This window comes from Oratosquilla oratoria, chromosome 20 (assembly GCF_046742065.1).
Source record: "Oratosquilla oratoria isolate Oo_2021 chromosome 20, ASM4674206v1, whole genome shotgun sequence".
Taxonomy (NCBI): Eukaryota; Metazoa; Arthropoda; class Malacostraca; order Stomatopoda; family Squillidae; genus Oratosquilla; species Oratosquilla oratoria.
Genome location: NC_134796.1, coordinates 15,074,522 through 15,146,610, shown reverse-complemented (window position 1 = coordinate 15,146,610; position 72,089 = coordinate 15,074,522). Strand labels below are relative to the sequence as shown.

General features: G+C 39.7%; 1 protein-coding gene across 1 annotated transcript; it reads left to right on the top strand.

Annotated features, from left to right (window-relative positions):
- The first annotated feature begins 18,019 nt into the window (after window positions 1-18,019).
- On the top strand, window positions 18,020-59,068 carry mEFTu1 (mitochondrial translation elongation factor Tu 1). The gene is made up of 9 exons (XM_076203665.1): window positions 18,020-18,086; window positions 27,674-27,877; window positions 30,369-30,535; window positions 31,747-31,887; window positions 39,936-40,080; window positions 50,493-50,606; window positions 53,915-54,120; window positions 56,177-56,373; window positions 58,403-59,068. Exons 1-9 carry the CDS (start codon window positions 18,047-18,049, stop codon window positions 58,593-58,595), a joined length of 1,407 nt encoding a protein of 468 aa, XP_076059780.1. The 5' UTR covers window positions 18,020-18,046; the 3' UTR covers window positions 58,596-59,068.
- Window positions 59,069-72,089: the final 13,021 nt, after the last annotated feature.

Genomic DNA, 72,089 nt, shown 5'->3' with positions numbered 1-72,089 from the left:
ATACTTTTATGTCCTTGCCTTTGAGCCGAGCGCACGATGTTATTGAGGTTTTTGAATAACTTTCAGATGATTATGTGATACCACAGGAATTTCTCGCTTATTTTGAAACTACTTACAACAGAATTGAGTAAGGAACGCGGAATAACAGACGAAGAGCTACACCTGCGTTTCGGATCTATTTCTGGAACGTCTATAGCCGCGTTGGAAATTCTTATCACGTTTCATAATGTGCTTAATAAATCAGTAAGTAACGCCCACCCCAAAATCAGGATCAGGAGATTAATTGATGCATTCAAAGATGAAGAACGCCTAACAACTGTTAAAAGAATTAATTTTGAGCGAGGTTCACTTTCCGATAAGAAAAAGTACAAAGATGGGAATGTCAGAATAAAGAATATAGTCCTAAACTACAGTACTTATGGTGATAAAATGAGGTATTTACGTTCCATTGCTTATAACATGCATATCTTTTAATGAACAAGTCCTGTTCTAATGTTTATGATATTTTCAAATGTATATTGCTTGAAATCTTAAACAGTGCTCTTTATGGTACATTCTTTAAATGCTTATTTTGTAATAATATGGTGTAGTTTTGTTCTGTTTTTCCCATATTTGATATTGTTTTTTAAATTAAATATGCAAATGGATAGCAATATTCTCGATGGCAATATTCCTAGATGGGCAATTTTTCCAATGGCAATGATCCCAGTGGCAACAGTCCCGATGGCAATATTCCTAGCGCCGGAGAACCAGCAGTCACCCAGGTTGCAGGTAGCTCCCTTTTTTCCACGTCGCTGAAGGATCCAAAGGAACAGCAAGGCTGTTACAGTTTGGCACCAGCGCCGTCGCAGGAGTTGCCAGGGTGATGTTGCTGTACAACAGCGAATATTTAGTCTACGGAACTCTAACTCCTATTTTCACTCGAAGTTTACTCCTGAGGCCTTTCCCAAACGTGTTCGGGATAAATTTGATAATTTTTTTTATCTTCTGCCGTTTCAGAACCATTTAAAGGATTTAATAGCGGTAGAGTACAACGGATAGCTGTTTTGCGTACTATTGGTGGGTGTGAGAGCTAGAGAGCATGAACGACTGAATATTGGAAGAGAGTGACCTGCATCATCATGATTTGCGCCGGATTTAAAAAAAAAAACTGAAATCTTAGTTGCAGATCAGTACTCGTTGAATACCGTGAAGGCCGTGAGATGTAAGCTAGATGACATCGACGGAGATGTGAAATCAGTGGTTAGCAGGAAGGATGATAGTAGGTGTTCTGACTCTGTCCGCACAACGGAATTCGTCGAGAAGCTGAAAAAAAAAAAAAAATGCGGCAAGATCCAGGCAAGGCACTGCAGACCTTGGTAAGAGAGATGGGCGTCGGAATGGCGACTATGAAGAAATTGCTGAATGAGGATCTCCGCTACTCCTCATACAGGAGGCGCAAGGGACAACTACTCCGCCAAGGCCCAAGAGAACCGTCTTATGAAAACCAAGAAACTCCTCAACAAGGTCAAACATCCAGTCGAGCCAGAGATGCTCTGGTTCTTCTCAGACGAGAAGAACTACTGCCAGGACCAGTTGCAAAACGTGCAGAACAACAGGTGGATATCCTACAGTCCGCACGAAGTCCCGCGATTCACGAAGACCAAGGTCCCTCAAACTGTGATAGTCTTTGGTTGTTTCCAGCGAAGACCACGTCATGCCGCCCCACATCCTTGAAGAGAGACTCAGACTCACTTCAGATGGCTATATTGAGTTGCTGTCCACTGTTGTCAAGCACTGGGTGAAGAGGGTGGCTGCGGAGAGACCATACGTGTGGCAGCAGAGGTGGCTGTCTGAGAACTAATACGACTTCATCAGTCCCAACATCTGGCCCCCCAACTCGCTTGATTGCAACCCCATGGACTATTATGTATGGGGCGCAGTTGAAAAAGACACCAATCTTACTGCCTGCAACACCAAGGACGAGCTGATTACCAGGATCATATTAGTGTTCAGGTATCTCTCGAAGAACACCGTGAAGGCCGCGTACTGCAGGTTTAGGTCCGGCCTGAAGGCCGTGGTGGAGGTTCAGGGCGGTTTCTTTAAGTGAGCTGTATTTAGCAAAAGATCCTCTAAGAACTGCACTTTGAATTTTGAGAATACATCAACTTTTGGCCAAGATGTGACGTTTTTCTTTCCTTTCCGAAAAAGTGTCAAATTTATCCCAAACACCCTGTATATGGGTGCGACCGCAAGGCGCCGGACTATGTGATAGGTAGTAATTGGTTATATAGTATCGTTAGTAGGGATACCCCTGACCTGGCCTACGGCAGGAAGAGTAATATGCATGTATTCATTTATTTGTTTATTAATTTTTGTGTACGTATTCATTCATTCATTTATGTATAGATCTATCTATTTATTCTATTTACTTATTTATTTGCATATCTATATATTTATCTATTAGTTGATTTTTTACAAAATTCTCTCTATAATTTGAACATCTAGTATTTGGAAGGAAAAAAATTGAAACCCAAATACTTAAGATTTCCTTATTCTAGATATTTCCAACAAAAAGAAGTCTGCATTTCTACACTTCTTCCTGAATAGAGGAGGAAAATAAAAGGAAGAAGAGGAAAAAGAGAGAAAAGGTGAAAAGGAATGTCAGAGATGGGAAAAAAGAAGAGAGGAGAAGACAGGAGACAAAGCTGGGAAGTCAAAAATGAGAGAAAAAGAGAAGAGAAGAGGGGAGAAGACGACTGAGAAGTCTGTTGACAACCTCCCATCTTGAAGGCGGAAGAAACGGCGAGAGAAATATGCCTCGTGAAGGATTGAAGACCTAAGGGAGGTCGGAGGTATCTAGTATTTTGTCAGCAATAACCAGCGCTTCTATCCCCAGAAACGAGGGATCATAGAGGTGGTAAACGAGAGATTTAAGAAAATGTAACAGAAATGAGGGAGAGTACAAGTCAAAAGTGACCCGCGTTCTTCTATAAGTAGACACTAGTCTTAAGTCATAAGAAAATTTTATGCAACTCTGGTCTGTAGGGGTATAGCTAAGCAGTCAACATTTCATATGAGGTGAAGATGAGAGGATATGGAGGCCGAAAGAGATTAAGGAATAAACAGATATATGAATGCAATAGATGAATAAATATATAGATAAACAAATAAACCAATCAACCAATGAATATGTAAATGAATGAATAAGAATAAACAAATAAAACGAAAGAAAGAAATAAGCAAAGTGGAGCAGGTCGTTAGGACGGCAACGAAAAGGGAGGAAGGGAAGGAGAGAAAAGGGGAGAAGAGAAGGAGAGGGGAGAGAAGGAAAATAGTGAGGTTCATATATTTGATTGAGAGGAATTTAGGAGAGAGGAAAGGCATAAAGAAATAGAATGAGGAGGAATTGATGAGGAGGAGGAGTAGGAGACCTAGAGAGAGAGGTGAAGAAGGAGGAGGAAATCTAGAAGATATGATATAACTAGTTGGAAAAGGATAAAAAAAACACGAAATGAAATGAAAAAAACAATGAGCTCGAAAAGAGAATAATTGATATAAAAGAAAGTAAAAAAAATAATAGAATAATGACATAAGAGAAGAAAACATAGTAAATGTAGAAAGATAAAAGAGAGGAAATAGGACCAAGTCAGTAATGTTGTGTGTTATTTACAAGACAAAATAAAGGCGGGAACTCTATGGTTGGATCTGGTGACTTGAAGAAATGTATGTAATCATGCCAAATACCCATACGGTAATTTTTTGTTGAGTCTGGGGTCACAGCTTCGGTCAGTATATGAAGGAGATGCTCTCTTCCAATGACGGAAAAAAAATTCTCAGTTCCAGCTGCTCTGTATATGTATCTAACAATTAAACCAAATAAAAAAGGCATTGAAACCCGTTGATAATGAAAAATTAAACTTTTTGCCTCAGTCATATGTGAATTTTTAAAACCCCTGTCACCACAAACACATACAAGGAAAATGTCAAGGAACTTACTTTGATTGCTGTGCAACAAGACACCGTGTATTTGAAGCCATAGTGAGTCTCAAAACGTAGAAGAGCGCTTCAAATAGTATTCTGGAGAAAGAGATTCCGTTCTCATCTCAGGAGGTGGGGCGCGTCGGCCGTAGTCCCCTCCCCACTACCCGAGCCCCGAGGAGATGACGGAGTTCACAGGACAGTTGACAGAAGCCTGCAAGGAGCAAGAAGCTTAGAATAAGCTACTGGAAACGCCGAAGAAGGATGTGGAGGAGGTATGGAGGAGACAGGTGGGGCTTGTAGGAGGCAGGTGGACATTGCGAGAGGCAGGTGGACTTTGTGGGAGACAAGTGGACTTTGTGGGAAATGGGTGGACTTCGTGAGAGGCAGGTGAACTTTGTGGAAAATAGGCAGACTTTGTGGGAGATAGGTGGACTATGTGGGAAACAGGTGGAATTTGTGGGAGGCAGGCGGACTTTGTGGGAGATAGGTGGACTTCGTGGGAGATAGGTGGACTTTGTGGAAAGTAGGCAGACTTTGTGAGAGGCAAGTGGACTTTGTGGGAGGCAGGTGGATTTGTGGGAGGTAGATGGACTTTGTGGGAGACAGAGATGAACATGGGAGTTGAGAAGCGAAATGAAAAATGCCTCTAAACTTTATACTGAAGGAATCATAATACTCATCGAAGTTTGCAATGATGTTGTACTGAACTTTCCTTATAGATTATATCATGAATGAGAAAACAGAACCTATCTGCGTGGTCCTAATCCTTTCTCTCCTCTTTCTGTAATCAGAAGCACCCTACCCAAAGACCCATTTCTTCTTGTGACCTCTTTCCCTTCAAGAATCTCTTGTTTGGGCGCTTCCGTGACCCAAACACTGTTCACATATATTTGAGTCATGATATTTGATCCCTCCTTTTTTTTTTTTGTGCTGGTGATGTCCAGGACAACAAACATATCTCTTCTTATTGTTCTAGATAAGTAGAGGTAAGATAAGAAGCTAAGCAATCTGATCTTATGTCTATCCATCTATATACCAAGGGTTTTTTTTTTCCTTCATAAGGAAGGTAGCCAAGTCAAAGTCATGCACCCACTTCCACCCAATCCATTCCAAGCAACCAACTTTGTTTCCCTCTTATCTTAGCTCCTTATGGATGAAAAGTCATTCTTGTCTCCTCCCCACTGCCGAATCAGAAGCAATGCAGCAAGACAGAACATCCACTGCAGGGACTTTTCACTTACAAGACGACCCCTATCCCCTCCCTGTCCCCTCATGTGGAAAATGAAGACGGGGAGAAATCCCTTCGGGTTGCATCAAAGTATCATCCATACACAGCCATTCATCAGTCACCCCTATCTCCTGCCTTCTCCCTTCTTTGCTCAACAGACATTCCCCTCTTGCTCAAAGCCACATTCACCCCATCCATCCACCTCAACCACGGTCATTCCCTGAAGTTCACTCATCTACCTCTGCTTTCCACACCACCTATACTAATTCTACTTCATTCATTCATACATTCTGGTTGTAATTAACTAGATATTTTATCGACAGCTTTCGCCTTTTCAAAATTATAACTATCTATCCCTAATAACTTTTAATTTATACATTTATGTACTTATTAGTACTAGATATTGTATCGACAACTTTCGCCTTTTCAAAATTATAACTATCTATCCCTAATAACTTTTAATTTATGCATTTATGTACTTATTTGTTCATTTGTTATATGTTTATTTAGGCATTTATTTATTCATCTATGTATCCACCTATCCATCCATTTCCTTATTTGTCTATTTACTTATTATCTATCTTTTCACTTATTGAACTGATTACGCGTTTATTCACTCTTATTTATTTATCTAGCTATATCTTTATTGACTTTTTCTTTCGGTAACAAGTGAGACATATCATTGATTGATTTATTATACGGTAATTTTATGCAACAATTATCAGAAAGAAAAAGTCAACTTCATCTTCAATTATCCCAATAATTTGTTCAGTAAAGTTGTCAATGTACATCACAGATCAAAGAGTAATACAACTCCTGGAGTTTACAAGTTACTTTGTTCAGATTGTAATGATGTATATTGCGGACAAACGGGTAAAGACCTCACCACTAGGATCAAAGAGCACAAGAACTCAGTCAAATATGGACAGGAAAACTCCGCCGTATTTCAGCATGTCGCCAATAAAAACCATGGAATAAATTGGGACGACGCTGAAATAATTTAAAAATCTAAATGCAGTTTTAGAAGAAAAATAATCGAATCCCCTTTCATAAATAATTTTCCTAATTATAATATTTCCAAATGCCAATGGCCACCAGATTGTATAACTTCCTTGGCTGTAAATAGACTATCCTCTACATCAACAGTGGACAAAACCCACCAATGTCCACATAGCGCCGGACACGTGACCTGAGTCCCCGTCCCTACCTATTCACCTTACTACTTTTGTATGTATATACATGCTTTTGTCCACTCAGTAATCACATCTGCTGAAGAGGATCACAGAGAGTGATCGAAATATGCGGATCTTTTTACTTTTGCCTATCCTTCTCCGAAAGTGGGTCATTAGTATAATTTTACCAAAGTGCTACGACATTACTTTGTTGATATATATATATATATATATGTGTGTGTGTGTGTGTGTGTGTGTGTGTGTGTGTGTGTGTGTGTGTGTGTGTGTGTGTGTGTGTGTGTGTGTGTGTGTGTGTGTGTGTGTGTGTGTGTGCGTGCGTGCGTGCGTGTGTGTGTGTGTGTGTGTGTGTGTGTGTGTGTGTGTGTGTGTGTGTGTGTGTGTGTGTGTGTGTGTGTGTGTGTGTGTGTGTGTGTGTGTGTGTGTGTGTGTGTGTGTACATATATATGAATAGATGACGGAATACAGTCCAACGAGATTGGAGGCCTGGAAAGTAATTGTTCAGCGACGCCAGTGAAGAATATCTTGAAGTTCAAATGAACAGATTAAGTGGGTGTCTGACGGAAGCTCAGAGAGAGAGAGAGAGAGAGAGAGAGAGAGAGAGAGAGAGAGAGAGAGAGAGAGAGAGAGAGAGAGAGAGAGAGAGAGAGAGAGAGAGAGAGAGAGAGAGAGAGAGAGAGAGAGAGAGAGAGAGAGAGAGAGAGAGAGAGAGAGAGAGAGAGAGAGAGAGAGAGAGACACGTACAAGCCGAAATTCCGATGACGGCGAATGACGAAGAATCCGGGAATGCAAATATTTTATAAAGACGGATCCGGTGAACCATTCGTCTCGTTGCCTCCAGGATGGAGTTTCCTGCGAATAAAAAAGTATAAAATCAATTAAGCAGAATGGGAATTTGATCCGGAATCAAAATGGTTGGGAAATGCCCGTTGTTGTTGTTCATGTTGCTCTTGTTCTTGTTCTTGTTCTTGTTCTTGTTCTTGTTCTTGTTCTGGATCTGGATCTGGTTCTGGTTCTGGTTCTTGTTCTTGTTCTTGTTCTTGTTCTTGTTCTTGTTCTTGTTCTTGTTCTTGTTCTTATTCTTGTTCTTGTTTTTTCTTGTTCTTGTTCTTGTTCTTGTTCTTGTTCTTGTTCTTGTTCTTGTTCTTCCTGTTGTTGGTGGAGGTTGTGGTGGTGATAGTGACGTTGTTGTTGTAGTTGTAGTTTTTGTTGGTGGTGATGTTATTGTTGTTGCTCTTGTTACTATTGTTGTTGTTGTTGGTGGTGGTGATGTTGATAGTAGTGTTGTATTTGTAGTTGCTGCTGTTGGTGTTGGTATTTGTAGTAATGGTGATAGTGGTGTTATCCTCTTCTTATTGTTACTACTGCTGTTGTTGGTAGTGGCTGTGTTAGTGGTGGCGGTGTTACTGCTGTTGTTAATGATAACGAGAGCTTCCAACCCATATATGTTGTTGTCATACATGCGTGTTGTCAGTGTTGTATTGCCTAGATGCGTATACAAAGCAGTCCCCAAAATTCGACAGCATGACCTTCCCTGCGGACTTCTGCAGCTTAGCCTTCGGGGGGGGGGGGGGGTTCCACTCCTCTTTGGTCTCTGGATCATACAGACAGATCCATCTTTCGTCCATAGTTACCAGACGACCAAAGAAATCCTCTTCATCCTGCTCCTAAAGAGTCGACATCTACCTCGACAGGTCACGCCGTGTTTGCCTTTGGAGAGGAGTCAGTAAGCGCAGAACCCAGCGTGCTGACACCTTAGACATGTGCAGTTCGTCGTGAATAATTTTCCACACACTGTCGTAACTAAGACCAGTCTCATGCATGATCACGTGGATGCTTACTCGTCGGTCTTTCAGGATAAGATCCTACACTTTCTTCACTGTGGCCGCACTGTCCGTGAGTGATGGTCGTCCAGTTCTTGGCTCGTCTGTGAGGGATATGTGGCCAGTTTGGAAATTCCTTTTCCATCTCACAACGGTGTCATATGACGGGCAATAATCACCGTAGACAACCTTCATTTCATCATGGATTTGCCGGGCACTGTAACCCTTCAAATGCAGGAACTTAATCACACTGCGAGCCTCAATATTCTCCATCTTGCAGATTAGTGACATCTAGCGCCACCTGTAAAAAAAAAATAATAAACAAATTTAAATGAACATTTTTGCACCATCACGCACATGAGAAACAGTGATTACACTAACAAAATTTCATCGACATAGCTGAATAACATCCGGGTGATAATTAAAACTTTACGATACCCTCCCCCTCCCCGTATTGTGCAACTTTATCTGTATTAGTTTGTCCTAAATAGTGTGGTGTTTGAAGAAGTCTGCAACGTATTAGATCATAGTTTACCGGTGCTTTTACTTGAAGATAATCTCACATGTTGAAATGTATTCTTTTTTTCTATAGATTCTTTTCCAATTTATCTATTGCCTATGTTCTGCAAGAATGACACAAAAATAAATGAACAATTAAACAAAAATATTACATAGATTACATACACTGATTTCTGATTGGTTTATCTCAGTTAGAAATTCATTCTCATTTTCATTCATATCTGAATTTACTAGGTTTCCACAATCGCGAACAAGATTTAAATTCCCTCAGTTTTACGCGAAGAGATATTTCATTTTACATCGAACCTTACTCAGTTTGAATATTCAGATTTACTACGTTGTCCTTCACGTATAGGATTTAATTCTTTCTTTGATTATATTCGAAGAAGGTATTTGATTTTACGCTAAATTATACGCACTTGTAATGTTTAAATTGCTTACATTGTTACTTATTTGCGCATTTTTGCGTTAAATTTACACAAATAAAATTTAATCTTTATTTTTACTCTAGTCATATATTGTACAGTACGCCTGCATCCCTCCCCCGAAATAAAGTTATCATGAAACATTATTAGAATGTTAGTTATAAAGAAGGAATATATGAAACGCACAATATAATATAATACAAAATAACTTTCTTCCTATACAGAAATATCGAAAATCATATAACTAATTTACAGGGAGATTCCTAGTATAAAAAAAATGTATTTTAAATCACACACCCAATATAGTTTTTGGCTCGTTACCAATGGCTACTACTCACAGACATTGCAAAAATGTAATTTGAGATTTACACAGGCTTGCTAAGTTGCAGCTGTGTCGACCAATCACGTTTCGTGTTGACATTAATTGATCAACAGTTTTTCAAGTTCATATTGCTTGTTGCAGATACGCTCCAACAAAGAGGGAAAAATGTAAAATTCTGAAGATTTCAAACATTTGTTATCATTATTGTATATCACCGATAAAAGGTTAATGTTTAAAAAAGATAGCAAAAGTTAGTTGTTCCTCTATTTTCTCAAAGTTGGTGAATCCGCTAACGAAAATATTTGCTTTGATAATCATTAGCGACCAACCTTCCAAATATTCTATATGCGAATACGGCAACAACCTATTTATACCATGTTTTGGTAACCCTGTATATATGTGCATTAAACTGTTTCTGGCAACCCTCCGAGTCTTGAACAATTCTTGCCTTATATTTGTAGGCCAGAAAGCTGTTTGGCACGTTAAAACCAACAACAACCACCAGACTTTACCTTGCCCCTTAAATGTAGAAGTTAAACATACACTCTACATTCTGGTGGCAGCGGTGGATTACGAAACCTACACGCTACATTCTGGTGGCATCAATGGGATACAAATCTATACTCTACATTCTAGAGCGGTGGACATAGAAGCAATAGTTCAACACTAATTCCTTTGAAGCACCTTCCAGCATCCCACTTACGAGCCAAAGCACCGACGCTCTTCGGTGCATTACCTACTCTCAACGCCACTCCGAAGCCAACAACTCAACGACAGTGGTTTCGATCTTCGCTGAAGCAATTATATACGAGGCAATCCCTCTTAGCTGCATCATCCATCATCCGACTACGAAACGATCCCCTACTTCTACGCTGTACATCCTACTGCATCTACACATTTGTTACATGTTTTCTAACTCACCAAAAGCTATCCACTAATTACCACCACCCCCTGTTTCCAGCAGTGCATCCGTTCATTTTCTCGCCCCACTGCAGCACCATCATCGACTAAAATTCCAACATTATCTTGACTAAAGAGATATTTTCCGTCCCAGTGCCACCTAGGAGCAAAACGGAGGCCACATATTTTATTCCATACATGAACGTGTCCAAAATCCCCTCTGACTCGACATACCGACCCTATACACGAAGCCAATCTATGTTTCCACCAGCCATGTCCCCTCCTACTACCAACTCTTCATAAAATTCATCTCCTACTCAAAACACAATGACAACACAAAATCTTAAAACAGTCATCAAAGATGAGACAATATTACCACTTTTCAACGGCAGAAACATTCCTGTACACAATTTCTTCACTGCAGTTCACTCAGAAATACTAATATCCATCTTAACATCCAAAATGGACAAAAATGGCACATTAGCTGGTGACGTCATTCAGTCTGACTTATTTGAGGAAACAACGTCCTATTATCAATTCGTAGCAGAATTTAAAAAGTCATTCACTGCTTTTGAGCCATCTGGAGCACTTTCCCCCTATTCTCTTTGGTAAAAACTTACAATCATGGTCCACACACCACTAAAGAAAAAACTGTCAAAATAGCTTCAGCATTTAAGAGCGAACTCAGAGAAAGACTAAAAAATTCAGACTGGGTCTCAGACAACAAAATTTCAGTGGAACACGTAGTCTCCCTCATGACATACTTTCGCCTATTCTCCCAATTACACCCAGATATACTCCAAAAAGCTAGCACCATTACATTCACACCAGGTATCACATTAGGCAAATTCCCCAGGAAATTCTCTGACAAGGACCAAGTTATCACTCAGATACAAAGCCAGTCAGTCCCCATAGCACCCACACACACGATAATATAGGTCACACGATCCCCATCACATAACACGAGATCAACACATACATCACGCACGCGAGATCGCTCACGACAACGCTCTCCTTCAAGAACACGAATATTTTGTACATACTGTCACAAACCAAAACAACTCGTTAACACGTTTTATCACATATACCCCTTACAACCGAGCCGATACTGCGAGCATCATGGTACATGTTTCCACACATGTGATTGTTGCCGTGTGCTGTTAGCACGAAACCAACACAAACCAGAATCCTCAGGTCGCTCTCCCGTTAGACATTCACGTAACACATATCCTGCTAGACATTCACGTAACACATCTCCCGCTAGACATTCGCGTAACACATCTTCTACAATGTATTCACGTAACACAATCCCTTTGTGACTACAGAATACAAAGACTCAGTGCATACCCTGGATAATTACTCCATACTAAGTTATTAAATCTTCAACTTTACCGATGCATACCCTGGATATCCCAGACATGTCTTCCCATTCCTTAACCTTCAATGCTAAGTCTGGTAACACCATTTTGGAACCCAGTCTATATCCTTTGCAATGTAGATGATATACCATTCCCAATCATTGGTAAATTCCCCCGAAACATTATATTCAAAGACGAGTGCCCAACCTTCTCAGTTACCACCGACGTAGCTGACGTTTGCTTTCCTGCTGATATCCTCATAGCCTTACATTGATGAAGCAACATAATATCATCATTTACACGGCTCATCGTGGCATAATTTATGTCAATCATTTCCCCCCCTGCATTGCCATCAGAATCTTCCCACAAAGTTAACCACATCAACATGGCCGAGCAGGCAGAAATTGATATAACGTCACCTAATTCTAGCTCCAGCGCTCAAATTCACTCTGCTTCATCACACGAGGATGCACCAGCTGTTAACTCAAATGGCACCGGCACACAGACAGTCCCACGACTCTAACTCTACTATTTCACTACAGCTGTGGACAGGCGTCCAAAGCGTAACAGACGCACTAACTCCTCCCGCATGTCCAAATCAGTAAAACTAAGGACAAAACACCCATTATATAACGTTGATCTCTCACCTTCTTGCCCCTCTTAGAGGATCTCAACACAAAATCTCCCCTAGTCTCGGATGTGTTATCTACATTTAAACACATTCACGCAGTGCTTATCAGCCCAAAGACACCGATGTACTCTGTATGCCGGAAACTTGCCGTGTCAATGGCATTTCCCTGCTTTCAGCCATCAGCTCTACGTCAAAGAAAGATCATACTTGTATTTTAATTGCCAATGACACTAACGCACCCCTCCATCTCACAGTTGGTACAAACATTTGCGATTTCCAAGTATATCCTTCACGTATCAAAGTTAGCCACTTTTCAGACCATTGCTGTAGTTTATCTAAATCTTCTTGAATATCTAATTGGTTTAAGTGATCATTTGCCATTCCGCACAGTTTTGTATCATCAGCAAATTTAGAGATAACACATTTTAGTCCGTGGTCTATATCATTTATGTATACTATGAATAGAAGTGGCCCAAGTACGGAACCCTGAGGAACTCCACTCGTAATACTTTTCCATCTAGAAGTTTTGCCATTTAGATCAACTCTGTTTTCGATCACTCAACCAATTACAAATCCAACTTAATAGGCTACCACTTATTCCGTGTGAAGCTAATTTAGTAGGTAGACTTTCATGGGGAATGGTTTCAAAAGCTTTTGCAAAGTCTAGATATATTAAATCTATATTGTTTCTTTTGTCATGATTCGAGATGATTGTGTTGTAAAATTCGAGTAAGTTAGTCACGCAAGAACGTTTCCGTCTGAATCCATGCTGTCTATTATTTATCAAACAGTTACTTTCTAAATGATGTTCGATAGCATCTCTGGCAATAGTTTCCATAATTTGTCCTACAATTGAAGTCGAGCTTATAGGCCTGTAGTTATCTGGTTTCTTTTTGCCACCTTTTTTTGAATATGGGAGTAACGTTAGCTATTTCCATTCTCTTCGGGCATCTCTGGATATGATGGATTTCTTGAAAATAATTAGTAATGGAACAACAGTCTCATTTTTCATTGCCTTTGATATTCTTGGATGTCAATCGTCAGGCCCTGGTGTTCTATTAACTTCGAGTTTTTTTATACATCTTTTAATTTTTTCTTTTGTTATATTTACCGTAGTAAGTTCACCCTAGACTTTTCACAGGTTTCAGTTTGGAGTTCACTTTGAGGTGTTTTGTTTACAAATACTGAGCTAAAATAGTTGTTTAAAATATCACATATTCCTTCATTTGAATATTCGAGTTAACCGTCAGCAGATAATAGTATACCTATGTGATTCATAATAACATTTTTATTTCTAATGTAACCATAGAATTCTTTGGGATTGTCTTCGGATTTATCAGTTATATTCATTTCGTATTGTCGTTTTAATTTTATTGTATTTTTTTAATTTGTATTATTACATAACTTTGATAGTCATTAGGTGCACTCGAGCACTTGTATTTCTTATCATCCTGTCTCCTTTTAGCAATACTTTTTTCCGTTTCTTAGTCAAGCCATTTTGGGCGAGCCTGATTTGGGAGGTGGGGGCGTCTGTCCTTAACAAAGGCATGTGGCATTCTTTTACGGTAGGAATTATCTATATACAAGGGACGGGGTGCACTTGTCACCCAGAGGATTTCGGCTCCTTGCTGAATCCCTTTAACGAGAAGTAGGCATCCTACAGGGTTTTTTCGGGTAGATTACGTGGGAGTGGAGGGGGAAGTATCGTAATATAGTTTAGGCAATAGAAACAACTTAGAGAGGGACTGTGAAAAGAATCACCAAAGGAGGTGGAGGGAAGATAAGTTAAAAGTTTTCTATACAAATATCAGAAGCATAATTAGCAAAATTTATTTGCTGCGAGGTAAAGCATGCATAGATAATTTCGATATTATAGCTATTACTAAGTTCCGGATCAACATTTCCTTCCGGAAATCGAAATAGAAGGATATGAGTTTTTTCACAAGGATACGGTTGACAGGAGTGGGGGAGGTGTGGCACTTTTCGTTAAAAATACAATAAACTGTATTATCAACTATTCGATTAAGGAAGAGGACTGTACGGAATCCATTTGGTTAGAGATTATAGGCAAGAATAAGAAAGTTATTATTGACGTCTTGTATAGACCTCCTAACCTCAGCATTGAGCAGACTGATCCCCTGATTCATGAAATTCACAGAGCGTCCCAGTATAAAAACGTTGTGATCATGGGAGATTTTAATTATAGAATCATTGAATGGAAAACTTTAATAGGAGATCAGGAAACAAAGAAATTCCTAGATGCGGTGCAGGATAATTTCCTAAAACAAGTGATTACCGATCCTACGAGGGGAGAAAGTACTCTGGACTTGGTTTTAACTAATAATGAGCACCTAATGAGTAACGTAAGAGTAGGAGATAGTCTAGGCTCTAGCGATCATCAAGAAATAAGATTTAACATTGTTTGAAAATAATTAAAAAGTACGAATAACGTCCAAGTACCAGACTTCAGAAGAGCAAACTTTGACAATATAAAACCCTATTTGAAATTTAATTTGAAATGCCATGCGGGGGTCAGGTCATGGCCAGGTGTCGGGTCACGGAGGGTAATATGCATACCTTGGGTCATGTCATTTGGGGGCGAGGGCTCAACAGACAGGTCAGCGATTTGGATGAAATGTATAGCAATCTAATTGATTTAATTATTAATGCACAAAATACATTTATCTCCCTGAAGTCAATACGGAAAAATAGTAATACTCCCAAATGGGTGACGGACAGATTGAAACATGAGATCGGAATGAAAAGAGGACTTTACGTAAAAATAAAAAACGGGGGAACACACCTTAGATCAAGATATAACGAAATGGCAAAGCTGGTTAAAAAGAATACACGTGCAGCGAAACGCAATTATGAAATTAAGGTTGCTAGTCAAGCAAGGTCCAACCTAAAGGGTTTCTTTCATCTCTATTGAACAAAAAATAAAGAAAGAATAGGACCAATTAAAAACGATGAAAATGTGATGATAGAATCGGAGGAAAAAATGAGTGAGGATTTTAACAATTATTTTCTATCGGTGTTTACTAATGAGAGGTTAGATAAAGTACCTGACTGCTATCCGATTTTCAGAGGGGATGAAGAAAATAGTCTATCTAATATCAGCATTAGTAAAGTAGAAGTAATCAAGCATATTGAAAGACGATTTTTTTCCGAGAATGCTAAAGGAGTGTAAATTTGAAATCTGCGACCAGTTAACTGAAATATTTAATAAATCAGTAGACACTGGTTTTGTGCCTACTGCTTGGAGGCAAGCAAACGTTGTTCCTGTTTTTAAGAAGGGAGATAGATCGTCTATATGCAACTACAGGCCAATCAGTTTGACATCGGTTATAGGAAAAATGCTTGAATCAGTAATAGTAAATAGACTCAGAGAACACATCGAAAGACATAATCTAATTCGTGATTCACAGCATGGTTTCTCCAAGGGTAAGTCATGTGTGACTAATCTTTTATCCTTTTACACTAAAGTATATAAGGCGTCAGATAACAATGATAATTACGATGTTATTTACCTTGACTTTAGCAAAGCCTTCGACAAAGTGCCACACCAGCGACTACTAAATAAAATCAAAGCCCATGGCATAGGAGGAAAAGTGTTAGAATGGATTAGAGCTTGGATTAGTAACAGAAAACAGCGGGTCACCATAAATGGAGTAAAACCTAGGTGGGGCAATGTTACTAGTGGGGTCCCCCAGGGCTCGGTTTTGGGTCCCTTGTAGTTCATTATGTACATATACGGCTGGGGGGAACACTGGCTGGCCGGGACGTCTTTGCGAACTATGATTGCCAATTACAGCGAGTATGAAAACCTAGCTCGAGTTGTGTGACGGTCAGTCTGGTTTTGAACAGCGGCACGTCACTACAACTACTCTTAACAGCTTTCCTTCTATCCCATATATCTTCAATGCCTCCCACAATGCCTTTCTGTCTACCCTGTCATAAGCCTTTTCCAAACCCATAAAGGCCCCAAAAAATAGCCTTACCTTTTCCTAAAGCTTTCTCACATGTCTGCCTTACTACAAAAATGTGATCCACGCAACCCTATACCTGTCCTAAACTCACACTGTTCCTTTGCTAACCCTCTCAACCAAAACCTTCCGATAATCCTTCCCAAGTACACGCTAGAAATTTATTCCTCTGAAACTACTACACTCACACTTGTCGCTTTTCCCTTGTAAAGTGGAACTGTATAGACACTTCTCCAGTCCTCTCGACCTCTACCCTCTTTTAGACGAACATTAAACAACCGCATGAGCCAGTCCACTACCACTGTACCTCCCTTTTATAGACACTCCGCATGACACCCCTCCAATCCAGATGCCTTCCCTACTCTCACCATTTCAATAACTGCTTTCACCTCATCTTTCCTGATTTCTCCTCCATTTTCCTCATTCATCACGGTCATTTTCTTATTCTTTCCACTGCAACTACCTTTCCCTTCCTATTTTCCTTCACATTTAGTTACTCCCTAAAATACTCTGCCCGTCTTTCTCTTACTGCTGTCTCTTCCATTATCATCTCTCCGTTTGCACCTTTTACCTTTTCTTCTCTGCTTGTTTCACCTCCTCTTCCTCTTTTAATTTTCTTCGAAAACATCTTTAATTACTTTCAAAAATTTCTGTCACACTCTTACCCCATTTCACATCTGCTATCCTCTTTGCCTCATTATCTTAAGCTTTACTTCTCTTCTCTTATCTTTTGTTCCTCTCATATGATTCTCTCGTCCTATTTTGTAACCAATCTATGAATGGTCGTTTTTTTTCTCTTGTACAACCTTCTCTGCTTCATCACCCTACCATTCACGATTTTTCCTTCCATTTCCTCCCGTCCTCCTCGTTTCACACAACAACTTTGCACACCTTATGACGACCTCCTTGAAACATCCCCATTCCTCCTTCACTCCTAGTTCTACTATATCCTTCATTCCTCTCTCAGCTTCTTCTTGTATGCCCTCTCCTTTTCTTTCTCATATAAGCAGTTTACTCTAAGCACCTCGCTACCTTCTGTCCTTTTCCTTTCTCCATCTATCCTTTACTCTTAACTTACCTTCACCAAAAAATGATCTGATATTCTCCCACTCTCTCCCCTTAGAACATGCACATCCAAAACTCTTCCAACTCTTCTCCTGGTTACCACTATGTAGTCCATTAAAGCCATATCTACTATCCCTTTGCCACCATTCTCTCGCATGTGTACTTATGCTTGACTTTCTTCCCAAATACTGTATTTGCCATCATCAACTCTATAGACACATCTCCACTATCAACTCTCCACCACAGACAATTATTCGATCCTATTAATATATATATATATATATTATATATATATATATATATATATATATATATATATATATATATATATATACAGTATATATATATGTGTATATATATATATATATATATATACAGTATATATATGTGTATATATATATATATATATACATATATATATATATATATATATATATATATATATTTCTAAATTCATAAGGTTTTGTTAAGACAATACCTCATTGTATTAAGTGAAAAATACTTTGATTTACTGACTAGAGAGACTAATAAAAGAACAAGAAACTACAACTTCTAATAATACATTATACGACAATATTCTAAAGATACGAGTGTTTACTTTGATTGGGCAAAATTCCAGTGTGCAGACGACGCAAGATGGCAACGTGCAGGGTGTTACGCATTCTTTCTTCATCAGGTAAATAATGAAAATAATGACATTCCACTAGCGATTAAGTATTCAGAGAATATTTAGAAGTAGTGACACATGGTAAGGTTATGTAGTATTAATGCACATGTTACTGAAAGTTATTGTAAGGTAAAAAATTCAAATATGCTTTGCTCTCCCGAGAGCGTTAGTGATTGTGTACATATACATGGTTACCGGTTCAGCTGATGTTTATGAAACATATTACATAAAGAGACATTGTATTTGTATGATAAACAATTTGCTGGTCATAGTTTCAGTTGAGATGATCAATGTGCTTTACAGTGATGTGTAGAAAGTAATGTTACGTAAATTCACTGATTCACTCTAAGGAGTTAGTGATTTTGTTTGTAAATGTGAATGTTTAATTTTAAATTAATCTTTAACTTTTAGAAAGGTACGGTACGGCCATAAAATAAAATAAAAATAATAACCCTTAATTTCTTGTTGATTATGAAAGACAATTTCATTAGAAACATAATACTTTTTAATTTTTTTAAATAACTTGAAAAGGAAGGGAGATATAACGATTTTTTAAATTTATTTTTCCTATTATAGCTAGGTCAACATGAAAATGGAATTCCTGACATTTGAGCTGAAGTAGTTCTCATGGGATGCAGAAAGTCGCTATGAGTACAATTCAATTTGAATTATCCATCTAGCTGTCCTAGTTCCTGAGATATTGCATTTTGAAAAGTACCAAATCTGGTCTATTTTGTCACAGGAAATCGGGCCAAAAAATGTGTAGCCAAGTCCATATACATAACATTGTTTGTAACAACACTTTTGGAAACATAGTGCCAAATTGACCTGAGAGGTTGGAAGTACCTAGACTACGTTTTTCAAGCATCAGAAAGTTGGGAGAACTACGAAATAACTATTTCATTGATTAGGCCATCAGCCAATATGGCAGAAATCCAATATGGTGGCCCAAGGAATGACATATCAACAAGTACATTTATTCACACAATGTTCAATAGCAAGATATAACTGGATTATACTACCTTACATTTGGTTATAGTTCCGGTATAGTTCATAATAAAGCATGCAAAGATGATTCGACGGACACATCTGCATCGGCGGCTGAGATGCCTCAGTATGTTTAACATTGTCGTTACCTGACCTAATAGAAAAAAAAACTCATTTTCTACTTATGATTTCTCAACTCTCCCATGATACCCTGCCCTGGTTTTGGTATCAGAATAATCTGTGAGACTAGTAGTTTCCGTTTACTGTATTTGGGTCTGTTACCCGTTTATTGGAGTTTTCTAGCTCATTTTTCTCAAAACATAATTTTTTTTTTATTTATTGCTGAATGCAGGATGCCATGTTTTTTTCATGTTTCTATGTACCAATATGAAACTGATGATATGATTGGTTGAAATTTACAATAATCATAGTAAAGTACACTCACACAACATTTTTATGATTAAAATTTTCCGCGTTATGTAAATTTGGCCATTTGAGTGGCGTGCGCCTAAAATTATGTGCTATTGGCGGATGTCATAGACAGTGGCGCCTCTAGCGGTGTTTGACCTAGCTACCTATTTCGATTTTTTGGCTAGACTTTACCATAACAAAGTGTGAGAATTGAGGGTGGTAATTTGTAAAGATTTTGGTAATGAAATACACAAACTCTAAACTACTGGTCCAATTTCATTGAAATTTTGAATACTTGGGTTTTATGGGTCAACAAATCACCTGAGTATGTCAAAAATAATGTAGAACATCTCCATCATACCAAATTTCCCTTTTCATGGCAACTATGAAGTCAATTTAGAGATGATCATCATTAAAAACCCAAACAAACCGCTGCCCCAATTGACATGCAACTTGGCATATGAGGATTTTATGGGTCAATAAATCACCTGAGCATGTCAAAAACAATGTAAGACCTTCCTTTTATCCTATTCTTACTAACACCTATCATGTTGCCATGTTAACTTTTGTGAATTTAGAGATAATCATCCTTAAAATCTAAACCTCTGCCCAATTGACCTGCAACTTGGCATATGAAGGTTTTATGGGTCAACAAATCACCTAAACATGTCAAAAACAATGTAGGACCTTCCTTTCATACTATTCTTACTAACAGATTTCATGTTGTCATGGCAACTATTGTGAATTTAGAGATAATCATCCTAAAAATCCAAGAAGCTGCCTCAATTGACATATAACTTGGCATGTGAAGATTTTATGGGGGCAACAAAGGTATTGTTTTAGTTGTGCACATCTACACGATATAGCATTAGAAAATTAAATATTAATTTTGTAAATTATAATACATGAACTTAGTGTGCGATTTTCTTGGGTGAAATAAAAAACAAAAAACTTTGCTACAAGCAAATTTACTAATAAACGAAGCCGCTAGGATATGGTATGGACGCCATGACAGTCCAGTTACTATCAGATGACGGCTTTCACATTGTGGACCGGGTGTTTACCAACTCCAGGTGATGTTGATAAGCGCTGTTACAAAGACAATAGGTTTCCTTGGACTTTATGAGAGAACACAGGTTTCTGCCGTCGTCTGTTAATTGCCCGAGGTACAATAATAATCAGGCTGTCAGTATCCGTGACAATGACCTGGATGATCTTTAGAATTTGAAGCACCAAATTACTAAACATTGGTAAGGTTACGTGGGTTAGGCTAGGTAGGTTGGGTTAGGTTAGAATAGACTAATTTATCATTCTTTCATTCCTTTGACCTCGGCATCTATCAAAACAAACATGGTGTATCATTCAACTGCAATCAGTCCTAGAAACTTATTTGCTTCCTCAGAGGCTGAGATACACTGCTTAGATGATTTGAGATTGTTACTGATAATTGCACTGAGATACTTTTCACTATCCACTTGTTAATGAATTTTCAAATAACTTGTAATTGTACTTATTGTCATTTTTACTTATGTGCATAACCTTGCATTTATGTGTTAAATTTTATTAGCCACTTTTTAGACCATTGCTGTAGTTGATCTAAATCTTCTTGAATATCTAATTGGTTTGAGTGATCATTTGCCATTCCGCACAGTTTTGTATCATCAGCAAATTTGGAGACAATAGATTTCACTATGTGGTCTATAATATTATATACTATGATTAGAAGTGGCCCAAGAACGAAACCTTGAGACACTCCACTCGTAACATTTTTCCATCTAGAAGTTTTACCATTTAGAAGAATCCCTGTCTTTGGAAGCGATCATTGGCTTTGCAGACATGATGTCAAGAGAGTTGATGATAGTAAATACGGTATATAGGAAGAAAGTCAAGCATAAGTACACATGGGAGAGGGTGGTAAATAGGGCTTTAGTGGACTACATAGTAGTAACCTGTAGAAGAGTAGGAAAAATTTTGGATGGACATATTATAAGGGGAGAGATTGGGGAATATCAGATAATATTTTGGTAGGAGGTTAGTTGAGAATGGAGGATAGATGGAGAAAGAGGGAAAGGATAGAAAGTAGGGAGGTGTTTAGACTAAACTGTTACCACTTTGGTATGATGATGCCTATGTAGGCGTCATGAGGTGTAAGTGGGTATACAAGGATGTCGGCATTGGTGTTTTGATTATATATATATTTGTAGTTGTACATAAGTTACCTCCGGATTCTGTAAACCAGTTTGATCATGTTTTCTGTATTTATTATTACTAAGAGTAAGAGAACAAGTAATGTATTTTTTTTTTTTTTTTTTTTTACTTTTAGTGAATTTTTTAGTTTAGCGCACTCTGTAGTTCAAACGATACTTACGCATGATGCTGCGTCCATTGTTTACATGGCACAAACGACAGACTGAATGTGCGTTGCTTCCTCCTCCTCCTCCACCATCTCAATTTATGTTGCTTGAATTTAATTTATTTGAAATTAATGTTATCATTTTACAATGTTATGTGTATAATTAACGATTTAGGTGTGTTTTATAAGATACGGTAATAAAATTTACGGATGTATGGTACAGTAAAAACTTACGTTCATTTTCAACTTACGTTTGGCCGTTCAGAACGTAATTAAAACATAAGTTGAGGAGCGTCTGTATATGGCAGCCAATGCTGTGTGCGAGAATTTGACTTATACTGAAGTGGTTAAATGAGAAAGAAAAGGAGTACAAGAAGAAGCTGAGAGAAGAGTGGGAGGGAGTAAAGGATAGAGTAGAACTAGGAGTGGAGGAAGAATGGGGATGGTTCAAGGGGGTGTCACAAGGTGTGCAAAATTGGTGTGTGAAACAAGGAGGACAGGAGGAAATAGAAGGAAGGGTAGTGAGTGGTGGGATGAGGAAGCAAAAAGGGTTGAAGAAGAGAAGCAAGCATTCACAGATTGGTTACAGAATGGGATGAGGGAATCATTTAAGAGGAACAAAGAGAAGAGAAGTAAAGCATAAGATAAAGGAGGCAAAGAGGAGAGCAGATGTGAAATGGGGGTAAGAGTATGACAGAAACTTTTGAAAGTAATAAAAAAGTGTTAGATGTTTTGGAAGGAAATTGAGAGAGGAAGAAGAGGTGAATCAAATAGAGAAGAAAAGATAAGAAATGCAGATGGAATGATGATTATGGAAGAGACAGCAGTAAGAGGAAGATGGGCAGTATATTTTAAGGAGTTGCTAAATGTGAAGGAGGATAGGGAGGGAAAGGTAGTTGCAGTGAGAAGCACTAAGAAAATGACCATGATGAATGAGGAAAATGGAGGATAAATAAAGAAAGATGAGGTGAAAGCCAGTATTAAAATGATGAGAGCAGGGAAGACACCTGGATTGGATGGGTGTCATGCAGAGTGTCTAAAAAAGGGAGATACAGTGATGGTGGTCTAGCTGGTGAAATTGTTTAATGTTTGTCTAAAAGATGGTAGAGTGCCTGTATAGTTCCTTTTATATATATATATATATATATACACACAAGAAAAGGGGACAAGTGTGAGTGTTGTAGTTTCAGAAGGATCAGTTAGTTAAGTGTAGTTGGGAAGGCTTATCGGAGGGTTTTGGTTGAGAGGATTAGGAGAGGAAAAGAGGGCGTAATTAGTGAGGAACAGTGTGAGTTTAGGACAGATAAGGGTTGCATGGATCAGATATTTGTGGTAAGGCAGACATGTGAGAAAGCTTTAGGAAAAGGTAAGGGGCTATTTTGGGCCTTCTTGGATTTAGAAAAGGCTTATGATAGGGTGGACAGGAAGGCATTGTGGGAGGTATTGCAGATATATAGGATAAAAGGGTTTTTATGTGAGTAGTAGAGCCTGTGTTAGAATTAGAAATGGAGAGAGTGAGTGGTTTGAGGTAAAGGTGGGACTTTGCCAGGGACATGTTATGTTGCCTTGACTGTTCAATGTATACATGGATGGGGTGGTGCGAGAGGTAAATGCAAGGGTAATGGGTCAGGGATTGAAGATGGGTAAGGAAAATGCAGAAAAATGGGAGTTAAGCCAGTTGTTGTTTGCTGATGACATTGCACTTGTTGCAGTATCAGAGGAGGGATTAAGGAAGTTAGTGACAGAGTTTGAGTAGATGTGCAAAAGAAGGAAGTTCAAGATCACTGGGTAAAAATAAGGTGATGAGATGTACAAGGGGAGAATGTGGCAGCAAATTGGAAGTGAGTATTAAGGGAGAGAGACTGGAGGAAGTGAGTAGCTTTAGATACTTGGGTGCAAATGTGGCAGGAAAGAGAGGAATGGTGGAGGTAAAATGTAGATTGAGAGAAGCAAGTAAATGCCTTGGTGGATTAAAAAGTGTAATGAGAAATAGACATTTGGGAATGGATGCTAAGAGGAGATTGTATGAAGGAGTGATTGTGCCAACAACACTGTATGGGGCAGAAACGGAACCTAAGAGAGGAGGAATTTGAATGTGTTTAAGATGAAATGCCTGAGAAGTATGGTAGGAGTTACTAGGCTGGAGAAAGTGAGAAATGAGGAGGAGAGCAAGGTTGGAAAGGGAGTTGGGAGATAGGGTTGATGAAAAAGCATTGGGATGGTTTACAGTGGGGGACAAAAACTTAGGCACCTGAGTAAAAATAATAAATTTCTGCAAATAACCTACATTATCAGGTACTTACCAGCTCTCTAGTACTTTGTTGGATACCCCTTTCTCTTGATACATTCTTGGAGATGTTTAGGGACAGATGCTGCAAGATTTTGAAGCCACACAGGGTCCATATTCTTCGAAATATCCTTGATGGCTACCTCCAGCTTGGGCATTGATGAAGTGTCGCGCTCACATAACTTATATTTCAGAGGTTCTCAATTGGGTTTGAATCAGGCGAATTACCTGGCCAATCTTTTATATACTCCACATCACAGAATGCAAACCATTCTTAAATGAGTTTAGCACTGTGGCATGGTGCACCATCCTGCATGAATACATATGTTTTGCACTGAATCTAACAGTCCTCCAAATGATCATTAAGTAGCTCAAAATATCTGTCTGCATTCAGAGTTACATTTTTTGGTAGTGTCACTAATGATCCCACACCATGGTAGCCAAAAGCACCCCAAACCATCATTGAATCAGGATGGTACACTTTTCCAAGATGGTTTCCAGTAATGGTGAAAGTGGGTTCATCACTCCACAACACATTTTTCCACTTCCCCACATCCCACTGTAAATATTTGCAGCAAAAAGCAACCCTGTTCTTTTTCTATTTTATGGATACAAGTGGTTTCTTGTGAGCATTGTGGTGTGAGAATTGCAGATCATCATGCAGGCAGCAACATACTGTTCTCACAAACACATGACCAAGTAATTGAGGGTTTTCCTTCAACTGTGGTGCTGTTATACATGGACTAGCATCCACCTGTCTCCTCAGTACCTTCAGAGTATAAGTAGTAGTCTTCCTGGGCCTCCCTGTGGGCTTGTTCTGTAATGGCAGATCGGCTCCACCAGCATCACGAGTTTTCTTGGTCCACTGCTGCACACTACACAGTGGAGAAGTGGAAAAATGTGTTGTGGAGAGATGAACCCACTTTCACCGTTACTGGAAACTGTCTTGGCAAAGTGTACAGTCATCCTGGCAGTGATCCTTTGGACCCAAAATTCATACACAATACTGTAAAGCATCCTGATTCACTGATGGTTTGGGGTGCTTTTGGCTACCATGTTGTGGGATCATTACTGATACTACCAAATAATGTAACTCTGAATGCAGACAGATATTTTGAGCTACTTAATGATCATTTGGAGGACTTTTATTCAGTGTAAAACAGATGTCTTCATTAAAGAATGGTTTGCATTCTGTGATGTGGAGTATATAAAAGATTGGCCAGGTAATTTGCCTAATTTAAACCCAATTGAGAACCTCTGAGCGCTCATGAAACATAAGTTATGCGAGTGCAACACTTCATCAATCCCCAAGCTGGAGGTAGCCATCAAGGATATTTGGAAGAATATGGACCTTGTGTGGCTTCAAAACCTTGCAGCATCTGTCCCAAAACATCTCCAAGAATGTATCAAGAGAAAGGAGTGTGCAACAAGGTACCAGAGAGCTGGTAAGTACCTGATAATGTGGGTTATTTGAGGAAATTTATTATTCTTACTCTGATGCCTAAGTTTTTGTCCTCCACTGTAGACACATGGAAAGAGTGAATGAAGAAAGATTAGTATAAGGTGTGTGGACGGCAGAGGTGGAAGGAGTGAACATGAAGGGGTGACCAAGGATGAGATGGATAGATGGGGTAGAAGGGGCATTGGAAGAGAGGAGAATGTCTGTTGTGGAAGGAAGGGAAAAGACAAAAGATAGAGGTGAGCGGAGAATGGTTGTGTATGGATGATGCTGTGAAGCATGGAAGGGAGGGGGAGGTGAGGGAGTATGTGTGAATGATATTTTGATGCAGCCTGAAGAGATTTCTGCCCATCATTTCTTTTTCTGCACAAGAGAATGGGTGGGGGTGGGGGTCACCAATTAGATGAAGTGGCCTTGCTGTGGATGTGCTGTGTCTTGCTATATTGCTTCTGACTCAGGGGAGTGGGCAAGATGCAGGGATGACCTGTCATCTCCAGGGGAACCAAGATAAGGGGGAGGCAGGGGGGTGAATGGGAGTGGATTTTATGCTTTTTTTTCATCATCTCCCTTGTAATTGGAAAAAAGCTATTGCTGTATTTATGTACAATTATAGAAAGGTATATTGCATGGGTCATTATGTAACTTTTATTTTTTTAAAGGATGAAGCCAAATAAGAAGTAATTGCTTGCTGCTAAGGTCCAGAAGGCTGGTTTAGCAAGGCAGAAGAAACGAGCTTATTGAGAGGTGAGCAATAACCCACCAGCAGTGCCTAGTGATGAACACGTGGTGAGTGATGGTTCTGTTGATCAGGTGTTACAGCCTGTCATGTCCACACCCACGACTTCTACAGCCTCCACAGCTTCTGCAAAATGCATTTCATTTACACAAAGAGGATTCATAATGACAGTGACAGTGTCGAGAATAAGGGTGGAAAAAAATGGAGGAGATGAAAGACTTCTCTGAAGAAGGCAGAAATGAGGAAGCTGAAGGAAGTCTGTTGTAGACTAACTAATCACAACTTGCCAAGAATTGCCTACAGGGCAAGACTCAAAACATCAACAAGTTGCTACACAGTTGTATATGAAACAACTGCCCGAAAGTCAAGAGCCTCGGCAAGCAAACCCTGGATTTTGATGCTGCTCTGGCAGTATCAGCTACAATATTGGGTATGTGGAAGGCTACCTGGAAAAAGAATTGGGGATTGAAAACCCCAGGATCAAGAAACATCTTGCAAACCTATACAAAAACAGAGAACAGTTACTCAAACAACCTCCCAAAAAGAGGAAATTGCTGGCAGACCCCTCCAATTCACCAGTGGAGTTCTGATCCTTGGCTAGAGACTGTTAAATGTTGGTAAGTGGCTCATCCCTGGAGAAACAAAACCCCAACATAATGATTCAGTTTCTGTAATGTTCCAGGGATAATGCCAATAAAAATTATGGGATAAAACTGGGTATCAACCTCTTGGTGCACCTCCAGGAGGTGAGGGTGTTTAAAAGTTTTGAAGATGGACAACAGGGAGGATTTATTTATTTTTTCCCAAGGCCGTCTCTTGCAGGCACCAAACATTGACTGTTAGCATAGAGTATGCATATAGTAGGTAGATATCAGAGTGGCTTTGGCTGTATGTGTGATTGGGTGGGTGAGGAGTCTGTAATTCATAGTCTGAATAAGGCAATTGATGGATTCAACAAGGTGCAAACATATATGTATATGGAGCCTTACTACCAGCACCTATTTTTATGTCCACACCAAGATTTAAATTCTGGGCTTGCATGTGAAGCAAGTACTAACCGTCAAGCCATCTGAATGAAAAAGGTGAACTTAAAATTTTGTTCTAGTTATACAAGCTCAAACACACAGTTTCTGACCCAGGGCAGTGGACAAGATGCAGGGATGACCCGTTATCCAGGAGGTGCCAAGATAAGAGGGAGGGAAGAGGGTGGAGGGGAGTGGAGTATGTAGGGGATAGAATGGGTGGGAGTGTTTTCTATGCCTTTTTTTTTTTTTTTTTTTTTTTTTTTATGTAGTTATACAGTAGACAGACTTTTTTGCTGTTTGAATCCTTAGCAATATCTAATATTTATATTTGATTTCAGGTTTTACACTACATTCAAAGACCCTATACTGCCAACCAAATACTTTAGTTGGTCTGGTTCGTAGTCGAGGATTCCCAGCACTGGTACAAACAAGATGGTATGCAGAAAAGAAGGTTTTCCAGCGAGATAAGCCACACTGTAACATTGGAACAATAGGACATGTTGACCACGGAAAGACTACCCTTACAGCTGCCATCACCAAAGGTATCACATCTTGAACTATTTTGTTGATGATTTGTGGTTTGCATCACATAATTTGTTCTAGTATTTCTTTTTGCTTTTGTTTTAGAAGTATATCTGGTATTTAGTATTACAGTGACAGTGTGTGAGTGTCTCTGTGTATTTACTTAACCTCTTCAGTACGGAACTTAAATCTCGCGGGCAGCAGCCAATACCAGCCGTATGACGTGTTGTAATAATAATCGCATCATAAAATATAGTCACGGCGTATATCGATCGTTCTCTCTTTCACCCGCGAATTTTGAAAACCACATATAATGGGATTCAGGGCGCATTTTGTAGAATGTAAAAACTATGGTGCGACTACAATAAATATAATCAAGACGCCGATATGGCAGCGTCGCGAATCCACTTGCTCCTCATGACGCCTACGTGTGCGGCACCGTATGGAAGGGGTTAACCTCTTCAGTACAAGTCAGTTTATACATAGATGGGGTGGTTTGAGAGGTAAATGCAAGGGTAATGGGCCAGGGATTGGAGAATGTTAAAGAAAATTGAGAAAAGTGGGAGATAAACCAGCTGTTGTTTGCTGATGACACTGCACTTGTAGCAGGATCAGAGGAGGGATTGAGGAAGTAGTGACTGAGTTTGGGAAGGTGTGTGAAAGAAGGAAGCTGAAGACGAATGTGGGCAAAAGTAAGGTGATGAGATGTACAAAGGGAGAAAGTGGCAGCAGACTGGAAATTAATATTAAGGGAGAAAGACTGGAGGAATTGGATAGTTTTAGATACTTGGGTGTGAATGTGGTGGGAAAGGGATTAGTGGAGGTTGAGATAGAATGTAGATTGAGAGAAGCTAGTAAATGCCTTGGTGGATTAGAAATTGTAATGAGAAATGGATATTTGGGAATGGATGCTAAGAGGAGGTTGTATGAAGGAGTGATTGTGCCGACAGCACTGTAAGGTGCAGAAACATGGAACATAAGAGAGGAGGAGTTTGAATGTGTTTGAGATGAGGTGCCTGAGAAGTATGATAGGGGTTATTAGGTTGGATAAAATGAGAAATGAGCAGGTGAGAAGGAGAAAAGGAATGGAAAGGAGGAGCCAAGATAAGAGGGAGGGAGGGGGGTGAATGGGAGTGGAGTATGTGTAGATGGAGTGGGTGGGAGTGGATTTTATGTCTTTGTTTTAGGCTACTTCCCTTGTAAGGGGGAAAAAGCCTTTGGTATGGATATTTAGAAAATTATATTTCTACCTATTCTTTAGGCATGTAGTTTTCTGTAATTTTGTTATCATGACCCCTAGCCCTCCTATCCTAATTAAGAGAGTCCTACTGTCAATGAAGTCTATCCTCTTCAGCCACCTGAATACTGTAATGATACCATCTTTCTCTTCAATCTTTCAAATTGGCAGATTCTGCTTTTAGTCTCTCATCATATTGTGTATCTGCCAGGCTGGGAACCAGATTATCTGCTGCCCTTTTTACACTCAGTCTTGCTTATATCTTTCATTTTGTGAGGGAGCCACACCACTGACATATATTCTAGTCATGGATGGCTGAAAGCTTCTGAGTCATTTTGTCATCTCCCCATCCTTATAGTGAGCAGCTAGATTTTGTGTGTGTTTTTAAGTATGTACACAAAGTTGAATGCATAGTGCATCAAAATAAGTATACATCTTCATTATTCCTTGCTGGATATCCAATTTTTTAGAAGAGGTCCTGAAAAAAATAATTATGTAAATCACATATAAACATGGTTATATTTTATAATGTACAGGGTAACCCAGTATGTGCTGGTCTTTCCTTTCTGGGTGTGGTTCCATAATCTACCAACTCAGCATAGGAATAAAACCACCAGTAAATGAGTAGTTATCTCTATATTATAGATAATCACTTTGAGGACAATGACTGGTGGTTGTACTGCAAGATGACTGTTAAAGAGAATCAACTCCCTGCACCCTATATTCAGAATCTGTCAAGACCCTTGCATCAATCTGAAGGTGTAACCCCTAACCACTTCAGTACAACTCGAATTCTCACGTGCAGCATTGGCTGCCAAACGTACAATTCATCACACTACTTGCATTATAAGATATAAAGTCACTGCTGTATTACTTGTTCTCGTTTACTCTGAGTAATAATAAACACAGAAAGCACAATCAAAGCAGTTCACAGAACCTGAGGATAGCTATGTACAACTGCAAAAAAATATAATAAAGATACAAATGCTATCATCCTCGCATACCTACTTGCACCTCAAGACACCTATGTGGGCATCATTGTACTGAAGTGGTTAAGGGCTGACAATTAATCTCCAGGTTCCCAAAGCTGGAAAGAGTGGGGAAATAAGGAGGCTGATATATTTCCTTCCCATAAAATGAGAAACTGGCCTTTCCTTATCTCTCAATATGTACAACCTTCTGGTCAAGATCTCTTATACATTTCCTTCATTTATGTCTTTGAAGGAAATACAATGGTTTCTTGATTTTTTGTTTGCATCCTCTCTTTTTTTCAGTGTTGTCAGAAAAGGCATTAGCAGCAGCAAAGAGGTATGATGAAATTGATAATGCCCCAGAGGAGAAGGCCAGAGGAATCACCATCAATGTTGCTCACATCGAGTACACCACTGAGAAACGTCACTACGGTCACACTGACTGTCCCGGACATGCTGACTATATCAAAGTAATTGATTAATCATATTCCAGCTTGATTGAGATTCTCCATTTTAGAGGAAGATTAAAGCTCCTTGAACTAGAATGACTTATTTTGATGAATAGTATCAGAGAGTAAATTTAATTTAACTTGCCAATATGTACCAATCAAATTTTTGCTCTAGCTCTCTTGTACAGAAGACCTGTGGTTCACAGGATACCAACCACAGCCACCAATTCAGTTCACGAATATTGATAATAATAATCATTGGTTCAAGTTTCACTAACTGGAAGCCCACTGCTCCACAGTGGCTTGCAAAAGTCTTTAGGTTCTCTCAGGGAAGAAACTTACTATTGTCGATGTTGAATTAGTGTAGGACTGCTTTTTTGTGTCATCAGCCAAAAGTAGTAGGAAGAGGGGAGAAACTGCCAGTTTTCAGCTCTACATGAGAAAGTGGAGGAAATATGGTTTATGGTCCGTGTACTAGATCTACGTACAGATGGAAGTGAGGATTTAGATTCATTTAGGAAATGAACAACAGGAAGATAATTCTTCTCAAACCCTCATTTATACATATTGCAACCATCACTGTTAAGTCTTGTAAGATGGATGTCATAGAAAATTATGTTCCTGCCACTTATTTTCTAAACCTGTCAAAACTTATCTCAATATGAAGGTGCAGGTCACTTGGTCTCTGGTCTTGAGATACTACTTCTGACCCAGGGCAGTGGGCGAGATGCAGGGATGACCTGTCATCCAGGAGGAGCCAAGATTAGAGGGAGGGAGGAAAGTGGAGTATATGGGGATGGAATGGGTGGGAGTAGATTTTAGGTCTATTTTTTGGCTACCTTTCTTGTAAGGGGGAAAGCCTTTGGTATATGCATGTATTAATACTCAGAGTAAAAGAGAATGAGTAATACAGCAGTGACTTTATATTTTATAATGCAGGTAGTGTGATCCAAATTACATATGACCCAAAACAGCACGTGAGGATTTGAGTCATACTGAAGTGGTCAAGTAGAAATCATGGAAAAATAATAGAATTTTATAAGAAATTTTGGGATTCTTCTCAAGACCAATTGTAACCTCTTGGAACTACATTATTGGGTGGTGATGAGAGTGCTTATAGCCTTTTAAAGAGAAACATTGGGTATTACAACATATTTGAAATTGGTGATTCAGCTGAATTTTAACAAGTTTGATATATAAATGATTTTATTATGTTTTCTGCCTATTCACAGAACATGATCACTGGAACTGCACAAATGGATGGAGCTATCTTGGTTGTGGCTGCTACAGATGGGGTCATGCCTCAGACAAGGGAGCACCTCATCTTGGCCAAGCAAATTGGCATTGACCACATAATTGTCTTCATCAATAAGGTACACTTAATAGATTTAAGTTCAAATTTTATATGCTATCTATATACCAAGGGTTTTTTCCACCTTATAAGGAAGGTAGCCAAATAAAAAGGCATGTACCCACTACCACCCATTTCACTCCTACCCATTCCAATTCCATCTACTACCCTTACCTCCCTTTCATCTTAGCTCCTCATGGATGATGGGTAATCCCTATATCCCACCCACTACCCAGTGTCAGAAGCAATGTAACAAGACACACTGCATCTCCACACCAAGGCCACTTCATTTAATCGGTGACCCTTTCTTTGTCTCATGCAGAAATTGAGAAGACTGGGAGAAATCCCTTAGTGCTGTGAGTGCTGTGTCAAAATATCATTCACACATACCCATTCACTACTCCCATCCCCCACCCCCTCCCTTCCTTGCATCACAGTATCATCTATACACAGCCATTCTCCACTCACCCCTATCTCCTGCCTCCTTCCTTCCATGCTCAACAGACATTCATCTCTTGCTCAACATCCCTTCCACCCCATCCATCTATCTCATCCCCACCAATTACTCCCTCTGTTCCGCCTCTAATAATTTCAAAACCCTCCCATAAGCCTTCCCAACTACACTGAACAAACTGATCCCTCTAAAACTACAACAATCACATTTGTCCCCTATCCCTTGTAAAGCAAGACAATACAGGCACGCCAGCACTCTATCCTCCTTTAGATGCACATTAAACAACTTCACCAGCCAGTTTACTATTACTTTACCTCCCTTCTTCAGACAATCCACATGATGCCCATCTAACCCAGGTGCCTTACCTGCTCTTGTAATTTTCAAAACTACTTATTTCTCCTCTCCCATCACCATCATTTTATTAGCTCCTTCCACTGGTACCACCAATCCCTCTTTATCCTCTTCCACATTCAATAAGTCTCTAAAATACTCTGACCATCTTCCCCTCACCACCTTTTATGTTAACATCTGTCCATCCGCATTTTTTACCTTTTCTTCTTTACTTGACTCCCCTCCCCTGCCTCTCTTAACTTCCTTCCAAAACATCTTATTTATAATTTGAAAATTTTGTCATAATCATCCCCCATTTGCTATCTGAGGGAGTAATTGGTGAGGAACAGTGTGGGTTTAGGACAGGTAGGGGTTGTGTAGATCAGATCTTTGTGGTAAGACAGATATGTGAGAAAGCTATAGGAAAAGGTAAGGATGTTTTTTGGGCTTTTATGGATCTGGAAAAGGCTTATGACAGTGTAGACAGGAAGGCACTGTGGGAGGTACTGCAGATATATGGGATAGGAGGAAAGCTGTTAAGAGCAGTCAAGAGTTTTTACAAGAGTAGTAGAGCTTGTGTTAGGATTAGAAATGGAAAGAGTGAATAGTTTGAGGTAAGGGTGGGACTTTGTCAGGGATGTGTTATGTCACCCTGGCTCTTCAATCTTTACATGGATGGGGTGGTGCGAGAGGTGAATGCAAGGGTAGTGGGTCAGGGGTTGGAGATGATTAAAGAAAATGTAGAAAAGTGGGAGGTGAGCCAGTTGTTGTTTGCTGACAACACTGCGCTTGTAGCAGGATCAGAGGAGGGATTGAGGAAGTTAGTGACAGTTTGAGAAGGTGTGTGAAAGAAGGAAGCTGAAGATAAATGTGGGTAAAAGTAAGGTGATGAGATGTACAAGGGGAGAGAGTGACAGCAGGCTGGAGGTGAGCATTAAGGGTGAAAGACTGGAGGAAGTGGATAGTTTTAGATACTTGGGTGCAAATGTGGCAGGAAAGGGAGGAGTGGGAGTGGAGGTAGAGTGTAGATTGAGAGAAGTGTGTAAATGCCTTGGTGGATTGAAAAGTGTAATGAGAAATAGACATTTGGGAATGGATGCTAAGAGGAGGTTATATGAAGGAGTAATTGTGCCAACAGCATTGTACGGGGCAGAAACATGCAACATGAGAGAGGAAGAGAGAAGGAGTTTGAATGTGTTTGAGATGAAATGTCTGAGAAGTATGATAGGGGTTACTAGGCTGGATAGAGTGAGAAATGAGGAGGTAAGGAGGAGAACAGGGGTGGAAAGGGAACTTGGAGATAGGGTTGATGAAAAGGTATTAGGATGGTTTGGACACATGGAAAGAACGAGTGAAGAAAGATTAGTAAAAGAAGTGTGGAAGGAGTGAATATGAGGGGGCGCCGTAGGATGAGATGGATGGATGGGGTGAAAGGGGCATTACAAAAGAGAGGAATGTCTGTTGAGGAAGGACAGGAGAAGACAAAAGATGGGGGTGAATGGAGAGGGGTTGTGTATAGATGATGCTGTGATGCATGAGGGGGAGTGGGTGGGGGATGGGGGGTGAGGAAGTATGTATGAGAAAAAAATTTGACGCAGCCCTAAGGGATTTCTCCGTCTTCTCCTTTTCTGCATGAGGGGACGGAGAGGGGGGGTCGCCGAATTTATGAAGCGGCCTTGCTGTGGATGCGCTGTGTCTTGCGACAATGCTTCTGACCCAGGGCAGTGGACAGGAGGTGCCAAGAGAAGAAGGAGGGTGGAGGGGAGTGGAATATATAGGAAATGGAATGGGTGGGAGTGGTTTCTATGCCTTTTTCTTGTTGGCTACCCCCCATGTAGGGGGAAAAAACTTTGGTATATATATATATATGTATGTATCTTATGGCAGAGGTAGAGAGGAAATTGTTGAATGTATTTTACCTAGTTGTATTTTATGGGATGAGAGCTATGCTCATAGTGACCTGTTTTCATATCTCTCCACATCCAGTTTATTCTTAAAATCGTGTATATTTTTGGCACTCGCTGTTTCTCCATTTAGTTTGTTCCAGACATCAATCACTATGTGGGAAGCTATTCTTTTTCAGATCTCTTCTGTAACTGTCCTTCATTAGCTTCTCTTCGTGTCCTCTTGTTTTTCTTCTGTCCCATTTTAATAAGTCGTCTCTATTGAGAATTTCCATCCCTTTCATAATTCTGTAAATGGTCAACAAATCGCCTTTCTCTTCTCTGTTCCAGTGTTGATAGATGTAATTTCTCCAATCTTTGTTCATATGTCAGATTTGATAGTGTAGGTGCCATTTTTGTTGATGCTCTTTAGATTATTTCTATTTTTTTTATTTATTTATTTATTTTTTTTTTTTATATCTAGGTGACCATAGTGTTGCAGCATATTCTAGTTTAGGTCTTATTAGTGTAATCACTATTTATTTTTAACCATTTCTTCATCCATGTAGTCAAAGGCCACTTTCATTGATTTTATTAAGTTAAAAGTCTCTCCAAATAATTTATTGACATGTCTATCAGGTGTCAAGTCACTTGAGATGATCACTCCCAGGTCCTTTTCTGAATCGACTTTTTTGACTTCCTTGTTTCCAATTTTATATTGACCCAATACTCTATTTTTGCTTTTTCCGAATTCCATTATGCTACATTTCTTAATGTTGAAGTTCATCTCACATCTCTGACTCCATTCCCATATTTTGTCTAGATTTTCTTGTAGCGATCTGCAATCTTATTCTGTTCTTACTCTCTTGAGTAATTTGGCATCATCAGCAAAGAAGTTCATGTAACAATTTACTCCCTCATCCATATCATTTATATATATGGCAAACATTAAAGGAGCCAATACAGAGCCTTGTGGGATGCCACTTTTCACATCTTCCCAGTTCAAATTTTTGTCTCTTAAGTACCACTCTTATTTTTCTCCCAATCAAGAAATCCTTCATCCATTCCAGTAGCTTACCTTGTATTCCTTTTATTATTTCAATTTTTCTTAATAATTTTTTATGTGGTACTTTCTCAAATGTCTTCTGCAAGTCCAAGAAGGTGCAATCTGCCCAGCCATCTCTTTCTTGTATTATCTCAATTAATCTCGAGTAAAAGCAAACCATGTTTGTGGTACACAATCTTCCGCTTCTAAAGCCAAATTGTTTAGGATTTACTATTCTATTTTCTTCCAAGTGTTTGGTCCATTTGTTTCTGATGACTCACATATTTTTGCTACTGAGCTTGTAAGGGATACCGGTCTGAAGTTTGTAGGATCTTTATTTCCTCCTTTATATTTTGGTACTATGTTTTCATCTTTCCAATCTTGCGGTACCTTTCCTTCTTTGAGTCAGAAGTTTATTATCTTGTATAATTTGTCTGTCAGTTTCTCTATACACTCTTTCAGTATCCAATTTGCAATTCCATCTGGTCCATGCGATTTCCTGACATCTAGGTTTTTTATTTGTATATTTGTATATATATATATATATATATGTATATATATATATATATACCTTTATTTCTTTCATTTTGGGTGATCTTTCTTGTCCATCTTCCACCAGTAACAACGCCCTAACCCGCTCAGCCAGCGAGCTTCAAAAGAGAAAATATTGAAGATGTTATAAAAAAAAAAATGTAATGATCAACCAAAACTATTGTTATAGATTTGTAAACAACAAACTGAAAAACAAATAAGAATTAGTGAAACTACAAGGAGGAATAGAATACACAGAGGAAATAGAAATGGCAAAAATTATGAACAAGTGTTTACGAGGGAGAACATACAACTTACAGATGTTGAGTGGGAGGGGAAAGTCACCCCTATGAAAGAGATAGAAGTAACAAGGAATGAAATAATGAATCACTTGAGTAATCGTGATGTCAGAAAATCGCATGGTCCAGATGAAATGGCAAACTGGATTTTGAGAGAATGCAGGGACGAACTAACAGACAAAATGCATAGTTTAATAAGCAGTTCATTGAAGGAAGGAAAAGCTCCAGAAGATTGGAAAAGAGCATAGTACCAATATATAAGGGGGAAAACAAGGAAGACCCTACAAACTATTGACTGATCTCTCTTACAAGTACAGTAGCAAAAATTTCATAAAGAATTATCAAAATTAGATGGGTAAAGCATTTGGAAATACAATATACTAAATCTGAGGCAGTTTGGATTTAGACAAGGAAGATCATGTGTCACAAACTTGATGTGTTTCTATTCAAGACTAATAGATATAATACAGGAAAGAGATGGATGGGCTGATTGTGCATTTCTAGACCTGAAAAAAGCTTTTGATAAGGTGCCACATAAAAAATTGCTAAAGAAATTAGAAACTGCAGGAGGAATACAGGGCAAACTACTTAAGTGGATGGAAGACTTCTTGCATGGAAGGAAAATGAGAGTGGTAATAAGAGACAAACATTACAATTGGGATGAGGTGATTAGTGGAGTTCCACAAGGAACAGTTTTGGCCCCAATAATGTTTGCTATATATATATATCAATGATATGGGTGAGGGAATTGAAAGTTATATGAGCCTCTTCACAGATGATGCAAAAATGTTGAAAAAAGTGAACACTGAAGAAGATTGTGAGTCACTGCAGAGTGATCTCAATAAAGTATGGGAATGGAGCAGGAAGTAGGAGATGGAGTTCAACATTAAGAAGTGTAGTATGATGGAATTTGGAAGAAGCAAAAAAAGAATAGTGGGATCATATACATTGGGAGAGGAAGAAATTAAGAAAGTGAAAAAAAGAGAAGTACCTAGGAGTCATTATTATGAATAATATGTCCCCTGAGAAACCTATAAACAAATTTTTTTGAGAAACTCATTATTTAATAAGATAAATCAAAGTGGCTTTTACATACCTGGATGAAGAAATGGTGAAGAAAATACTAGTCACTAAGACCCAAATTGTTGTTCGTCATTCATTCTCGAATATGACCATTGACATCAGTTCAGTCGGATGTTGAGCTGCACCTATGAGCCCAGAGATGACTTGAAAGGCCAATCCAGGCAAGAAAGCCTCTTCCACACATAGGGCAGAAGTGGGTTGGGGTTGTACTCATGATTCTGGCTGAACTGGCCTTTCGCATCTGGCATTTCTGTTCGGCTTGCTGGGGGCGCTGCTCTTCTGCTCTTTGGGGTCCAGCTGAAACAGCGCATTGCCAGGAGGGGCGGTCGGCAGCGAGCGTCTCCCAGGACTCAATGTCAATAGAGAAGTCTCTGAGGTAGACCTTCAGGTTGTCCGTGAAACTCTTCTTCTGTCCTCCTACCTTGCGCTTCCCTTCGGTGAGTTCTCCTTAAAGGAGTTGTTTCGGGATGCAGTCATCGGACACGCGGGAGACATGGCCTGCCCATCTCAGCCGGGCTTTGCGCATAGTTGTGATGACGCTTGGAATGTCTCCCTGCTTCAAGACCTCCATGTCTGGGACCCTGTCCTGCCAACTGATGTGTAGGAGATTGCGAAGACACCCGAGACGGAAGTGGTTGATCTGCCGCTTGTACCTTCTGTACAATGTCCATGTTTCACAGCCATAGAGTAGTGTGGAGTATGCAGTGACGATGTGGTCATCAAGTACGAAAAAAAGTATAACAAAACTTAAAAGACTACAAAGAGCAATTACAAAATTGGCACCAACACTCTCAGAACTATCACATGAGGAGAGGCTGGCAAAACTTGAGCTACAGACATTGGAGCAAAGAAGAGAGAGAGACTTGATAACTATTTATAGAATCATGAAAGGCATGGAAATTATTAATAGAGAGGATCTAATAAAATGGGATGGAAGAAATACAAGAGGACATGGAAAGAAAATCAAGACAATTATAGAAGAGAGGTGGAAAAGAACAGCTTTCCCCACAGGATGATAGACATTTGGAACAGGTTAGATGAGAATGTGGTGTGTGCAAAAATGATACACAAATTTAAAAACAGTCTAGATAAAATGAGATATGGAGACGAAACACCACGAGCATAGCCTTCCCATAAAATACAAATAGGTAAATACACACACACACACACACACCTAGGAGTAATTATCTCAAACGACATGTCACCAGACAAACATGTAAACAAAATAGTTGGAGAAAGTTACAATTTAATAAGATCATTGAAAGTGGCCTTTGACTACATGGACGAGGAAATGGTAAAGAGAATACTAGTTACACTAATAAGACCAAAATTGGAATATGCAGCATCACTATGGTCACCTAACACAATAAATAACCTAAAAAAACTAGAAAGAATTCAAAGAGCATTGACAAAGATGGCACCAACACTTAGCAAGTTGACATACGGACAAAGATTGGACAAACTAAACTTACTAACTCTGGAGCAAAGAAGAGAAAGAAGTGATATGATAACTATCTACAGAATTATGAAAGGGATGGAAATCCTTGATAGGGATGATCTACTTAACCCCTTCCATACGGTGACGCCTACGTAGGCGTCATGAGGAGCAAGTGGGTATGCGAGGCTGCCATATCGGCGTCTTGATTATATTTATTGTAGTTGTACTTGCAAGACACCCATACTCTGTAAACTGGCTTCATATTTTCTATGGTTATCAAAATTCACGGCTGAAAGAGAACGAGCAATACAGGGGTTACTTTATTTTTTTATAATGCGAGTATTATGACGCAACATTGCACGCCTGGCAGCTAATGCTGCCCGCGAGATTTTGTCCCGGAGTGAAGGGGTTAAATGGGACAGAAGAAATACAAGAGGACACGAGAAGAAACTTAAGAAGGGCAATCACAGAAGAGATTTGAAAAAGAACAGGGAGTGCTAAAACTATACATGATTTTAAGAAAGAACTGGATGCGGAAAGATACAACTGCGGGTCACTACGGGCATAGCTCATCTCCCGCAAAATACAACTAGGTAAATACATGCAAAGACAAAGACGAGAGAACTAGATAAGCACACTTGCCCTCAGGACACCATCCATCATTAAGACAGTAATAGGCCTGGTCACAGATATAAACTACTTTAGTTACAACCAGCACGCAGAAGATACAGAACTCCTCGTACTACTATGCCCCACACTAACAGTCCTGGCAATAACACACCATATCTCTTCTGTGAGTGACTTATGGTTCTGACCAGGGTTTATTGCCAGTTTCCTGGAAGCCATGGGTTTTCTGCAAGAGACCAGGGGCAACTGATTGATTTATATGTTGCAATATATGCTTTCACAAAGAAGGTAAGTACATAAGCTTTATCAGTTGAAGTTTTGTCCCATGTGTTTTTTAGAATTGTGTCTACCAACTGGAAAATGTACTACTTTCTCCATAGGTGGACGCAGCTGATGAGGAAATGGTAGAACTGGTGGAGATGGAAATCAGAGAGCTCATGACTGAAATGGGCTATGATGGTGATGAAATTCCAGTAATCAAAGGGTCTGCCTTATGTGCACTTGATAACTCAAACCCAAATATTGGTAAGTGTCATAACAGATGTGATGTATTTTAAAGTTACCAATTAATTGTTTTCTTAACTGTGATCAGAAGCCCCACAGCAGCATGTCTTCAGGCACTTCCTTGGATCACTCTGGGAAGAAATGTTAGCCTTTCGGTGTGTTGTCATTGTGTAGAACTATTTCTGTATTAGCAGCTAGTAGGAGAAAAGGACCTCAGCTATTTGCATATATTACATATTTTTTGTGGAAGGACTGGTGTCTGCCCCACTGGTTGATTCTGTGGTACTCCTTGTTGATAGTCAAGTTGCTCTTTCTTGGATCCTGACCAACAAAGCTCCTAAGAAGAATATATTTGTTAATGATAGATTGAAGGAAATTTCCAATCTTTTGGAAATTTTCAACGCCAAGTATACTCCTATTTCCTATACCTATGTTCATTCTGAACATAATGTCGCTGATTTTATAACCAAACCTTGTAGTGCTAAGGTGTTCAAGGAAAAATTCAATTGGTGGGTTTATGGACCAGAATGGTTGTTGTTGCCACCTCATACATGGCTGAAGGGTCACTTGGGATGTATTCCCTCCAGCATCAAGGGAGACATTGTCAATGTGGCTGTTGTCCAAGTTGACACTCCTCCTCTAATTGATGTCTTAAAGTTTTCTTCTTACAGCAAACTTTTACATCACACTTCTTTGATCTTTAAGGCTGTCTTTTTGTTTAAGAAGTCTAATGTTGACCCAGTTAAGGCTGATTCTAATTATTTGATGGGTATAATGTAAAGGGATTCCTTCCCTGCTGAATTGGCTTATTTACAGAACTCCAATACTAATGACATACCTCCTTTAGTAATTCAAATTAACTTTTTCTTGGACAAGAATGGTTTGATAAGGTCCAAGGGCAGAATTGACAAGAACATTGACCTCAAATATGAGGATGTGAATCCCCCTTTTTTTTGTCCAAATCTCATCACTTGACTAAACTTTTGATATTTTTTGCTTATTGCCAAGTAATGCACATGGGACTGCAAGCTACTCTTAATTTCCTTCACATGCATGGATCCTGGTTCTTTAAAGCCAGACAAGCTGTTTTAAACACTTTGAAGGGTTGTATAGTTTGTAAGAAATATAATTCCTGTTCTGTTAACTAACCTTCTCCTTCCTCTTTGCCTGCCTCTAGAGTAAATTTAAGTGTGCCTTTTGCCCATACTGCTGTGGATTACACGGGGCATTTATGGGTTAGAGACAGAAATGGAGATAAGGTCAAGGCTTATATTTTGATAATTACTTGTTTTGCGCTTGTGGCAGGATCGGAGGAGGGATTGAGGAAGTTGGTGGCAGAGTTTGGGAGAGTATGTGATAGAAGAAAGCTAAAGATAAATGTGGGTAAAAGTAAAGTGATGAGATGTACAAGGGGTGAAAGTGGCAGTAGACTGGAAGTGAGCATTAAGGGAGAGCGACTGGAGGAAGTGGATAGTTTTAGATACTTGGGTGCAAATGTGGCAGGGAAATGTGGAGTGAAAGTGGAGGTAGAATGTAGATTGAGAGAAGCGAGTAAATGCCTTGGTGGATTAAAGATTGTAATGAGGAATAGACATTTGGGAATGGATGCTAAGAGGAGAATGTATGAAGGAGTGATTGTGCCAACAGCATTGTATGGGGCAGAAACATGGAACATAAGAGAAGAAGAGAGAAGGAGTTTGAATGTGTTTGAGATGAAGTGTCTGAGAAGTATGATGGGGGTTACTAGGCTAGATAGAGTGAGAAATGAGGAGGTGAGGAGGAGAACGGGGGTGGAAATGGAGCTGGGAGATAGGGTTGATGAAAGAATATTAGGATGGTTTGGACACCTGGAAAGAATGAGTGAAGAAAGACTAGTAAAAGAGGTGTGGAAGGCAGATGTGGAGGGAGTGAACATGAGGGGGCGTCCTATGATGAGGTGGATGGATGGGGTGAAGGGGGCTTTGGGGAAGAGGGGAATGTCTGTCGAGGAAGAACGGGAGAGGACAGAAGACAGGGGTGAATGGAGAATGGTTGTATATGGATGATGTTGTGATAGCATGAGGTGGAATGGGCGGGTGGATGGGGGGTGAGGTAGTATGTGTGAGCAAATTTTGACGCAGCCCAAAGGGATTTCTCCCCGTCCTCTCATTTTATGCAATTTAGGGTCGCCGATTTAATGAAGCGGCCTTGCTGTGGATGTGCTGTGTCTTGCGACACTGCTTCTGACCCAGGGCAGTGGACAAGGTGCAGGGATGACCCGTCATTCAGGAGGTGCTAAGATAAGAGGGAGGGTGGAGGGGTGTGGAGTGTATTCAGGGATGGAATGGGTGGGAATGATTTTATGCCTTTTTCTTTTTGGCTACCCCCCTTGTAAGGGGGAAAAAGCCTTGGTATATGTATGTATGTATGTATGTAATACTAGAGCTATCCATTTGGAAGTTTTGGATTCTATGTCCACTGCTGAGTTCATATTGGCTTTCGTTAGATTTGCTAACAGATGTGGAATTCCTTCAGTAGTTTATTCTGATAATGCCAAATCCTTTGTACAAGTGTGAAGTATTATTGGACGACTTCTATCATCTTCTGAATTTGAAGAGAAGTTTAAAACTTCCCCTGTTCAGCACAGAACCATCCCTGTTTATGCTGCATGGTATGGTGCCACTTGGGAAAGGTTAATTCAGATGGTGAAACAATGTCTCTATAAGGTATTGGGTAGGTCTGTTCCTTCCCTGGCAGAGATTACCACTCTTTTGTCCGATGTTCAAAAATTTTGAACAATAGACTTCTTACTTATCATTCCTGTGAAAATGAAGTAGATGTTATTACCCCAAATCATTTCCTTATAGGAAGGACCATTCCTTCCTTGATGTTTGGTGATTTGGAGCAAGTCCCTGAATGGGAATCAGAAGACTATCCTTCTCTTCTCATCTTAGTCATAGACTGTAGTGATTATTTTTATGAAGAGTTTAAGAAATGATGGCTGACAGAGTACTTGGTCAGCTTAAGGGAAAGGGATAGAGCTATGTACCACAGTTCTAGAAGCTGGGAAAAAAGTGACTGCTTTTTTGAAATTGCCTTTTAAGACCAGACCCTTCTGGCCCTTAGTTCGTGTTGTTGAGACTTTTCGTGACCAAGACCATGTGATATGTACAGTCTCTGTCATTAAACCCGATGGAAACTCTATCAAAGTCAACGTTAGACTTTTAATCCCTCTAGAGCTCCATGCTGAGTTACATTCCTGTCATGAGGATGAATCCCCTGGGGATCCTATTTTGCAGGCTAGCGAGTTGGAACCTTTGAAGAGGCCTCAAACTTGGAGGAGGTTATTTCTTTGGAAAATGACTGTGTCGCTCCGGAACCTACCTCTTTGGGACCTTCTCGTAAGGCTGCACTAGCCTCTAGAGACCAAGTAAGGTCTCTACTTCTTAAAAAGTTATTGTAAATATTCCTTGAAAGTGTTGTATTCATTGAACACTTTCTTTTTGTTGTCTGGGAGGTTGTGGTAATTGTTATTGGGAATCGTAGTGTTTACCTTAGTTCGGCAAACTTTCCCTCAAAGCGATATTTTCGTCGATTCAGGAACCTTTCCTGAACTTCGAACCACGCTTATCGTAACTTTAAATAAGATACGATTAAACTCCCCTCCTCTTTGTTTTGTTTACTAAATCTATGTAACAATTTTGGTTTGATAAATCGGGAATTACTTTGAGAAATTACGAAAGGTAAAAATTAACCCGTGGCCTTCTGAGCTGTAATCAAACTCGTATGAGTCCCTTGGAACACGGTGCGTACTAATATCGGAACAGTAAGATTACCCTGAGCTCAGGACGAAGAAGGACCTCTTTTTTGGAAACCTCTAACCAAGGGATCACGGCTTTGGTTCAGAAGGCCTTCAAGTTCTACTTAATTCAAACTTACCAATGTTTGAGAACCCAACCCGGCAGAAAATTGTGACCAGTAAGTTCTCAAACTTTCCATGAAATTATTAAACTTCAATTTCCATAGTAGATCTAAGAAAGCACAATCCGCTCATCCATCCCTTTTTATTTCTATTAGTCTTAAGTAGAAGCAAATCAGGTTAGTGGCACATGATCTTGTCAAAATCCAAATTGTGTTGGCTTCACTATATTATTTTCTTCCAGATATTTACTTTTGATAACTTTTTCACCTATTTTTGCTATTGTGGTTGTAAGGGAGACCTGTCTGTAGTTAGTTGGATTTTCCTTGTCCCCTCCTTTATATTTACAATATTTGCATTTTTCCAATCCTGTTGTACCTTTCCTTCTTTGAGTGAGTAATCAATTATCTTGTATGTTTTGTCCATTAGTTCATCTATGCATTCTTTTAATAGACAATTTGCAGTTCCATCCAGACTGATTTTCTGACATCAAGGTTTTTATTTGGTCTCTAATTTCCTTCTGTGTCACAATTATTTCTTTCATTGGGGGGGATGTTTCTGTACTTCTCCCCAATTTTGTGTACTTTCAATTGTACATACATACATACATATACCAAGGCTTTTTCCCCCTTCCAAGGGAGGTAGCCAAAAAGGGAAAGGCATAAAAACACTTCCACCCATTTCATCCCTAAATACACTCCACACCCCTCCCACCCTCCCTCTCATCTGAGCACCTCCTGGATGACGGGTCATCCCTGCACCCTGCCCACCGCCCTGGGTCAGAAGCAGTGTCGCAAGACACAGCACATCCACAGCAAGGCCGCTTCATTTAATCGGCGACCCCCCCTCTCCGTCCCCCCTTGCATGTGTGAATATAGATTTAAAATTTTTGTTCATAATTTCAGCCATTTATATATTCATTATTCCCTTGATGCAGTTTTACTATTTCTTGTTTGTCTTTTAGTTTACCATTCACATAACTGTAAAATAGTTTTGGCTGGTCCTTGCATTTTATTAATTATGTCCTTTTCTTAGTTTTTCTTTTCTTCCCTGCATATTTTTACATATTCATTTCAGGCACTATGGGAGGTTTTGCAGATATACGGGATAGGAGGAAAGCTTCTAGGAGCTGTCAGGAGTTTTTCTGCGAGTAGTAAAGCATGTGTCAGGATTAGAAATGGAAAGAGTGAGTGATTCGAGGTAAAGGTGGGACTTCGTCTGGGAGATGTTATATCACCCTGGCTTTTCAACTACTTATACATGGATGGGGTAGTGCGAGAGGTAAATGCAAGGGTGGTGGGTCGGGGATTGGAGATGGTTAAAGAAAATGGAGAAAAGTGGGAGGTGTGCCAGCTGTTGTTGGTGGATGATACTGCACTTTTAGCAGGATCAGAGGGGCGATTGAGGAAGTTAGTGACAGAGTTTGGGAGAGTGTGTGAAAGAAGAAAGTTGAAGATAAATGTGGGTAAAAGGTGATGAGATGTACAAGGGGTGAAAGTGGCAGCAGACTGGAAGTGAGCATTAAGGGAGAGTGACTGGTGGAAGTGGATAGTTTCAGATACTTGGGTGCGAATGTGGCAGGAAAGGGAGGAGTGAAGGTGGAGGTAGAATGTAGATTAAGAGAAGCAAGTAAATGCCTTGGTGGATTAAAAAGTGTAATGAGAAATAGACATTTGGGAATGGATGCTAAGAGGAGATTGTATGAAGGAGTGATTGTGCCAGCAGCACTGTATGGAGCAGAATCATGAAACATAGAGAGGAAGGAGTTTGAATGTGTTTGAGATGAAATGTCTGAGAAGTATGATAAGGGTTACTAGGCTGGATTGAGTGAGAAAGGAGGTGAGGAGGAGAATGGGGGTGGTAAGAGAGTTGGGATGGTTTGGACACGTGGAAAGAATGAGTGAAGAAAGACTAGTAAAAGAGGTATGGAAGGCAGATGTCGAGGGAGTGAACATGAGGGGGCGACCTAGGATGAGATGGATGGATGGGTAAAAGGGGCTTTGGGGAAGAGGGGAATGTCTGTTGAGGAAGGTCAGGAGAGGACAGAAGACAGGGGTGAATGGAAAATGATTGTATATGAATGTTGGGTAGGGGGATGAGGTAGTATGTGTGAGAAAAATTTGATGCAGCCCAAAGGGATTTCTTCCTGTCTTTTCCTTTTCTGCATGAGGGGACAGAGAGGAGGGGGTCACTGATTTAATGAAGTGGCCTTGCTGTGGATGTGCTGTGTCTTGCGACATTGTTTCTGACCCAGGGCATGGACAAAGTGCAGGAATGACCCGATCCAGGAGGTACCAAAATAAGAGGGAGGGTGGAGGGGAGTGGAGTGTATTGGGGATGGAATGGGTGGGAATGATCTTTATGCCTTTGTCTTTTGGCTACCACCCTTGTAAGGGGGGAAAAGCCCTTGGTATATGTATGTACTTTTCTTTTGTCCCTCCAGCCTTAGTCAAGCACTCTCTAGAAGATAAATATTTTTTTTCACTCTGTTCCTTTCTCTCTCTCTTTTTTTTTTCTTTCATTTGTTTCACTTCTAAGTGCCTTTTGTTTCTCTTTTTCCTCATTCCTTTTTTTTTTTTTTTCCTCCTATTCATACACTTTGTAATTTTCACTGTTTGCTAGCTTTGCTGTTTTTGATAGTACATCTGCTATCATTTGAGACCTTAGTTTGATTTTTAATTGCCTATATTTTTTTCTTTGATGTCCCATCCTATGTACCCCTTCAATCTTTGTCCATATCCTGTCCCTCCTCTTGTATCTTTTTCAGAATTGCTTTTGCAATTTCTCCTCTTGTTCTTTGATATCTTTGTACATTTTTTGATACCATAAATTACAATGCACTTTTACCCACTGTGTCTCTGACCCAATTTTCTTTTTCCTTAATTACTTTAATTACCATTTCTTTTGCATTTTCTTCCATTTGTTGCTGTACTATTGCCTTAAAAGTTAACTTTCGATTTTCTTGTTCCACTTTCCATTGGTTTTTTATTTCTTGGAGAACGGTCTCCTTAATCATTTCTATGATTTTCTCGGTCATTAGTAAAAGAAGTGTGGAAGACAGAGGTAGAAGGAGTGAATATGAGGGGTGTCCTAGGATGAGATGGATGGATGGGGTGAAAGGGGCTTTACAAAAGGGAGGAATGTCTGTAGAGGAAGGACAGCAGAGGACAGAAGATAGCGGTGAATGGAGAAGGGTTGTGTATAGATGAGGCTGTGATGCATGAGGGGGAGTGGGTGTGGGATGGGGGGTGAGGAAGTATGTATGAGAAAAATTTGATGCAACCCAAAGGGATTTCTCCCCGTCTTCTCCTTTCCCGCATGAGGGGACGGAGAGGGGGAGTCACCGAATTTATGAAGCAGCCTTGCTGTGGATGTGCTGTGTCTTGCGACACTGCTTCTGACCCAGGGCAGTGGACAGGATGCAGGGATGACCCGGCATCCAGGAGGTGCCAAGATAGGAGGGAGGGAGGAGGGTGGAGGGGAGTGGAATATATGGGAAATGAAATGGGTGGGAGTGATTTCTATGCCTTTTTCTTTTTGGCTACCCCCCGTGTAAGGGGGAAAAAGCCTTTGGTATATGTATGTATGTACTTGTATTTGTTCTTTCACTTCTTTTTTCATGGCCTCGTTTTTATCTTCGTTTTTCATTCTCACCTCAGACCATGTTTAATTCTTTCCTCAGATCATCAAGCTCCTTGTTCATCTCGTCATTAGCTATTTTAAGTTGAATAATTTCTCTGTACATTGCCCTGTATTCAATTTTCAAATCCATTAGTTCATCCATCAAATCAGCAATATCCTGATTTCTTTAGACATTTTTGTACCAAGGTTCAATATCCAACTCCAAAGCTGTACTTAATATTCCAACCTTTTCTTGCAAACCCTCAAAATCCATAATTATCCAACCTTTGAGTAGCTTTTGGGGTTTCATTCATGCAAGATCATTTTGGTATTACCCCCAGCAGTGATTCCACTCTGCTCACGTCCAAACACATTTTTTGTTGGTTCACTTTTTCTTCTTTTACTTTTATCTCCCTCCATTTTATGTATTTAGCACTAATATTATAATGATTATGCCATTTTGGTCACTTGGTGTACACAAGTCCCTTTGCATTCGTAAATACAACTAGAGGTTTCCATAATAGTTTAGCAAAAATGTGCTGCACAGCAGAGCTCTTTTCCAGCTGTCCAATTCCGCCTGTGGCTTGCCTGAATGTGAGGTAGTGATTGTGCTGGCAATGCTGTGTGGGGTGGAGGCATGGAGCATGGGAGAGGAAGAGAGGAGGAGTTTGAATATGTTTGAGATGAGGTGGCTTAGAAGTATGATGGGGGTTACCAAGCTGGATAGAGGGAGAAACAAGGTGAGGAGGAGAGCAGGGATGGAAATTGAGTTGGGAGATAGGGTTGATGGAAATGAAAGAGTATTGGGATGGTTTGGACACATGGAAAGAATGAGTGAAGAAAGATTAGTAAAAGAGGTATGGAAGGCAGAGGTGGAAAGAGTGAACATGAGGGGGCAACCAAGGATGAGATAGATGGATGGGGTAAAAGGGGCATTGTGAAAGAGGGGAATGTCTGTTGAGGAAGGAAGGGAGAAGACAAGTAGGGGTGAATGGAGAATGGTTGTATGTGGAGATGCTCTGATGCATGAAAGGGAGTGGGTGGGGGATGGTGTGTGAGGAAGTGTGTGAAAAATAAATTGATGCAGCTCAAAGCAATTTCTCCTCATCTCCGTTTCTGCATGTGGGGACAAAAAGGGGAGTTTGTTGATTTAATGAAGCAGCCTCATTGTGGATGTGCTGTGTCTTGCTACACTACTGACCTAGGGCAGTGGGTGAGATGCAGGGATGACCTGTCATCCAGGAGGTGCCAAGATTAGAGGGAGGGAGGGGGGGGTGGATGGGAGTGGAGTATGTGGGGATGGAATTGATGAGAGTGGATTTTATGGCATTGTTCTTTGGGTACCTCCCTTGTAAGGGGGGAAAAGTCTTTGGTATAATATATATATATATATATATATATATATAAAGAAGGAGATGTTGGATAGAGTGAGAAATGAGGAGAGTGGATGTAGAAAGGGAGCTGGTTGTTGTTGTTGTTGTCGTTCCCTAGACTGTCTGTCCGAGCAGTCCCATCTCCCCAAGGAATGCCACAGCCGAAATTGGGTTTTCCCACAAACCCTTTATAGAGTGTATGTTGTGTTGTTTGCATGCATGATTGTGTATATTGCAGTCTTCCATTATGTGTTGTATGGTATGGGGTGAAGTGTTACATCCTGGGCAGCTGTTCACAATGCAGTCATCCAGCCTCTTCTGGTAGCTTAGAAGCGCTGGGTGGTGGCCGCACCGCAGTCTGGCCAGGTGGACTCTGTCCTTTCGTGGGGGAGAGGATTCAGAAGGGTGGATATCAGGGGGTCTGGCATGCAGCAGTGTGTTGTCTTTCAGTGTGTTAATGGAGCGGTGAGTGATAGGTAGATAGGGCTGATTAAAGTTTATTGGGATGGTTTAAACACATGGAAAGAATAAGTGAAGAAAGATTAGCAAAAGAGGTATGAAAGGTAGAATAATACCACAAGACTTGATAAATTTCAGAGTCAGGATTATTACTAGATTGAGGAACTTGTTCAAGATTTTTTTTAGCACTTCCAAATGAATTGAATGAAACTGGCATTCAGCCAGAACAAATTATGTTGGTACATCAAGTTGATTGACCCAGGGTAGTGGACAAGATGCAGGGATAACCCGTCATCCAGGAGGTGCCAAGATAAGAGGGAGGGGAGTGAAGTATATAGGAGATGGAATGGGTGGGAATGTTTACTATGCCTTTTTCTTTTGGCTGACTCCTGTGCAAGGGGGAAAATGGCCTTTGGTATATGTATGTATGTACATCAAGTTGAAGAGTTAAATGACCTCTTACTAAATCTAGCATTTATATTACATGTCTGTTTATGTACCAAAATTCCTCTTCCCCCTTTGTAAAGGAAGGTAGCCATCCAAGGTTTGCACCAGCTCTTCACACATCTATCACCTATCAATTACTCATTTATTTTCCGTCTCACCATAGCTCTTTGTGGATAAAGGCCCATCCCTTTCCCAGACTATTTTGGTATTCTTTGATCAACCCTATCTGCCAGCTCCTTTCCCACTCACACTAAGCCTTGTCTTATTTCTTATTCTATCCATCCACATAACTCCCACTATACTTCACAACATTTATTAATTTGGGATGCCAGCCAGCTGAGTGGGTTTGAGCATTGCTACTTGTGGCAGAGGTTGAGAGTGGTAGCAATATGGATCCTGCCTAACAAGCAAGTTTGTAGTAAGGGCATACCACATATAGCCATGGTGCCAGCAAGTTAGACAAGGACATGGTTCATTAAATTTTACACTACAAAGTCTGTTGTAAAGGGTATCATCCTAGTCTCCTGACAGACGGAGTTCATAACATTAAGTTGAATCATTGAAATTTTATTTGTTAATTTTCATCATGATAATTTTCATCATATGTCTTATTAGTTACACTTTCTGTTCAACAGGTATGGATGCTGTGGTTGAGTTAATGGAGACTGTTGATGACTATATTCCCACACCAGTGAGGGATTTGGACAAACCTTTCCGTCTTCCAGTAGAAAATGTTTATTCAATTCCTGGTGAGTACTGAAATTCTGTTATGATTGTATTGTCTATGAGGTAGATGATAGATACATTTGTAAGAATTAAATCTATGAGGATCATGTGTTAAGACCTTTATATACACAGTCACAGATACAAACTGCAAAAACTTTGAGTTTGTAGCTTGGAAGATAATGTTAGTAAATTCCTGTAAGTGTAGGGGTTAAACTCACTTGATTGGATAGGAACAACAACAGAATACCTGGGTGGGTGAGGTCATTTAAATGGTGGAACAAGGTATACCTCTGGTTCTCGGGCAAGTAGGGCTGAATGGTGTCCGTGGATACATCGGCGTAGAGCTGAGTGTTGGTTCCAGGGAGCTGTATCTTCTTCATCTGCAACGTGGGGTTTTCCATCAATCGCTGCAGCTTGGTATCATCAGCTTGGTTTGTGGCAATGGCGACACAGTTGATGAGAGAGGTAGAGACAGCAGGATATGTTGCACAAGAATGCGTCGGCAGGGCAGTCATCTTCACCTCGAACATAGCGAATATCTGTGGTGAACTGGGAAATGATGTCTGTGTGTTGTAGTTGTCTAGGGGAGTAGGTTGTTTTGTTATGGATGAATGTAGTTGTGATTGGTGTATATGTGGAATTGTTGTCCTTCAATGAAATACCTGAACCTGTTGATAGGGTTGTAGATGGCTAGGAGTTCCTTGTCAAAGGCATGCTGTATTTCTTCTTGGCATTGTTGAGTTTCTTTGAGAAGGTGATGGGTTTCCAGCCATCATTGATGTATTGCTGCAGAACTGCGCCGACACCTGTGTATGAACCGTCTGTGGAGATTGAAGTGACAGCATCAGGGATAGGGAAACTAAGGGCGGTAGCATTCTCGAGTGCTTCTTTAGCTGTCATGAAAGCTGCGTCAGTTTCAGTGTCCCAGTTGAGTAAGATGGAATGTCCCCTCTTGCATGGCTTGATCATGGAGTAGAGCGGTTGGAGCAGTTGAGCGTAGCCTGGAATGAAACGCTTATAGAAGTTTAACATAACAAGGAATTGTTAGAGTTGGTGCTGTGTTGTAGGTTTTGAGAAATCCTGGATGGCGTCGCAGTGGGACAAGATGGGTGACGCCTGAAGGTGTCCTAGGAAGTTGATGGATGAAACACTGAACTCAGATATGAGATTGATGTGGATGCCGTGGTCTTGTAGTCAGGTAAAGACTTGTTTCAGATGGTCTTGGTGCATGGCTTCGTCCGGACTGGCGATGCTCACATCATCGATGTAAGTGAAGCAAAAAGACAGACCTCATAGGACTTTGTCCATGAATCTCTGAAAAGTTTGGGCAGAGTTCTTGAGGCTGAAGGGCATTTGAATGTATTCGAACAACCCAAAAGGCAGAGAGCGTCTGGCTTCTAGGTGATAATGAGAACAGAAAAATATACACTGCTGGAAACAGGGGAGGAATTAGTACAGTGTATTGGCTGGTGAGTTAAAAAAAAAAAAAGTAACAAAAATGTGCATATTAAAATGTGAGGAATAATTGAGAGGAGAAAGCAAAATGGAAGTGTGTACCTGTGTGAAGTTAGATGTGGGACAAAGGGTGTTGGTTGTCGATGCAGCAGTGTTAGTGCACTCATGCAAAGCTAGATACGGAATGAAGAGCATTGGTAGTCAATGCAACGAAAAGCATTGAAGTAGGGGGTTATGCAACTTGGTGTTGGCATGGAGGCGGCAGGCATTGTGGATGCTAGATAATGCAGCGAAGAGGGGTTGCTTCATAGTAGATGCTGGACAATACAGTGAAGAGGGGTTGCCTCATAGTAGATGCTGGACAATGCAGATGCAGTGAAGCAGTGCAGTGGTGCTTTGTAGTATGATGCTGGGTGAAGCACAGAGTGGTGAGTTGGGAGGTGGTTATGTTCAACCGGAGTGTAAATCTCTGATGTATGTTCTCAGCATGAGGAATCCACTAATCCATAGCTGTTGTCATAGAGTTGTTGCTTTGAAGGAGTTTGTGTTGTAGAGTGAATTTGTATCTCCTAGCTGCTGCCAGAATGTAGATTTGAATTAATATCTACATTGGAGAATTAGACTCTGGGAGTTGTAATTTTTTTAATGTTCCAGTCTTCTCTCATTTATACATACATGCAACCTCTGAAGAAGACTTAGGGGGTTTGCCAGAATAGATATTTTACAGGAACATTTTTACAAGTGTTGCCATATTGTTATTGGGTAAAGTTTGTAGAGTTGGTTGGAGAGGGTGACAGGAGATGCATCTATTGTAGTCAGAAAGCATGAGGTCCATTGTTTGAGCAGGTGTTCAGGCATTTGACCCAAAACACTGACAAGGCCCATTGTCCAAGCAGGCATTCGGGTATTTGCTGGAAGGCTTAGTCCTCTGGTCACTGGAGACAATTGAATGCCCCTTGGTATCAGATCCCAAGAACAATGGAGAATCCCTCAAGAGTTGACTTGAAAACAGAATACACACTCACTCCATATGCGTGTGTATGTGCACAATGGACATCTTAGGGTTGACAACATCCCTGCCACAAATGTTTCCTTGGTGAGGGCAATGGGAAGTGGTGGCTTAGCTATACAGAGTGTGTATTGTATTTGTGATACTATGTAAATATGTACAATCTGTAATTATGTGGAACCATCTAGTGGGTTCCCACCAATGGATTTGTATTCATGTAGATGAGCGTGCCAATGCTGTGGAGCACCATTATTGTACCAACCATGGTCGAGAACACGCATGCTCTGTATCATGCCATACTTTTATATAATACTTTTGTGGACTTTTACAAGTTTAATTTACTGTCAAAATTTTATGTAGTCGATATTTCAGGTCTTAAGTAACATCCCTCAAATAACTTTCTTTTATAATTGTAGACTAATCGCCACTCATAAGTCAGTACTGATTGCTGTTAACATCTGCCATCATAGGCAACTTGTGGTGGTATGAAATGCAGGGCGGGGGTCTGCAAATGTATACAACTCTGAATATACACAATATTCCAGGAGCTGCAATCATTGTATTTTCAGAGAACATAACATGCTATTTTATACATATTTGTAGTTCTCCATTTCATACTATCACAAGGTGCCACTGTCTACTATCCCACATATTTGTTGCCTTATATATATCCTTTACCACCTTTCTGACTCAATATCTTCAGCAGATATTGTTCTCAAGAATAAACACCAGTAATTATTGACAAAATACAGAAAATAATTATCCACCTCTCCTCTCATCCTCCTCCCCCTCATTCCCCTTCTCCTGCTCCTCCTCCTGTTTTCCCATTCCCTCTCTTCCATAAAGTAAAATTTTTGTTTTCCATAGGTCGGGGTACAGTGGTTACAGGACGGCTAGAGAGAGGTGTTATCAAGAAGGGCATGGAGGCTGAATTTGTAGGACACAACAAAAAATTCAAGACCACCATCACAGGCATTGAGATGTTCCACCAGATTCTTGAAGAAGCTCAAGCAGGAGATCAGCTTGGGGCATTAGTGAGAGGTCTGAAGAGGGATGATGTTAAACGTGGAATGGTAAGAGGAATACTTTGAATCAATTTGTTGCAGTATCCATATAATTAGGTTAGAGAATTCATATACTGTATTTTATGGCATATAAGATGCACTTTTTTTTATATAATTATTATTGTATATGTATTATATATATATATATATATATATATATATATATATATATATATCCCAAGACATTTACTTGCTTTTCTCAACCTACATTCTACCTCCACACCCTTTCCCACCACATTCACACCCAAGTATCTAAAGCTATCCACTTCCCCCAGTCTCTTTCCCCTAATACTTTCAATTTGCTGCCATCCTCTCCCCTCATACATCTCATCACCTTTTACTCACATTTATCATCAATTTCCTTCTTTCGCAAACCTTCCCAAACTCTATCACTAATTCCCTTAATTCCTTCTCTGATCCTGCTACAATCAGTGTCATCACCAAACAACAACTGGCTTATCTCCCATTGTTCTCCATTTTCTTTGTCCATCTCCAATCCCTAGCCCATTACCCTTGCATTTACCTCTTGCACCACCCCATGTATATAAATTGAACAGCCAAGGCGACATAACACATCCCTGGCAAAGTTCCATCTTTACCTCAAACCACTCTACTACTCTCGTAAAAACTCTTGACTGCTCTTAATAGCTTTCCTCCTATCCCATATATCTGCAATACCTCCCACACTGCCTTCCTGTCTACCCTGTCATAAGCCTTCTCCAAATTCATAAAGACCCAAGAAATATCCTTTTCTTTTCCTAAGAAGTTGTTGTTGTTGTCGTTCCCTAGACTGTCTGTCCGAGCAGTCCCGTCTCCCCAAGGAAGGCCACAGCCGAAACTGGGTTTTCCCACAAATCCTTTATAGAGTGTATGTTGTGTTGTTTGCGTGCATGATTGTGTATAATGCAGTCTTCCATTATGTGTTGTATGGTATGGGGTGAAGTGTTACATCCTGGGCAGCTGTTCACAACACGGTCGTCCAGCCTCTCCTAAGAAGTTTTCTCACATACCTGCTATACTACAAATATCTGATCCACGCAACCCCTGCCTGACCTAAACCCACACTGTTCTTCACCAGTTACTCCCTCTGAGTAGGAAGCTCACCCTTGCTCACAATATCCCCATCTGGAATATTGCGTACGTGTCATTGTGGTGTTGAAAGCTGCCCGGGAGCATATAGCTGATACTTGAGGGTCTTTACAGGGCACCCCTATATACCAGAGCCACACATCATTTTGTCTGTGAGAGGAAATATCTATTCATAGAAAAATTATGCTACTTTATTATACTGCAACTGTCCCTCCATTATGCTGTCCCCCAACTCTTAGTACTGTCATATACCATTTCTCTGAATATTCATTTCCTTTTTTGCCAAATCCTGTGGTAGGGGAGAAAGAATATTGCCTCCAAGTTTTCCCACTTGAGTTGAAGGTGACAAAAACAGGACAGAGATAGTACTAGGCATCCTACTCTCTGTAGCCCCAAAGGAAACATTCCTAAAAAAAGAGCAAAATCATAAGAGGTGTCTGAGAGTTTTCCAACCAGAATCCTAAAGTTTGGGTCTTGCCAGGTGAACGTAAGAAAAAGGGGTGCTCAAGGTAAGGTTTAAGAAGGAATTCTACTGGGGATTGTAAAGTTAAAAAAGTGGCTTGATATTCTTGTATGATTGAATGCTTGAGATGCATGTGTTCAGGACATCATCCAGCATTAAGACAGTACCAACACAGAATAGCCTGGTCACAGATTCAAACTGCCCCAGATCCAACTACCACACAGAAGAAACAGAGCACCTCATACTACAGTGCTCCTCACTAACAATCCCTAGACAACAGGAGTTACTTATGATCCTGCCCGGTGGCTGTTGCCAGGTCTTTGGAGGCCTCAGTCTTCTGCAAGAGAAACTAAGGCCAATGGATTGATTGGATGTTTGTCTCCAGTCATAAAGTGTCATCAGGGTTGGTTTGCAAAAGTTTTTTACAAGGTGGCCTGTTCTTGTACTGTTGCAAATGAAAATGACTGTGTAAATTAGACATGGATGTAACTATAATTCTTTTATATTTTTCAGATCATGGCTAAGCCAGGAACAATGACATCATATGACAATGTAGAAGGCCAGGTATACGTACTAAGTAAAGAGGAGGGTGGCAGGTCTCGACCATTCACTTCCTACATCCAGTTACAACTATTTAGTAAAACATGGGACTGTGCTGCCCAAGTTATTGTACAAGGGAAAGAGATGGTTATGCCAGGAGAGGATGCAAAGTAAGAAAGCAGGTCATTTGATTCTGTTACAAATTTTTGTTGAGGTAAAGCTAAGGATAAGATTTTTATGAGATAAGGTGCCTAAGAAGTATGATAGGGGTTACTAGGCTGGATTGAGTGAGAAATGAGGAGGAGAGCCAAAGTGGAAAGGGAGTTGGGAGATAGGGTTGATGAAAGAGTATTGGGATGGTTTGGACGCATGGAAAGAATGAGTGAAGAAAGACGAATAAAAGAGGTGTGGAAGGCAGAGGTAGGAGTGAACATGAGAGGATGACCTAGGATGAGATGCATGGATGAGGTAAAAGGGGCATTGGGAAAGAGGGCAATATCTGTTGAGGAAGGATGGGAGAGGACAGGAGATAGGAGTGAATGGAGAATGGTTGTGTATGAATGATGCTGTGATGTATGAGGGGGGGTGGTAGAAGATTGGGGATGAGGGAGTATGTGTGAGAAATAAATTGATACAGCCTGAAGGGATTTCTCCCCATCTCCATTTCTGCATGAGGGGACAGAGAGGGGGGGTTTGCTGATTTAATGAAATAGTCTTGCTGTGGATGTGCTGTGTCTTGCGACACTGTTTTTGACCCAGGGTAGTGGGCAAGATGCAGGGATGACCCATCATCCAGGAGGTGCCAAGGTAAGAGGGTGGATGGGAGTGGAGTATGTTGGGGATGGAATGGGTAGGAGTGTTTTTTATGCCTTTGTTTTTTGGCTACCGACCTTGTAAGGGAGAAAAAGCCTTTGGTATATGTATGTATCTTCATCTTACAATTTTGTGTTAGAAAAACAGGTGTTTTAATTCTGTATAATTGTTATTTTGCATGGAATAAAATTGTTTGTGAATTAAGATAAAGTATCTTGTATTTCTTCATGAGGAAGGGACAGCTTACCTATTATTCATGGATTCTGTTTATTGCAACTACAAAATACATTCATACATTTATACCAAAAAGGGATTTTCCATTTGATAAGGGGGTCGGTCAAGACAGACACCCATCCAAAATCCATTTGATGTCTTACCTGTCTTTTGAATGAAAATTCACTCCTGCTCTCCACCACACCATTCAGCTCAAAGGCAATGGTACAAGACACAACATTATCAACTGACTCAACCCATCCTATACATCCACAACACGCTTCTTAACACTTCTGTCAACCCTGTCACTGTGCCTTCTCCAAATCCATGAAATTCCAAAAAAATGTTTTTACCCTTTGGAAAACCTTGATGTCTTACCACAAAAACTTTATAATATACACTCTTTCTCAGTTAAATCCACTGATTTTTTCCAATTTTCCACTTTGTTTCCCTCCTAATTCTTGCACTTAACATATTTTTGCATCATATTAACTACACTAACAGATTGATCCTTCTAAAAGGACTACTTCTTCATTTCATCATCCCACCACTTGCTACCCTTCCTTTTATTACCTTACATTCCCCTTTTTCCACATGAATTTAAAGACAAATTTGACATGGCAAGATGCAGATGGGACACCACAAGCTTGCATGCATATATATATATATATATATATATATATATATATATATATATATATATATATATATATATATATATATATATATATAAATAAAAGTAGGTAAATACATACCATCTTTGTGCATCTTGTCACTCCTTCCTTGAAACACCCCCATTCCTCTTCCACTCCTCCCTCTACTCTATCCTACACTACCTCCCACACTTCTCTCAGCTTCTTCTTGTACTCCTGCTCCTTTTCATCTTTATTTAAAAAGTTTACTCTAAGCACCTCTCTACCTTCCACCCTTTCCTTCTTTCCCCACCTATCCTCCGCTCTCAGCTTACCATCCACCAAAGAATGATCTGATATTCCCCACTCTTCTAAGAACATAGACATCCAGAACTCTTCCCTTCTCTTTTCCTGGATATCACTATAGTCCATTAGTGCCTTATCCACCCTTCCATCCACCACCCTTGCCCATGCATACTTTTTTGACAAGCAACAGATTGATGGCTTGAAATGTTTCTGAAGTCTTTTAACTTCATTACAGGCTCCAGTTGAAGTTGCTGAAACCTATGGTAATGGAGAAAGGACAGCGTTTCACACTGCGCTCTGGCAACACTACCCTCGGGACTGGAGTTATTACAGGACTTGGTAAAAATCTCTCTGAGGGAGAGCGTGGTGACCTGAGTCTGAGTAAGAAGCAGCGTGACAAGAAGGCTGCAGTAGCAGGGGGAAAGTAAACTCAAGCTTTGTGATATACTAAAGAATCTTGTGTTGATGTACAGAAACAAGAAAAATGTATAAAAATGTTGATTATATTATATAAGGGAAAGTGGTTGGCAAATATGAGTACAGTTAACTTGATTGATACAATAAGTGGATTCCTGGAGATGCCATGTAATGTAATTTTTGCATAATTGTAAAGCAGATTTTACCAGAAGAATACATGAAGATTGGGGAAGTTGTTCTTGAGACTTCACAAGTTAAAAGAACATCAGATAGAAGTTCTTTACCCATATATGAACATTTCTACATTGTACATAAGCTTCAGTCAAGAATACCATTCAGATTTATAAATCTTGAAGCATTAGTAACTGATAGGCATATTTGAAGACCTCTTTAATGACATTGAAATGTTAATTATATATTTTAAGTGGAAGTTTTTCATCACGTAGATATGGTAAATATTTTGTAAATAAACCCAAAGAAAGCAGGTTTGTTGCTTAATTTATACCTTTGAGGTTACTATGATTATAATTCATAAAAATAAACCATGGTTGTGGAGTCAGAGTTGGAGTCAGAAGCAATTACAGTCACTGTAGTCAGAGTCGGAGTCGGAAGCAATTACGGTCACTGGAGTCAGAGTCGGAGTTGGAAGCAATTACGGTGTCACTGGAGTCGAGTCGGTAAAAATATACCAACTCCGACTCCAGTTAAATTTACACTTTATAATGCCTTCGTTTAGTCTGTAGAGTTATGCAGTGCACACTCCTTATAAGTAGATTATATAAAAAAAAAAATTATAAAATGTAATAAATCTCATCGTCTTATCTTCGTGGTCATTCCACTAAGCCCCCAAAACATCCTTTTGCAACGCTGGATTTGAAATTTATACATAGAGCGATAAACATCCAAAGTATTACTTTAATAAATTAGATAAACACCTCCATTTTACACCTGTTGACACACAGTCACAGGAGCTGTAATATTCCTGTCAAGTTCCATATGCGTCATTTCCATCACTCCATCAGTTTGGTGGTTTCTCCCACTGCTGTGTTGCCAAACAGTAGGATAATTATGATTTCAACTGTAGACTAACGCAATAATACAGTACTATCTCTTCTCTCCTTTCCCCTTCTTTGTCCCCTCTATACTTTTTAACATTGAATTATTGAAATAAGAATATTTAAAGTAGAAAAAAAAGTTTCATGTTTCAAACATGTTCAGCTGTATCTTGTATTGTACTCGTATCGATAAGATCGGTTCCAGAACCAGAGTAATGCCCATCACAATAATCGCATAGCAGTACCAGTATGTAGTTAAATCAAGAGGTACATTATAGAGTCTTTATTTTACTGAATTTTCTTCAATATCCTTTAAAAAAATCTCTACTTCAGTGATAAAGTATTAATGAAGAGGTCAAACGTAGGAAAGCCACACTATAACATATATCTTTCTTTGATATAAACCAGTTATAATGATACAAGTCTACTCAAGGTTGGAGCATATGTATGTTGCACAGGCTTTATAAAGTATGTAGGCCATAATCAGTTAATTACATGAGGAGTCAGAGTTGGTGGTGCCAAAAATAGAGGAGTCGGAGTCGGAGGTTTTGTGTTCTGACTCCACAGCCCTGAAATCAACCTTGACCAAAACCATTGGACACCTGTGTACAGAAACCAAAATTCTCCCCATAGAACTCCACATGAGAATAACAGGAACACAAACTGGGTAAGTGGCAAATATATATGAAACTAAGAAATGAATATGTAGAAATACACGGAAGAAAAAAGGAACTATGAAAAAGACATAATAGACAAATGTAAGGATCAACCTAAATTATTCTGCAGGTTTGTAAATGGTAAATTAAAAAATAAGCAAGAAGTAGTGAAACTGAAATTATGAACAAACATTTTAAATATGTATTCACAATGCTGTAAATGTGCTGTCTTGCGACACTGCTTCTGACCCAGGGCAGTGGACAAGGTGCAGGGATGACCCATCATCCAGGAGGTGCTAAGATAAGAGGGAGTGTGGAGTGTTTTCAGGGATGGAATGGGTGGGAATGATTTTATGCCTTTTCCTTTTTGGCTACCTCCCTTGTAAGGGGGAAAAGCCTTGGTATATGTATGTATGTATTCACAATTGAAAATACACATAACTGGGATGAAGGACAAAGAGAAAGGTCTCCCCAAATGAAAGATAATTATGATACATAAAGAAGTAGGGGACCAAATAGTTAACCTTGATGTCAGAAAATCACATGGTCTGGATAGAATTGCAAATTGGATACTAAAAATGTATAGATGAACTAACAGACAAAATATATAAGACAATAGATTGATCACTCGGAGAAGGAAAGGTACCACAAGATTGACTAGTCTCCCTTACAAGCATAATAGCAAAAATATGTGAAAAATGTTATCAAAAGCAGATGGATTGAACATCTGGAAGAAAATAATTACTGAATCCAAAACAATTTGGCTTTAGACAAGGAAGATCATGTGCCATGAACTTGATCTGTTTTTATTCGAGGCTAATAGACATAATGCAAGAAGGGGACGGATGGGCTGCTTGTGCTTTACTAGATTTACAAAAGGCATTTGATAAAGTACCACACAAAAAGCTACTAAGAAAACTCAAAACAAGAGGAGGTGTACAAGGAAAGTTATTGAAATGGATAGAAGATTTCTTGAATGGGAGAAAAATGAGGGTGGTATACAGAGACAAAAACTCAACCTGGGATGAAATGGTAAGTAGAGTCCCACAAGGTTCTGTATCAGCTCCGATAATGTTTGCCATATATATAAATGACATGGATGAAGGTGTAGAATGTTATGTGAACTTTGCAGATGACTCAAAACTACTAAGGAAAGTAAGTACAGAAAAAGATTGAATCACTACAGAGAGACCTGGACAAAGTCTGGGAATGGAGCCAAACGTAAGAAATGAACTTCAACATCAAGAATGTAGTATAATGGAGTTTGGAAAAGGTAAAAATAGAATATTGGGGCAATATAAAATTGGTACAAAGGAAGTAAAAAAAGTTAGCTCTGAAAAGGACCTAGGAGTAATTATTAACAAAGACGTGTCACCGGACAAGCATATTAACAAAATAGAGAAACCTACAAATTACCAAGATAAATAAAGATGACCTTTAACTACTTGGACGAGGTAATGGTAAAGAAAATACTAGTCACACTGATAAGATCAAGATTGGAGTATGCTGCGACACTATGGACACCCAGCACAAAAAAAGAATATAGAGAAATTAGAAAGAATACAAAGAGCAATGATAAAGATGGCACCAACACTTTCAAAATCAACATATGATGAACAAAGATTGTCCTCACTGGAACAAAGAAGAAAAAGAGATCTACTGACCATTTACAGAATTGTGAAAGGCATGGAACTCCTTGACAGAGAAGATTTATTAAAGTGGGTTAAAAGAAAAACAAGAGGACATGAAAATAAAATAAAAAAGGATAGTTATAGAAGAGATAAAAAAAAAAAAAAGTTTCCCACACAGAGTGTTGGATGTCTGGAACAAATTGGACAAAACAATAGTATGTGCAAAAACCATATAAGAATTTAAGAACAGACTAGATTCTGAAAGATACAAAGACAGGTCACTACAAGCATAGCTCCTTTCCTCTGTAGTACAACTAGGTAAATACACTACATCTTGCAAGTACCACAAACAGTAACAAAGAAACCAGCACCATACTACTCAAACATTGACTCAACACCTGCACTACACAAAAACACATACTCAAAATCATAACGGTAAACTAAAAGACAAACAAGAAATAGAAAAGCTGTGCCAAGGAAGTCATGAATACACAGAAGAACAAGAAATGGCAAAAGTTATGAGCAACCACTTCAAATCAGGATTCACAATTGAGAATACACCTAACTGTGAGGGAATAGAGAGACAAATCCCCCCCAATGAGGGAAATAACTGTAACAAAGAAGGAAATCAGTGACCAAATAAAAAACCTTGATGTTAGAAAACCGCATGGTCCGGATGGAAAATTGCAAATTGGATACTGAAGGAATGTGTAGAGGAATTAACAGATAAAATACACACTATAATCAAATGCTCGCTCAAAGAAGGAAAGGTACCACAAGACTGAAAAAATGCAAACATTGTGCCAATATATAAAGGAGGAAACAAGGAAAATCCAACTAACTACAGACTGGTCTCCCTAACGAGCACAGTAGCTAAAATATGTGAAAAGGTGATCAAAAGTAGATGGGTTAACACTTGGAAGAAAAATCTATACTAAACCCAAGCCAATTTGGATTTAAATGAGGAAGATCATGTACAACAAACCTAATCTGCTTCTACTCAAGACTAATAGATATAATAGATGAGAGGGGTGGATAGGCAGACTGTGCCTATCTAGACCTACAAAAGGCATCTGACAAAGTACCACACAAGAAATTGATAAGGAAATTAGAATCAATAGGTGGCATCGCAGGTAATTTATTAGAATGGATGAAAGATTTCCTGACTGGGAGAAAAATGAGGGTAGTAATTACAGACAAATACTCGAAATGGGAAGAAATGATAAGTGGTGTTCCACAAAGGTCAGTGCTGGCTCCAATCATGTTTGCCATATACATAAATGACATGGATGAAGGAGTTGAATGTTATATGAATTTCTTCGCAGATGACACAAAAATATTAAAGTAAGAACAGAAGAGGACTGTGATTCATTACAATCAGACCTGGACAAAATCTGGAAATGGACTCAAAAGTGGGAAGTAAACCTCAATATCAAGAAGTGTAGCATAATAGAGTTTGGAAAAAGCAAAAACAGAATTTCAAAAAATTACAAAATTGGTGAAGAAGAAATAAAAAAAATGCACTCGGAAAGGGACCTTGGAGTAATAATCAGCAAAGACATGACACCAGATAAACATATAAACGAAATTGTCAGTGAAACCTACACCCTATTAAGGGCACTGAAAGTGGCATTTGACTACTTGGATGAAGAAATGGTTAAAAAAATATTAGTTACATTGATTAGATCAAAACTGGAATATGCAGCGACACTATGGACACCCAGTACTAAAAAGAATATAAGGAAACTAGAAATAATACAGAGAGCAACAACAAAGCTGGCACCAACTCTTTCCAAATTAACATATGAACAAAGTTATCAAAATTGGAACTACCAACACTAGAGCAGAGAAGAGAAAGAGGTGATCTACTGACTATTTAGAATCATGAAAGGAATGGAAATCCTTGACAGGAATGATTTACTAAAAGATGGCAAAGGAAAAACAAGAAGTCATGAAAAGAAACTCAAAAAGGATAACTAGAGAAGAGATTGGAAAAATGGGAAAAAGAATAGCTTCCCACACAGAGTGCTGGATATATGGAATAACTTATATATAGAAACAGTGTGTGCAAATACTATTCAAGATTTTAAGAAAAAACTTGATGCTGAAAGATACAAAGATGGGTCACCACGAGCATAGTTCCCTTCCCGTGTAATACAACTAGGTAAATACAAAAGACAGAGCATGAAACTCGATACTCCAATGGCAACCCCCAGATATAAATCCTACAGACAAAACCCTTCCACATCTAATAAGAACCATGATGGCACAATTGCACTCGGGACACCATCCAGCATAGAAACAGTACCAACACAGAATAGGCTTGGTCATGTTCAAACTGCCCCAGATGCAAATTCCACACATAGGACACAAAACACCTTGTACTACAATGCCCCACACTAACAATCCCCAGACAACAATACATCTACTCTGAATGACTTGTGGACCCACCTGGAGCCTGTTGCTATATACCTGAAGACTGCATGTCTTTGCAACAGAGAATAAGGACAACAAATTGATTGATAATGTGGTGTTTACAGAATCGCTGTATTGTCCATGATCTTGTTAAGTTAAATGCAAGTAATTTTCGTATCTAGATTAGAATTGTCTATGAAATCAATCTGTAACATCAGATTTCTTTTGCAAGAAACTTCCAGCTCCAAGTTGACTGGATACAGACTTTATACAAGGAGTGATTGAGAAATTTGTGGCTTAAGGTACAAAAAATTATTTCATGATACCTGTAGCCCCACAGGGGACATTCCTAAAACAAGTAAAGGCATAAGAGGGTCTAGGAGTTTTCCAACCAGTACCCTAAGGTTTAGGTCATTTAATGTGCATGGATGTGGTACAGATGAGAGTAAAACGGAAGAGATAGGCAGTATGTTTGTGAGAAGAAAAATGGATGTGTTGGCATTGAGTGAAACTAAGTTGAATGGGAGGGGCGAGTGTGAGTTTGGGAGGGTAGTTGGGAGGTTCTCAGGAGTGAAGAGAGGATGAGGGAGAAAAGGGGTGGCTATACTATTAAGTAAAGAGCTAGGTAAGCATGTAATGGAGTGGAAGGTTTCTTCAAGGTTAATGTGGATGAAGGTGAAACTGGGAAGGGAGATGTGGGTTTTTGTAAGTACATATGGGCCTGATAGTGAGAAGAGCTTAGAGGAAAGGGAGGCATTTTGGATGGATTTAAATGGGAGAAATGTCAATGTAGTTGTATTGGGAGACCTTAATGCTAGGGTAGGAAATGAACCAATAGATGGAGTGATTGGGAAGTATGGAGTTCCAGGAAAAAATTGTAGTGGAGAGTTGATAGTGGAGATGTGTCTCAAAAGAGAGTTGATGATAGCAAATACAGTGTTTAGGAAGAAAGTAAAGCATGAGTACACATGGGAGAGGGTGGTGGATGGAAGGGTGGTAGATAGAGTGTTAATGGACTATATAGTGGTAACCAGGAGTATAGAAGAAAGAGTTAAGGATGTATATGTTCTAAGGGAGAGAGTGGGAAATATCAGATCATTTTTTGGTGAAAAGCAAGTTGATATTGGAGGATAGATGGAGACAGAGGATAAGGGCAGAAGGTAGGGAGGTACTTAGAGTGAACTGCTTAAATGAGAAAGAAAAGGAGGAGTATAAGAAGAAGCTGAGAGAGGAGTGGGAAGGAGTGAAGGATATAGTAGAACTAGGAGTGGAGGAGGAATGGGGATGGTTCAAGGAGGGAGTCATAAAATGTGCAAAGATGGTGTGTGGAACAAGGAGGACGGGAGGAAAAAGGAAGGGTAGTGAGTGGTGGGATGAAGAAACAAAGAAGGGTGTAGAAGAGAAGAAGCAGGCTTTCATAAATTGAATACAAATTAGGACGAGGGAATCATATGAGAGGTACAGAGTAAAGAGAAGAGAAGTAAAGCATAAGATAAAGGAGGCAAAAAGGAGAGCAGATGTGAAATGGGGTAAGAGTATGACAGAAAATTTTGAATATAATAAAAATGTTTTGGAAAGAAATTAAAAGAGGAAGAGAAGGTGAATCAAGTAGAGAAGAAAAGGTAAAAGGTGCAGATGTAAAGATGATAATGGAAGAGAAGGCAGTGATAGGAAGGTAGGCAGAGTATTTTAGGGAGCTGCTAAATATGAAGGAGGATAGAAAGGGAAAGGTAGTTGCAGTGGGAAGCACAAAGAAAATGACTGATGATGAATGAGGAAAATGGAGGAGAAAAAAAAAAAAAAAAAAAAAAAAAATGAAGTGAGGGCAGCTGTTAAGATGATGAGAGCAGGTATTGCCCCTGGGTTGGATGCATACAATGCAGAATGTCTGAATAAAGGAGGTACAGTTATGGTGGACTGGCTGGTGAGGTTGTTATTAAGTGTAGTTGGGAGGGCTTATTGGAGGGTCTTGATTGAGAGTATTAGGAAAAGAAGAGAGGGAGTAATTGGTGAGGACCAGTGTGGTTTTAGGATAGGTAGGGGTTGCGTAGATCAGATTTTTGTGGTAAGACAGATATGTGAGAAAGCTATAGGAAAAGGGAAGGATGTATTTTGGGCTTTTATGGATCTGGAAAAGGCTTATGACAGGGTAGACAGGAAGGCACTGTGGAAGGTATTGTAGATATATGGGATAGGAGGAAAGCTGTTAAGATCAGTCAAGAGTTTTTATGAGAGCAGTAGAGCTTGTGATAAGATTAGAAAAAGAGAGAGTGAGTAGTTTGATGTATTTACCTAGTTGTATTTACCTAGTTGTATTTTACAGGAAGAGCTATGCTCGTAGTGACCCGCTTTTGTATCTTTCAGCATCCAGTTTAATCTTAAATTCTTTTGTACTTTTTTTGCACTCACTGTTTCTTCATTCAATTTGTTCCAGATATCTATCACTCTGTGTGGGAAGCTATTCTTTTTCAGATCTCTTCTGTAACTATCCTTTTTACGTTTCTTTTCGTGTCTGTTTTTTTTTTTTTATCTCACTTTAATGAGCCATCTCTATCAAGGACTTCCAACCCTTTCATTATTCTGTGTACGGTTAGCAGGTCTCTTCTTTCTCTTCTTTGTTTCAAGGTAGGTAGTTCGAGTTTATCCAATCTTTGTTCGTATGTCAAATTGGAGAGTGTTGGTGCCATCTTTGTCATTGCTCTTTGAATTCTTTCTGACTTATGTTCTTTTTAGTACTAGGTGTCCATAGTGTCACAGTGTACTCCAATTTTGGTCTTATCAATGTAACTAATATATAATATATATATATATATATATATATATATATATATATATATATATATATATATATATATATATATATATATATATATATATGTATATATATATATATTACCATTTCTTCATCCATGTAGTCAAAAGCCACTTTCATTGATTTTAATAATTTGAAAGTTTTTCTGAATAATTTGTTGATATGTTTGCCTGGTGTCATGTCCTTTGTGATAATTACTCTTAGGTCCCTTTCCGATTTTACTTTTTTATTATTAGTTTTTTAATTTCCTTTATACCAATTTTGCATTGCCCTATTCTGTTTTTTTTTTTTTCAAATCCCATTATACTACATTTCTTGATATTGAAACTCACTTCACTCTTCTGGCTCCATTTCCAGATTTTGTCCAGGTCTTCTTGTAATGATCTGCAATCTTCTTCTGTACTTTCTTTAGTAGTTTAGCATCATCTACAAAGAAGTTCATATAACATTCCACACCTTCATCCATGTCATATATATGGCAAACATTATCGGAGCCAATACAGAGCCTTGTGGGACTCCACTTATCATTTCTTCCCAATTTGAGTTCTTGTCTCTAAGTACCACCATAATTTTTCTCCTGTTCAAGAAATCTTTCATCCATTCCAATAATTTTCCTTATATTTCACCTATCGTTTCAATTTTTCTTAGCAGCTGTTTGTGTAGTACTTTGTCAAATGCCTTTTGTAAATCTAAGAATGCACATTCTACACATCCGTCCTTTTCTTGAATTATTTCTATTAATCTCGAATAAAAGCATATTAAGTTTGTGGCACATGATTTTTCACTTCTAAATCCAAATTGTTTTGGATTTAGTATTTTGTTGTCCTCCATGTGTTTAATCTATTTACTTTTGAAAACGTTTTTGCATATTTTTGCTATAGTACTTGTAAGGGTGCAGAAAAGGTAAAAGGTGCAAATGGAGAGATGATAATGGAAGAGAGGGCAGTAAGGGGAAGATGGGCAGAATATTTTAGGGAGTTGCTAAATGTGAAGGAGGATAGGGAGGGAAAGATAGCTGCAGTGGGAAATGCGAAGAAAATGAGAGTGATGAGTGAGGAGAATGGAGGAGAAATAAGGAAGGATGAGGTGAAGGCAGTTGTTAAGATGATGAAAGTAGGTAAGGCACCTGGTCTGGATGGATGCCATGCAGAATGTCTGAAAAAGGGAGGTACAGTGATGGTGGACTGGCTGGTGAGGTTATCTAATGTTTGCTGGAGAGAGGGTAGAGTGCCGGAGGACTGGAGGAGTGCCTGTATAGTTCCTCTTTACAAGGGAAAAGGGGACAAGTGTGAATGTAGTATTTTCAGAGGGATTAGCTTGTTAAGTGTAGTTGGGAAGGCTTATGGGAGGATCTTGATTGAAAGGATTAGGAGAGGAACAGAAGGAGTAATTGGTGAGGAACAGTGTGGATTTAGGACAGATAGAGGTTGTGTAGATCAGATTTTTGTGGTAAGACAGATATATGAGAAAGCTATAGGTAAGGGGAAGGATGTTTTTTGGGCTTTTATGGATCTGGAAAAGGCTTACGACAGGGTAGACAGAAGGGCACTGTGGGAGGTTATGCAGATATACGGGATAGGAGGAAAGCTTCTGGGAGCTGTCAAGAATTTTTATGAGAGTAGTAGAGCTTGTGTCAGGATTGGAAATGGAGAGAGTGAGTGGTTGGGGGTAAAGGTGGGACATCGTCAAGGATGTGTTATGTCGCCCTGGCTGTTCAACTTATACATGGATGGGGTGGTGCGAGAAGTAAATGCAAGGGTAGTGGGCAAGGTATTGGAGATGGTTAAAGAAAATGGAGAAAAGTGGGAGGTGAGCAAGCTGTTGTTTGCGGACGACACTGCGCTTGTGGGAGGATCGGAGGAGGGACTGAGGAAGTTGGTGACAGAGTTTGGGAGAGTATGTGATAGAAGAAAGCTAAAGATAAATGTGGGTAGTAAGGTGATGAGATGTACAAGGGGTGAAAGTGGCAGTAGACTGGAAGTGAGCATTAAGGGAAAGCGACTGGAGGAAGTGGATAGTTTTAGATACTTGGGTGCAAATGTAGCAGGAAAAGGTGGAGTGAAGGTGGAGGTAGAATGTAGATTGAGAGAAGCGAGTAAATGCCTTGGTGGATTAAAGAGTGTAATGAGAAATAGACATTTGGGAATGGATGCTAAGAGGAGACTGTATGAAGGAGTGATTGTGCCAACAGCACTGTATGGGGCAGAAACATGGAACATAAGAGAGGAAGAGAGAAGGAGTTTGAATGTGTTTGAGATGAGGTGTCTGAGAAGTATGATGGGGGTTACTAGGCTAGATAGAGTGAGAAATGAGGAGGTGAGGAGGAGAACAGGGGTGAAAAAGGAGCTGGGAGATAGGGTTGATGAAAGAATATTAGGATGGTTTGGACACCTGGAAAGAATGAGTGAAGAAAGACTAGTAAAAGAGGTATGGAAGGCAGATGTGGAGGGAGTGAACATGAGGGGACGTCCTAGGATGAGGTGGATGGATGGGGTGAAGGGGGCTTTGGGGAAGAGGGGAATGTCTGTCGAGGAAGGACGGGAGAGGACAGAAGAAAGGGGTGAATGGAGAATGGTTGTATATGGATGATGTTGTGATTGCATGAGGTGGAATGGGTGGGGGATGGGGGGTGAGGTAGTATGTGTGAGCAAAATTTGACGCAGCCCGAAGGGATTTCTCCCCGTCCTCTCCTTTTATGCAATGGGGGGACGGAGAGGGGGTCGCCGATTTAATGAAGCGGTCTTGCTGTGGATGTGCAGTGTCTTGCGACACTGCTTCTGGCCCGGGGCAGTGGACAAGGTGCAGGGATGACCCGTTATCCAGGAGGTGCTCAGATAAGAGGGAGGGTGGAGGGGTGTGGAGTGTATTCAGGGATGGAATGGGTGGAAATGATTTTATGCCTTTTCCTTTTTGGCTACCTCCCTTGTAAGGGGGAAAAAGCCTTGGTATATGTATGTATGTATGTATGTACTTGTAAGGGAGACTGGTCTATAGTTGGTTGGGTTTTCTTTGTCTCTTCCTTTGCATATTGGTACAATATTTGCATTTTTCCAATCTTGTGGTACCTTTCCTTCTTTGAGTGAGAAATCAATTATCTTGTGTATTTTGTCCGTTAGTTCATCTATACATTCTTTCAACATCCAATTTGCAATTCTATCCGGCCCGTGTCATTTTCTAACGGCACGTTTTTTTTTTTTTTTTTTTTTTTTTGTTCTCTTATCTTTTTCTGTGTGACCGTTATTTCTTTCATTGCGAGGGATCTCTCTCTCTGTCCTTCCTCCCAATTTTGTGAGTTTTCAATTGTGAATGCAGATTTAAAATGTTTGATAGTAATTTCAGCCATTTCTACATCATCTATATATTCTATCTTTTTTTCCTTCGCGCAGTTTCACTATTTCGTGTTTGTCTTTTAGTTTGTCATTTATATATCTATAGAATAGCTTAGGTTGGTCCTTGCCTTTTTCTATTATGTCTTTTTTCATTTTTTCCCTGCGTATTTTTACATATTCGTTTCTTAGTTTGATGTATGTTTGCCTTTTTTTGTCTTTATCTATCTTGTCCAGGCTTTGTCTCTTCTGTCTTTAGCCTCATTACATTTTTTGTTATACAAACACTTTATATATATCCTTTTTTGCTTCTTCTTTGGTACGTATTTATCTGTTCCCTCCTTGTATTTTTTTTTTTTAGTATGTTCCATTTCTTTTCCATCTTTGTTTCTTCAGGGATGTGTTATGTCACCCTGGTTGTTCAATTTATACATGGATCAGGTGGTGCGAGAGGTAAATGCAAGGGTAGTGGGTCAGGGATTGGCGATGATTAAAGAAAATGGAGAAAAGTGAGAGAAAAGCCAGTTGCTGTTTGCTGACGACACTGCGCTTATGGCAGGATCAGAGGAGGGATTGAGGAAGTTAGTGACAGAATTTGGGAAGGTGTGCGAAAGAAGGAAGTTGAAGATAAATGTGGGTAAAAGTAAGGTGATGAGATGTACAAGGGGAGAGAGTGGCAGCAGACTGGAAGTTAATAATGAGGGATAGAAACTGGAGGAAGTGGATAGTTTTCAATATTTGTGTGCGAATGTGGCAGGAAAGGGAGGTGTGGAGGTGGAGGTAGAATGTAGATTGAAGGAAGCGAGTAAGTGCCTTGGGGGGATTAAAAGGTGTAATGAGAAATAGACATTTGGGAATGGGTGCTAAAAGGAGATTGTATGAAGGAGTGATTGTGTCAACAGCACTGTACGGGGCAGAAACAAGGGACGTAAGAGAGGAGTTTTAATGTGTTTGAGATGATATGCCTGAGAAGTATGATATGGGTTACTAGACTGGATAGAGAGAGAAATGAGGAGGTGAGGAGGAGAACAGGGATGGAAAGGGAGTTGGAAGATAGGGTTGATGAAAGAGTATTGGGTTATTTTGGACACATGGAAAGAATGAGTGAAGACTAGTAAAAGAGATGTGGAAGGCAGAGGTAGAAGGAGTGAACATGAGGGGGCGACCTAGGATGAGGTGGATGGATGGGGAAAAAAGGGGCATTGGGAAAGAGTGGGAGTGGGTGGGGCATGAGGGGTGAGGGAGTATGTATGAGAAATTGACGCAGCCCGAAGGGATTTCTCCCCCTCTTCTTTTCTGCATGAGGGGACGGAGAGGGGGTCGCCGATTTAATGAAGCAGCCTTGATGTGGATGTGCTGTGTTTTATAGCACTGCTTCTGACCCAGGGTAGTGGACAAGATGCAGGGATGACCCGTCATCCAGGAGGTGCCAAGATAAGAAGGAATGAAGAGGGTAGAGGGGAGTGGAGTGTGTAGGGGATGGAATAGGTGGGAGTGGTTTCTATACCTTTGTTTTTTGGCTACTTCCCTTGTAAAGGGGAAAAAGCCTTTGGTATATGTATGTATGTATATATATATATGTATATATATATATAATATATATATATATA

Excerpts from the sequence above, each read along its gene's own strand:
- mEFTu1 (XM_076203665.1), top strand. The coding sequence starts at position 18,047 with ATGGCAACGTGCAGGGTGTTACGCATTCTTTCTTCATCAG. Across the intron at positions 30,536-31,746 it reads GACATGCTGACTATATCAAA|AACATGATCACTGGAACTGC; the intron begins GTAATTGATTAA and ends GCCTATTCACAG. Across the intron at positions 56,374-58,402 it reads ATGCCAGGAGAGGATGCAAA|GCTCCAGTTGAAGTTGCTGA; the intron begins GTAAGAAAGCAG and ends ACTTCATTACAG.